The following is a 72,089-nucleotide window of genomic DNA, read 5'->3' as shown; positions in this document are numbered from 1 at the left end:
GACCATAGTATGTAAGGATCCGGTCGTTACAGGTTAGTATCAGAGCATTTGAGCCAATTAGGCTTTATTAATTATAAGAGTGGTGGTGTTTGATGGTTCGGCTTGTTAAGTGATGCCCACAGTTATGCCAAATACGCTGGTAAGTGGAATTTTCAAACAAGTAATTTAGTAAATAACTTAGTAAACATAAGGTATGAGTTAAAAAAAAATTAAAATTAGATTGCTTCCTTATTATGAAAATAAAATGTGTGTACCAGATGCCACCACAAAGGGCTCCAACACGACGAGGCAGACCTCAAAGTGAATCCACAAGGGATCAAAATCAAGGACATGGACAGACGCCTTACATGTTACTTACACCTGAAGCGTTACAAATACTAATACAAAATATGAGTAATGGAAACACAACCTCGTCCACCACACCAATAATCAATGATACAAATGATTCGAAGATCATTCGAGAATTCAGGAAGTTCAATCCTTCAACATTTGATGGATCATCTGTAGATCCAATTATAGCAGAGAATTGGATAACAGAAATAGAAACTATTTTCTGCCATATGAACATCCAAGAAGAAGAGAAAGTAAATTGTGCCACCTTCATGTTAAGAGGCGATGCAAAGTTCTGGTGGGAATCCATACAAAGAACAATCAAAGGTATAGTTTCATGGCAGCAATTCAATCAGGCTTTTTACAACAAGTATTTTCCTTTGACAGTGAGATATCAAAAGGAAGTGGAATTTCTTAATCTTCGTCAAATGAACATGTCGGTGGCAGAGTATGAATGGAAATTTGATCGCTTGTTCTATTTTGTCCCTCTTTTAGTGGACACAGAAGAGAAGAGGGTAGAAAGGTTTATTTGGGGATTAAGAGAAGGTATTCGAGGCATTGTTACTGCTTTCCGACACAAAGAGTATGCCCTTGCCCCTCGAGTCGGCCTTACTCATGGAAGTAGATCTTGCTGCCAAAACCTGAATTTCTGAACAAGGATTCATGCCAAATCAAAAAAGGAAATTCACCCAACAAGGCTTCCGACGTTCACAACGGCAAGCAAAAATTTCTCAAAACATTCAGGGCGTACAGTCACAACAGAAGAGTCAAACATTCACATATCCTAAGTGCAGAAATTGTGGAAAACACCATCAGGGGCAATGTTTTCGGAACTTAGGGGTGTGTTTCAACTGCGGCCAGATGGGTCACTATGCAAAGGCTTGCCCAAAGCTCATCAACCAAGCATTAACTGCCCAGACCACTCAGCCTACTAGTAACAAGGTTACCCAACCACAGAAAGGACGGGTATTTGCTGTTACACATCAAGAGGCAAAGGATCAAAATGCAGTTGTTACAGGTACATTACCCATCCTCGGGTATTATGCCTTCACTTTATTTGATTCGGGCTCTAGTCATTCATTCATCTATACAATATTTGCACAACATGCTCAATTAACATCAAAGCCCTTAGGCTACATTCTATCTGTAGCTACTCCTACCAGAGTATCTATGTTGGCCCACTCAGTAGTAGAAAACTGTGAATTGTCAGTATCAGGACATAAACTAGGGGTGACCCTTATCATCCTAGACATAAGTGATTTCGACATAATACTAGATATAGACTGGTTAGCAGCAAACTATGCAAGCATAGATTGCCATAATAAAGAGGTCATATTCATCTTTCCAACAGGAACCAAGTTTAAGTTTAAGAGTTCTAATACACAATCAGCCCCAAGAATAATTTCAGCCTTAAAAACTAAACATTTGCTCAACCATGGGGCTTGGGCATATTTAGTAAGTGTAGTGGATTTACGAAACCAAAAGGATGAAATTAAGGCCATTCCTGTAATAAGAGAATTTGAAGATGTATTCCCAGAAGAGCTACCAGGTTTACCACCTAGTCAAAAAATAGAATTTTGTATAGATCTAATTCCCGGAGCTGAACCAATATCTAAAGCACCATATAGAATGGCACCTGCAGAATTAAAAGAACTCGAAATACAATTACAAGAATTGTTAGATAAGGGATTTATACGCCCTAGCGTGTCTCCATGGGGAGCACCTGTCTTATTTGTTAAGAAAAAGGATGGATCAATGCGTTTATGTATAGATTATCGGGAGTTGAATAAGTTGACAATAAAGAATAAGTACCCACGCATTGATGACTTATTTGACCAATTACAAGGAGCCTCAATATTCTCCAAAATAGACTTATGATCTGGATATCATCAACTACGAATCAAGGAGTCTGATATACCCAAGACTGCTTTCCGAACAAGATATGGGCATTATGAATTCGTTGTGATGCCCTTTGGATTAACGAATGCCCCAGCAGCCTTCATGGACTTGATGAATAGAATTTTTAAGGACTATCTTGATCACTTCGTGATCGTATTTATAGATGATATTTTGGTCTATTCCAAGTCTGAGGCAGAACATAAAAAACATCTTAGGGACGTCCTTTCCATATTAAGAAATGAAAAGTTGTATACCAAATTCTCCAAGTGTGAGTTTTGGATGCGACAAGTCGCCTACCTAGGGCATATTGTAAAGCAAGAAGGAATCTCAGTGGATCCTGCTAAGATTGAAACAGTTAGCAAGTGGCCTCGCCCAACAACAGTCAGCGAAGTGCGAAACTTCCTTGGATTAGCAGGATATTATAGATGATTTGTGAAGAATTTCTCAAGTATAGCATTACCCTTAACTAACCTCACCAAGAAGAATAATCCTTTTGTCTAGAATCAATCATGTGAGCAAAGCTTCCAGGAACTAAAAGAAAGGTTGACCATAACCCCTATTCTCACTATACCTGACGGATCAGGGGGTTTAACTATGTACAGTGACGCATCGAAGAAGGGGCTTGGTTGTGTATTGATACAACACGGAAAGGTAATAGCATATGCTTTAAGACAACTAAAACCTTATGAACAAAATTATCCCGTTCATAACTTGGAGTTAGCTGTCGTAGTCTTTGCCTTAAAGATATAGAGACATTACTTATATGGGGAAAAGATCCAAATTTATACAGATCATAAAAGCCTTAAGTACTTCTTTACCTAGAAAGAGTTAAATATGAGGCAACAAGGATGGTTAGAATTAGTCAAAGACTATGGCTGTGAGATCCTCTATCATCCAGGAAAAGCTAACGTTGTTGCTGATGCTCTTAGCAGAAAGTCAGCTCATACAGCAACCCTAAGTACCATCTTCAAACCCATAATGGATGACCTTGAAAGAGCTGAGATCTCACTAATAACCGAAACCTTCACAACTCAAATAGCAAAGTTAATTGCAAGACCTGCATTAAGGAAAACTTAGCCCCCGCTTCATTGGACCCTTTGAAAATATTAGAACGTATTGGCCAAGTAGCTTATCGATTAGTATTACCACCTACCCTTTCTATAATTTCTTTCATGTATCGATGCTTCGAAAATACGTGTTTGACCCATCACATGTAGTAAATTATGAACCTCTACAAATAAGTGAAAACTTGGAATATCAAGAGACTCTAGTTTGCATCCTAGCAAGAGAGAAGAAGTCACTTCGTAATCGGGAAATAAGTTTAGTATAGGTTCTCTGGAGAAATCAGAAAGTAGAAGAAGATATATGGGAACGAGAAGAAGAGATGAAAGTCAAATACCCTTATCTGTTTAAGAACCAAGAAACTTTCGAGGACGAAAGTTCTTAAAAGGGGAAGATTGTAACAACCCAAATTTATACGCATACACTATAGAAAATTAAATGTCAAATGTTAAGCCGAACGAAATGTTATTTAAAGGGGTGGTAAATGTAATACCCTAACCCTAATTTAGAAAGCAGGAAAACAAATAAAATATATAAAAAATATATAAATTTAATAGGAAAAAGGGGTAAAATTTTAGAATTGAAAAAAAATAGGAAATTTATTAATTATCCAAAATTAATGAATAAAGGGGCAGAATCAGGGAGGATTAATTAGAAGTTGGACGCTAGCTAATTAAGGAGACAACGGGCAATAGATAACTTTTTTGTTTAGGCATTGCTCATTGGAAGAATTGGAGGTTAATTAATTGCCCATATACTCTTAAAATTTGAAAGAGTTAAAAAGAAGAAGTGGAATCCACAAGTAGTGAAGGCAACCACGCGTGAAAACTAGCGAGATTGGAGAGAAAAATGGAGAGGGCGAGAGTGGAGAGAGCGAGATTGGAGAGAAAATTGGAGAGAGCGAGATTCTCAGCGAGACAGTAGGAGAGAGCGGGAGCAAGAGGGAGAGCAGGAGCGAGGGCAGCGAGAGCGAGAGTTCACGAGAGCCAAACCAGCAAGAAAGCTGGAGAGAGCGAGATTCTGAGAACAGAAAGAGCGAGATTTGGATAGAAGCATGGATTATGCGTTGAATTTGGCCACGATCTTATAGATTATACATGGAGGACCCTAAAATTGAATACAAACAAAGGTTGAAGACGTAAAGGAAAACGTTAGCCAAAATTAGGTGTCTTATTAAGAGAAATTCTCAAACCTAAGTAATTTTAAAGAAGCCATTTGTAGGATGAGTTGTCACACTGAGAAGAGCTGAAAACCACTATAAATAGGACCCTTTGTCGGAAGATTTAACCCATTCTCAAACAAATCTCAGTAACAAAGAATCGTGTGAAAGAGTAAGTGTGAGTGAGAAAGTTCTGTGAGATTAGAAGAGATAAAGCTCAGGTGAGGTTCTGCCTAAATTTCCTTCTAGTTTAAGAGGAAAAGCTCTACTGATCAAACCATAAGGAATAATAAGGAATAACTAGGATCGCAGTCAAGATAAGTAGTTATCTCACCAGTATTTCATGGTAGTGTACCTTTAATATGTTGCATAATTATGTTATTGTTATGTTGCATTACATGTTTAAAATATGTTTATCGACAAGGGACCTCATGCATTATGTTTGTTCATAAGATTAAATTTTAATTAGATAAAGGTTATGCTTCTAGGGCTAGCAGGGCATGTATGGTTGCATCCCTCTAGACCCAATTCTATGTCAAGATTATTCTAGGGCTAGCAGGGCATGTATGGTTGCATCCGTCTAGACCCAATTCTATGTCAAGATTATTATAGGGCTAGCAGGGCATGTATGGTTACACCCCTCTAGACCCAATTCTATGTCAAGATTATGCTAGGGACTAACAGGGTATGTATGGTTGCACCCCTCTAGTCCAATCTTACCTTTATGTTAATGGTTGATGTTGGATGCGACTCTGGCCCTACTGACTGCATGACCCACTAATCATCAGATGAGTTAGTTTTCTCTTAGTTCCTCATCTTCCTATCAGGGTGGAGAAATTTACGTTAGAAGCACAACCGACCACCACATGTTATTATATGTTTTTGGTCCCAATCATATATTTTCAGAACATGTTGCATGTGATTGTGCATTTGGTCACTACCTTATGTGAGAACTACTTACTGGGTGTCTTATATACCCATCTTATTTTTACAGACTTTGTAGGTAAGGACACAGCGTAGGTGGTAGAACTGGACGTCGCTCAAATAGCCAACCATCAAACTCACTATTAAAGGCATATGCATTTTTGTATCACTACGTTAGTGTGTTTTATGGATCCTTGTGTTTTGTAAAATAAACTTTTTATATAGTTTTCTACTTAATTAATAAAATCTTAGATATGTTCTTTTGAGATTTTACCAAAACTCATCTCATGATAGAAAAGTCTAAGCATGCATGTCGTAGTGGTCAGACCATAGTATGTAAAGATCTGGTCGTTACACCTCATAACCCTTTCTATAGCATTCCATTGCTCTATACTAGGTCTGCTTGTAAACCTACAACATAAGCTATGTCTGGTCTAGTGCAGTCAGTAGTGTATCTAAGACTGTCCATAATGCTCGCATACTCAGATTGATTAACACTATAACCAGTGTTCTTCCCCATATAATTCTATAAAGAAATTCTTTTATTTAAAATGAACAACTTAACACTGGGGTCACAAGGTGTACATGCTGGTTTACATTCAAAGTAATTATATGTAAAACTCGAACCCTAATTACTTTAAGTAAGAGTAGGTAATATGATGTCTTCTAATGAGCTATGATGAAATCATGTCTTAGGAATTATGGAAGAAAGAAGGAAGTTATGATGTGGTAGGTGACCTAGGTGGCAAAGTGAATGAAGGGTGAATTGATCAACTGAATTTCACTAAATGTTGCCTAAGGATGGAGCTCACGCAAGGGGCTTTGAGAGGAAAGGTGTGGGTGGTAGCTTGCAATCAGGTAGCAAGCCAAGCATGAGTTGGCTGGCCGAATGTTGGAGGGTCATGGTTGACGTTGGAGTGCATATTGAGCATATGGATGAGGTCATGCAATTTTTTGAGGTGTAGTGCTGAATTAACACTATGGGTAGAGTTAGGAAAGGAAAATTGATTAAATTCTAACTCTTCATCACATTAGTGGGCAAGATGGCATAAGGAGTTTTCATGCAGGATTTTGGGCGGTGGTAAGCATAAAGGCCGATTTCATTTAATTTGTTTGAACGAATTACTTAGGCTATTCGTGTAATTTCAGTGGCATTCGAAAGTTCTGTGTGTCTATTTCTATGCTGTGCTGTGGGAGAGAAAAATTTTCAGAATAAGGCCGGAGGAGCAAAATAAAGACAAAGGGTTCGTTTCTCGGGTGAAACTAGGCCATCAGTGAAGAATTAAAGCTCTAGGACGAATCATGAAGATTTTTGAGCTAAAATTTGAGATAAGATTGTTAACTCAGTTATAAACAACTTTGTAGAATGAAACTTTTTAAGATGAGGCCTGGAATACGAGTTATATATTTTTGAATCTTGAACTGGAAGTTGTTGAACAAGCAGGCAGCTGCTTGAATTGGGGCCAATGATGAAGGTTTGAATCTCCAGATCAAACGATGGAGTATTTTGAGCAGAATTTTAAGGTAATGTTTCTAACTTGATTCTAAGAAAGTTTGTAGAAGGAATTTCCTTGAGATCAGTTCTAGAAATTTAGTTATGAATTGTTGGAATTGAATCTGCAGTTTGATGCTCCAAAATTTTTCTAAGTGTGGGGAGTGTGGGCGATCAAAGGGTGCATTCTTTTGACACCCAATCCCTCCAAATTGGCTAAGTGTCCGACCCTCAAAGTGAATGGTATAAGGCATAATGTGATGGTTTGGCATGTGAGCTTGATTTATTTAGTAGGCCTAAAAGGAAGGCTAATGTAAACACTAAGTAGTATGCTTATATGTGTAGGTTCAACTCCCATTAGAAAAGCCTATCAAGCCTTAAGGAAGCAAATTTGAAGGACCTATGAGTGACTATAAATGATTTGTAAATATTTTAATAATCCATGCTTTATTAATAGTTACTTTTATGTTGGTTATTTTACAAGAAGTTCCAAGCAACGCATTTCCCTAAAGTTTATAAACGCATGCTAGTTACAGAGTTTATGAAATATGCTTTGGTACAATGGTTGAACCATGGTAGTTTTCAAAAGAAGATTCTATGACATGTTTAAGTTACAAGTATTTGTATTATGTTCTAAAGCATATGCACTCTTAATGTTGTTGAGCATGCATTAGCAAATGATATTCTTATGAAAACTATGTTTTATGAGATCAAGCTTTTAGTAAGCTTGTTTTATGAAAATGTTTTCCTATCAGGTATTTTAAGCTCAATACTGAAGTACAAGGAGAAAGTATCTGAGTTGTACTACCTAGTTTCAGTTATGTTATGATTCTGATGCTAAAGTACATAAAGAAGGTATCAGAATAATTCACTCAGTTCAGTGATAAGCAATGGTACCCTGCCTCAGTTATGATCCTTGGCATTAGGATCTAGTCTGCTCTACGTGCACGTATGATAGTTAATCAATTCAGTAGGATTTAACCACGAGGGTTCTTTCCTAGCATTGGCTGAAAGGTGCTAAACAAAAGGGTTCTCACCCCAGCCCAGGCTTATGTTTGAGAGATCGAACAAAAGGGTTCTCTCTTAAACATGATACCCAACGATGAGATTGAACCACAAGGGTTCTTTTCTAGCATTGGCTAAAAGGTGTTGAACAAAAGGGTTCTCACCTTAGCCCAGGCTTATGTTTGAGAGATTGAACAAAAGGATTCTCTCTTGAACATAATATCCGACGTTGAGATTGAACAACGAAGATTCTCTCTCAACCGGGAATCAGTTTAGCTATGTTTTCAGATACAATGGTTTTAAAAGTTTTATGTACACGTTTGCCTGGCATGTTTTAGTTCCAGTATTTTGTTTTCTAGCTTTCAGTTTAAGTATGAGATTTATGTTTTTATTAAGTCACTCACTGGGTGAGTAGCTCATTCTTTCAAATGTTTTTCTTTTCCCAAGTAGTGGTCATCTCCCCAGAGGTTAGTTGTCCTGTTGCTCTGCCACTCAAGGTCTCCAATTAAAAGTCCAAAGTCTAGAGAGAAGTTTTAGGTGTTTATTCCGTAAATGTCTGTAGATATGTGTTGCTTATATTAGGGACTAATAAAGTATCTGGGACCGCTGAACTTTGTATGTGATAATATGATGTAATTATGTTGTTGTTGATCCCTGGTGTTCTGAGGTTATTTTTAAAGTTTCCTTAGTTTGGTGAATATTATATATGTATTCCAGGGATCTAAGCAGGTTAAGGATGTTAGTTAGACAGTAAGTGCCACAAAAGGGTTGGTAATTACTGTTGTCACATTCACTTCTGGATTAAGAAGGGTAATCTGGGAGGGGTGTGACATTATATTTCTTTAGAATCTTATCTACATAGTGAGATTAATTCAAAGAAATTTCCTTTTCAGACCTATTCACTTTTATGCCTAAGATTACACTTGCTTCTCTTAAGTCTTTCATGTCAAAGTTTGCACTCAATGTAGATTTCACATCATTTATGACGTACAAGTTTGACCCCAATATTAATAAATCATCTACAAACAGACACATGATAGTGCAGAGATTATTTTCAAACTTATAGTTGATGCATTTGTCACTTTCATTAACCTTGAACCCTTTAAATAGGATTAGGTTATCAAACTTTTTGTGTCATTGTTTAGAAGCTTGTTTCAAACCATATAGAAATTTATCTAGCTTACAAACCTTATTTTCTTGACCATGAACTATAAAGCCCTCAGGGGTTTCCATGTAAATCTCTTCTTCAAGTTCACCGTTTAGGAAAGCGGTCTTTACATCCATCTGATGTACTACGAGGTCATAAAGGGCAGCGAAAGAGAACAAAACACAGATTGGGTAATTCTAGTGATAGGGGAGAAGATGTCAAGTCTATGTTTTTTTTTTTTTTTTTGGTCAAAATCCCTTTGCCACTAACCTGGCTTTAAACTTGTCAACTGTTCCATTAGGTCCAAGTTTCTTCCTTAAGATCCATTTGTGCCCTATTGCCTTGCAACCTCGGGGTAGGTCTACTACGTGTCAAGTTCTATTTGACTCAAAAGAGTCCATTTCACCATTTATGACTTCCTGCCATAAGTTGACATCCACAGAGGACAGGGCAGCTTTTAGGTCTATCAGATCTTCTTTTACATTATAAGTCTGGAAGTCATTCCCAAAATCCTTAGCAGTTCTAGTTCTTTTGCTTCTTCTAGTTCTAGATTGGCTTCCTCTGTAGGGGTATAATTCCTAACTAGGGTTAGACTACTAGATCCCGAGCCCCCACTATTTCTCGATTTAAAAGGAAATCTATCCTCAAAGAAGTCGGTATCGTTAAACTCAATGAGCACTTGGTTTACTAGGTCATGGAACCTATAGGCTTTATTATTTATGGCATAACATATAAAGATACACTCATAGGCTTTACTAGCTAGCTTTCTTCTTTTAGGGTTTGGAATTCTTATAAAGGCTAGACATCCTCATGTTCTAAAGTATCATAAGTTTGTTTTCGTTCTTAAAGACTTCGTAAGGTGAAGTTTTGTTTTTAGACTTTGGTATTCTATTTAGGACATAACACATGGTAAGGATGATTTCACCCCACCAATAAGATGCGACTCCTAAACAATGTAAAATAGCAACTACTAGCTCAGCTAAAGTTTTATTTTTCCTTTCGGATTTTCCGTTCATTTTAGGAGAGTAAGGTGCAGTCTTTTCATGTATTATTCCATATGAGTCTCATTGTTTGGTAAAGATGCACATTGTTAAATGAATAAAATAAGTGTTATTTAATTCTAGCATTTACTCATATCCAATAAACAAAGCTCCTTGGTTATCTTATGTAAACTTAAACATGTATATGTGATATACAAGTGGATCATGCCTTAAGTGGTAACCTAAATCGGTCTGTAGTATAAGGATTAAGGTGGGATATTTGATCTCGGTGACATTACGGGTGCGGCTCGTTTTGTAGAGGTTTGCAAACATTGTAAACTACTACAAATGATTGATCCTGACCATTCATGTGGAGACATGGAGCGGTGGTGTCCTATACAAAGAGTTTATATAAGACTTGGACCACGAGATGACTAGACTCTGTATATAACGCTGTTGATACTAGAGACTTGAATCTCACCTAAACGACCATAGGTGACACGACCTCAATCCTTAGTGTTTTGTGAACTCCTACCTTTGAGGGTGGTTCTTTAATTAGTATGGGTGAGAGTGGCCAGATTGCCAACTCAACATGGCTACCTTTTTGGGGACTTGTCTGATCTGGGAGCTGGGAACTCAATCCACAATATGGAATTCACTCCTTTTCCAAAGCAGGGAAAAGTAGAGAGATTGCTCCCTTAAGGGCTGATTCCGGGGCTTGAACATAGTGGCCACAGCTTCTCTTTGGAAGAGAAGACTCAGTTATAGTAAGACTATGATTTATGTTCATTAGAGGGATCAATGGTACTTAAGGAGACAGATGTAACTACAGGGGCATAACGGTTACCGGCCCAGTTGTACTTATGAGCGATCTGTGAAGGGTTGTCGCACTGCTCATTGGTTAAGATGAACACATAATATATCTGTAGTGAGGAAAGTTCAGCTTTTGGTCTTTAGTGGAGTGCCTGGCAGTTAATAGATGGTGGATTCCGTGACTAAAGAGTTTAGTCAGTTATTCATGTACCGTTGGAGCTTCGGATCTATAGGTCCATAAGGTCCCCTTGGTAGCTTGAATTTATGTTGAAGGATCAATTCTTGGTGTTGATTTGAAATGTTCAAATTGACAAGAGGTATTTTAATTATATGTGATATAATCGGTATGATGTATGAGATACATCTAGTGGAGGATTGATGTAAATGAGATTTACATTAAGTACCATAGAATAGAAAAAGGACTATGGTTTATATGTTTCATGAGATGAAATATTAAAACTATGGGTTATACATATAGTATGATAAGTTGGTTATCATTTATATTTATAATAATATTGATTATTAGATAATTAATACTTTTTCTTTTAAATAACCAAATGTAGTGGATGGTTATTGATCATGGTAATCGTGAGGTTTTAAAAGGAAATCGGTTTCCTGTTTTGAAATAGGGGTTTTTGCAAAATTTGAAAAGTTTTGAGTTTTCTCTCCGGCAAAAAGAAACTCACGAAAGTCGTCAAGTAAATACAGATTTACTAAACGACAGCTGGGCTAGGTAAACGATCATGCAGGTGCTAGCTAAACGATCATATAGCTTTACTAGACAATCGCTGGCCCAAGGTAAACAATCGTGTAGAATCGACCGAGCTAAACGATAAAGCTAAAAGATCGCATAGATTTTGCTAGATGAACGCATAGCTTTATCTAAACGATTGGGCATCGACCTATACAATAGGTCTCCGACTTTTCCCACTTGCCCAGTCGTGTACACGATCTGTCTTTCCTCCGTTCATCTGCTTCACACCAAGTTCAAACAGAGCCCACCCTCTGGATTCTCATACCGAGAATACCAAAGTCGCCTTGTTGGTGGTGTCAGACTCAATTCGACACCACCAAGGTTTTTCGGAGGCCGTTCATGGTACTGTGGAGGACGTTCGCTGTTGCGAAGGAGTTCGTGACCGAGGAGTTCGTTAAGGATGAGCGCGAAAAGTTCGTGCTATGTTCGTGCGGTGTTGCGGTCGTGTAGATTGAGCGCTCGTGATTACAGTTGTTTGATTAGAGTTGTGCATCGGAGTGTGGAGACGCATCCTCTTATGTGCATTCAGTTTGCTTTCTATTCTTTATGTTGTTTCATGCTGTAATTTCTCTGTATATTTGCATAACCGCTTGTATTAAAGTCGACTGTAAATGTATTGTTGATTCATGATTATAATTTGGAATAATCTTGCTTCCGCTGCTCACGGAAATCATTGTCCCGATTTCCTTCATCAAACACATCACTTTTGTTTTTCGGCAAGTATACAAAAGTGAAATCAGAGCAATCATCAATAGAAGTAATAAAATATATTTTATTGTTCCTAGTCAAGATGTCATCAAATTCACATAAATCAGAATAAATTAAATCTAGAGGCTCAGATACCCTAAGTATAGATTTATGTAGAGTTCTAGTTAGTTTAACCTGACTACAGTACTCATATTTATCAAATCGTTCATGGATAACATAGGTATCATTTCCAACCTAATCATGTTTCTAATTAATTTCTTATTCACATGACAAAGTCTACCATGCCAAACATTCAAAGAACACAACATATACATATAAGATTTCATTTTATTACTGGCTATATTTAATCTGAACATTCCTTCAGTTGCATACCTTTTCCTTACGAATATATTATTCTTAGTAAGGGTATATCAATCTGTCCTTATGGTTTGAGTAAATCCAGCCTTATTGAGGAGATAGCCCGAGACCAAGTTCTTTCTTATCTTCGGAGTGTGCATAGCATCCTTCAATGTGAGGGTTTTCCCTGAGGTAAACTTCAGCTCCACCTCGTCAGTTTCAGCTACTTTCATTGAGTGGTGATCCCCCAATACAATATTCTTATCCTTAGTTTCAGTATAAGTTTTAAAGAGACTAAGGTCATGACAGACATGACACGTAGCGCCAGTGTCTATCCACCACCCCTTATAACCACCGATCACATTTACTTCTATGATCATGGAAACTAACGGTTCTTCTGTCAGATTCGCCTGACCAGCAGGAAAACGCCTGTTCCTACAGTTCCTAGCCATGTGTCTAGGTTTGTTATAGTTAAAGTAAAGGAATTGTACCGTTTCTCTCGAGGAGGGTTTCTGCTTCTTTTGTTGGTTTTGTGACTTTTCCTCTTTGCCCCCTTGAACATCTGGTCAAGCTTTATCATGATAGAGGCAGACCTCCCAGGTACAATGTTCACCTCCTCCCTCTGGTCCTGCTTTCGGGCTTCTTCCTCATTCCTTAATTGGGTGATAAGACTCTCTAAGGCAAATTCCTTGGTCTTATGCCTCAAGGTGTTCTTAAAATCCTTCCACAAGGGAGACAGTTTTTCAATAATAACAACAACTTGGAATTGTTTGTCTAGGGGCATACCTTCAGTTATTATTTCATGGGTTATCTTCTACAGTTCATGGGATTGGGCCTCCACAAATTTGTCATCCATCATCTGAAACTTGAGGTAACGGTTGACAACATATTGTTTTGACCCGACCTCCTTGGTATCGTACTTCTTTTGTAGGGCATCCCAAAATTTCTTTATCGTCTCCATAATGTTGTAGTAATCATACAGATCATCAATCAAGCCATTTAAAATAAAATTTTTACATAAAAAGTCTTTTTCTTCCCAATCAGCAGCTGTTTTTATTTGTTGTTCAGTCAGATCTTCGTTCGAAACGATTGGCTTATCTGTGGTACAAGCGTCGACAACTTTCTTACATAGTAAGGAAAAACAACATCTTCTGCTTTCACCGTTTGAAGTTCGTTCATTCGAATAGGAATGAACGGTTAAGGTCGAAAAACAACATCTTCTGCTTCCATCGTTTGAAGTTCGCTCATTCGAACCGGAATGAACGGTTGAGGTTGAATGTCATGATGTCGTTATTACTTATGAAGGCCATTGCAGTAGCAGCAAATGGAAACGTGTTAAAATTGTTTGAACCAGCTACCCTTTGACCGTGAAACTTGACAGTAGCGAACAGTCACGAACGACAGTTGTCAGAAATATGAAACCTGCAAAACAGAAAGTCGTTATAAGCTGAGTCACGTATCTCTTTAAGACGCGCGACTATGCCCAAGTATGCAAGCAGTTTAACAGTATTGCCACGTTGTCCTTGGAATAAAACAACCAAAAAGTGTCTTAATCGAAAATGTACCATATTCGACCGAAAAATTCACATTGTTCAGATTGATTTGCTCAGAAAACCAAAACGTAAAAAGAAAGGGGTCTAAGAGAGAATTCTGTGAAGTTTTGGAAACAAAGAAATAGAAACTGAGATGATAAAGAAGGCCTACGCCTTTTTATAAGCACGAGGATCAACAGACTGCTGATGCAGAGAACGGCCAGTCGCTGATCGTATAGCTGCGCAACTTCCACGGAGCTATAAAACGTACAGGCGCGCGCATAAAGCGTGTGGACAACTTGGACCAGCTTGCGAGCGACACGTGTTGGTTTGGTTTCATTGAAAGATTAAAAAGAAAAAAAATAATTATAAAAGTAAAATAAAATTAAAAAAATAAATTTTTTATTAAAATATCACACACACACCTGACTGCACGATGCGGGATATCCACTGTACCCACAATATCAAAGCCAAAGTCCAAGATGGGAGTATCAGAAGGAGACTCCTCTCTAAAAACTAATCAATGTGGGGTTCTCAATCAAAAGTTTTTTTGCTTTTCTTCTAAAGTTTGAATTTTCACCTGATACCAACAAACCAATATCATAAATCTCAAGATTTCTTCAGTTCCATTCTTTGAACTTTAATTTTTAATCCCATGGAATTGTGTACCAAGGTTCTCGTGTTGACAAATCTCAACAAAATAGTGTGGTTGAAGGCAAAAATTACCATCCTCTTGAAGTAGCATGTTTGCTATGCTTCAAATCACACGTTTCAGTAACTTTTTTTGAGATGAAGTTATTCTAACAGTTATACAAGTCAGAATAAAGTCAAGATCGAAATCAAAATCTTGAAGTCCTTAAAATGATCAAAGAGATGACAAAAGTGGTGTATGACAAATTAAAGATAACAAATATATTGTTGTAAAGAAAGGTTTTTGCTCATCTACCCAACATCCTATTCAACACATCACTTATATTACACTAATTTATCACCACTATTTAAAGCTTTTTGGGCGCTCTTTAGGCTGCATGTAAACTTCCAACATAGTTCAAGAAGCTTTATAAAGAGTTGAATGCTAGAGGAGTCACGCATTCTTGAAAAGATGTGTATGATAAAAATAAATGGTTTTAACTATTTCAAAATGATTATCAAATACATCTTTAGATGTCGTATGAATACTAACAATTTGTATAAATACGAATTTAGTATTTGTTGAGTGAGTTTCATGTTCTAGGACTATGATTTGATAATTTAAGAATAAATTCTAGGGATTAAAGATTAAGTGGAATATATTCATGTTCTAAAGTTGTATGAAAATTTTACAGGGAATATACTATTAGGGAAAGTGTTCAAACATTTTCATATTTCTATATACTACACTTTTTTTTTTTTTTTGGAACTATAGCTTCAATCGTGGCTAATAATAAAATTCTTTCTAGAGATTGTAGGTTTGGAATTTGAATCCCCGTAGTCTATCCTATTATAAATATATTTTTTAATTTAATAAAAAAACTTTTTCAAAAAAGAAATTGATTCAACAAAAAGTTGTGGATTTTTGTTTTGCTTTTATTTTTCTTTTAAAATATCTATGGATTATTGTATGATGAGGTGTAAGTTCAGAATTTTAAAATTTTATAACGGGGTCAATTACGGATTTCTTAAGAAATTAGTTTAAATTAATCTCATAAGTTGCTGGAATAGCTCAGTTGGTTAGAGCGTGTGGCTGTTAACCACAAGGTCGGAGGTTCAAGCCCTCCTTCTAGCGATTTTTTTTTCCCATCTTTTGTCTGCCTAAATCAACCAAAAAATAAATCCAACTGACAAAATAAACCAAATTTGAATAAAGTTTACAACAATTTGAGGATACTAAGGATTTTAAAACATAATTGAAACTGAAAAAAACAATTTAAAACCAGAATTGTATAAGATGTTCTCAAAATCAAGTTTTTTTTTCCCCCCTTTTCTTTAATATGTTTTCGAATTAAGTTTGATAACATATTATTGTGGAAAGATCTATTAAATTTAGTATACAAATTTCTGAGGTAATCTGTTTCTGGAAGTAGATAGAAATTCTATCGTAGGAGTTATGAGGAGAAAAAGGTTGGTTCCTTTTCTTAAACAAAGAAAAAAAAATCAAAAAGAAAAAAAACGGTTTCCTTTTTGTTAAATTTTTAGGTATAAATCGAGAGATTTGAAGTACAAATATTTTAGTCCTCAAAACAATACCAATTGAGCCAAGTTCTTGTTGGGGTGGTTTCTTTTTTATTAATAGTTTTGCTTTTCATTTAGTATAATATAATATGACATGTTTATATAATATTGGTAGTGATTCATGTAAAAAAACAACGTAGTTTAGCAGATATCAAATTGTATCGTGTCGACTTCGAATTAGAAGTTTGATTCCTAACCCTGCATGTTGTTGAAATAAATAGTAATTCATTTTTCTCAAAAGAAAAAGAAAGAAAAATAGTGATTCATTAAAACTAGTACCATCAACCTCTTAAATATGTCACATAGTTATTGACCATCGATCAATTGTCACATGTACGAAGACTAAGAACTACGCGGTTCAAATTCCTCTACTTTTTTATAGAAAAAAAACTAAATATGTAGTTCAATGGTTAATTATTATTAATTAATTTACAAGTATGTTTAGAATAAAAAGAAGTTACAAATATTTATGTATAATTATTAAATAATTAATCGTACAATATATAATACATTATTTTGAATACACTAAAATTATAAGAAAACGAAAAAATAAAGAAAAAGAAAAAGAAACACAATTCATTCATTGTTTCAAAATATTAGGATTTTATTTCAATTTTGAGTTTTATTTCAGTTTGGTCTTTCAAAATTTATATTTTTTATCTCAATTTTTCATTAAATACTCACATCAGTCATTATTGTTAATATCTATTAATTAATTTAAAGAAATCATGAAAGAAATTTTAGAAGTAATGAAAAATAGTGAAGTTTAATTAATTAATTCTTTTAAATTTTTAAAATAAGTAATATACTTGAATTAATTCTTTTTAAGTTTCATCTTTCACAACTAGTACGTTTTTTGAAAATTCGTTAAAATAATTTTTCTCTATGCTTCTCGGCTGAGGTCAACCGCCAAGGTTTGTGTAAAAAGTCATTTTTTTTTCAATTTATATTCAAACTATCAGCTCTTTTAAACTCTCTCGATAGAATCTCGACTAGGATGAAGAACGAGATTCATATAATTTTCCCAAATCTTAATCTTTCTGATTTTCACAAAATTTGAAAGTCACAATGTCAAATATTATAGAATTTAGAGGAATTCGAAAAGATAATTGATAAATCAAATTGAAAGTTCGTGCAAACATAAATTGGGTATAAGATTTGCAAAATCATGCAATATTTTGTATAATATTTGGGATAAATTACGTGAGAAATTTTGAAAATAGGTAAGATTTTATATAAGATTTGGAAAGATTGCATAATATTTGAAAAAAATTATGTGGATCTCGGTGTTCATTCCAGGCAAAATTGTTCTGAGAAAGTCCAAAAGAATTAATAGTTGAATATAAGATAAAAGTGTTATTATTTTATTCAAATTCGTGTTGATCTCAGTCGAAAAGGATCGAGAAAAACTATGTTAATGAGTTTTAAACGAGAGTGGTAGTTGTGAAAAGTGAAACTTGAAGAGAGTTATTTCTGACAATTTCCGTCTAAATTTCTTGTTTTATTATCTACTTTCTACCAATTTTCTAAAAAACCAAACTAAGTTTTAACAACTAAACAAAGTACCTCTTGCAAAATCAACATATAAAGAATTAGAAAACGTAAAACAACAAAGAATCGACAAATTTACGTGATTTGTGTTAGCTATGTCCACGTGGCAAAGAGAACAATTTTATTAGAAAATGTTACAAAATACGGAATGAATGACACTTTTAGGATTAAACAGTTTATATAATATATTTCTCTAAACTCTAGAGTCATAATTGTAAATAAACCATAAATAATCTAATATGCTAAATACAAATTCAACTTGAGTTTCAGGGTCGTCTCAAACGTCAGACAATAAATTCAAAGCATTTTAACCATAGTTTCTAGTTTTAGAATTTGTTTGAGAATTCAATTTTTTTTTTTTTATTTATGAAATATGACCATCATCGTAAGAAGAGAAATTCTATTTAATTTTAGAAACCTAAATGATTGCTGAGAATGTTAAAGTTTAACGATGTAGATCTGTAAATTGCCTTGGGATGAATCAGAGTTAAGATTAATAATAAAAGTCCTACAAAAAATGAACTAAAGTTATGATGACTGTATTCTTATAATTTAATATTCTACTCAGTTTTATGAACAACTAAATATAGAAATATGCAGCTTCTTTTAGATTGGATGTAAATTTCCAACACAATTTAAGAAACTTTAGGAAGACTTGACTGCTACTAGAATTATAGGCGAGTTAATCGGAGAAATATCGTCATTTTTTTTAAAAAGTTAATTAGGTAAAAATGATTGATTTCAAAACTATTTAGAAAAAATGGGTGAAATTTTCATCCTTATTAGAATGTATCTTCGGGAGACGCATTTTACCATTTTTTTTACTATCGAGACTGAATATGTCTTCTAAAGAGATTGCATTCAATTTATAAAATAAAGAAAAAAAAATAAACGAATGGTCAAATTGTGCATGTCTGAATACATCTGTTGAGCAGGCGCATTCAGATAACTCTTTCTGAGGTTTGTGGGCGCAGCTGACCTCGTTGACTCTGGTGGTTTTTCCACCATTTTTGCCTTCATCTTCTTCACATTTTCTCTCCAACATCCAACAACCATCTTTTCTTTTACCATCTCCCTCATATTTTCTCCCTCAAACAACCATCTTTTTATCATCTTTTTCATATTCCTCCCCAAATCTGACAACAATCTCAATTTTTACCATCTTCCTCATCTTATTCATATTACTATTTTATCCTAGTTACTAAACAATTTCGGTGCAACAATTTTCTTTTGCTAAGTTAATATATTTTGTTATTTAATGAAAAGTTAAGTTCTCCATGATTTTGTGGGTTTTTTTATTATTATTTTATTTAGGTGGATATTGTTTACGAGAAAAATTCTACAAAAGATCATTCAAAAGTTATACATTTAGTTATTTACTTTTATTTGAAATTATGTATATTATTTTTTACATTGGTCTAATATTGGATGTTTTCTTTTTAAGAAATAATTACAAGCTTGGTTGTGAAAAATTTTGGGGATTTGTGTTAAAAAAACAAGAATATAAATAAAATTAATAGTGATGTTGATGTACGGTAATGTGACATAATTCAAACCATCTTTATCATTGATTTTTTTTAGAAATATCGAATGTTTAAATATCAAATTTATTTTGGATTTTTTTAGACTTACTTTGTGTTATATACACTCTTATGTTAAAATAAGTTGTAAATCTAATAAAAATTTAACTAAAAAATTATATTATTCATCATAATATTTAAAATTTTATGATGATTAAAAAACGAAGTTGCATGTCTATATAAGAGAATTTTTATCATTATTTTTTAGAAATATTGAATGTTTGAATATCAAATTTATTTGCAATTTTTACTTTGTGTTATATGCACTCTTATTTTAGAATAAGTTGTAGATATATTCAAAACTTTAATAAAAGACTAAGTTATTTTTTTGTAAGTATAGAGTCAAAATGAAATAAGATTCTTTTTCATTTGGACATAAAATCAATATATATGAAATAATAAAGGAGAAACGTATGAAGTATAACATTCTTTTTTATTCAATTATCTTTTATTAATTTATATTCTTTTAAATTAAACATGAATATATGTTTCGTAAGATGGATATTACTTTAATTTTTTTTTACAAAAAAGGTTATTAGCAAACTCTAACATTTAAGAATGATCAATTCATTCAAATTATAATACTATTGTGTCATGAAAATTGAAAATTTGTTTGATATTAATTTCTTGGGAAATAATGTTCAATTCGTTCAATTTAAGATACTATTGTAGTCCTGGAACTTTATTAGTCACCATTCTATAAAGATTATATATCTATTAAAGATCTACTAAGAATTGAGATATTAAATTTAGACATTCTAATATAGATGGAATTAATTGTAAAAGGTCCATATAAAAAACAAAAAATAATATCCTAACTAAGATTTGACAAATTGATATTGCAAATGGTAATTACTTGATAGCACCGAAAATGTGCTTTCTCTCTCTCCTTAATTTGGGATCGTTTGGCTATTTAATGTGTTGAATTGATGTTTTTATAGGTCTCAAGTGTACAAGAGGTTGAATGAAGCATTTGGAGCAAAAAGACGATAAAATGACCAAGTTGGGAGCTAAATCACACAAAAAAGGAAAGAAGGCCGAAGAATTACAATTCTGCCCTCAGTTGGAACGTTGCAACACTCAAAAGAAGCGTCGTGCAACGCTCTAAAACAGAAGCGATATATTTTTGCGTAGAACAAGGTAGCGTTGCAATACTACGAATGTCAGACAGAGGCGTGTGCACTGGCTTGCACAGCGTTGCTACACCCTTGCACAACGTTGCAACACTGTAACGCTTGCTATATATCACATTTTCTGTCTAAAACGTAGGTTATCACGCCGTTTTACCATTTTTGGGCTCTTTTTTTTTCTCCCCTCAATCAAGTACTGTAATTTTTTTACCATTTTTAGCATCATAAAGCTTGATTATTGGTTTTAGAGCATGATTTGTGGCCAAGAGATAAGTACCTAGCTTGGGTTTTGTAGTTTATCTGCATTCCTTCTTTATTCTTGAGAACTGGGTTGTAATATTGCTGAGATTGTTATAAATTTTATGAGATTTCATCTCGAATTGTTCTTCAATCTATCTTGCATGGAATAATCTGACAAATTAGCTATGTTAGTATAATTGATTGCTTTGATTAGTCCTAATTTGTGATCGTTAGGTAGTTAATCACCTAGAAACAAGAGTTAAGTAAGTTTGTGAAGTCAAATTGGGATTCTATTGGATAAGTATTACTTTCTAATCTAGATAAATCTCTCTAAAATAGTTGGTTAGACAATGGAAATCAACTATTCAGCTTGGCGTCGCCCTTAATGTTAATGCTTGTTGTTTCATTGATTAGTGGAGGTTTCTCGCTATTTCTTTAAATTAACTCGATCTTAAGGACTATCGGTTAGTATCTAAGCGAGTAGGCTAGCTTTAATTCGAAAATATCACATTAATCTTATGATTAAATCCATGATAGAATTAAAAGGGAATGGAATAAACTAGGCTGACCCAAGCTAGGTGTTTTTATTCGATTGATAACTTTCACACAAAAATTCACTCAATTCACTTCGTGCATTTAATTTACACCGCACTATTTTAATTTTCGCATAATTTATGTTAATCATTTTTACAAACCTTAATTTTTAACATTAAATTTACATTGATAGTCGTATTCTAAACGATCCGTATTCGTAGTGTCACCAAGATAAGGTATTTAGCCTTATCCATTGATAGCTGTATTCTAAATTAAGCTAAGAATAATAGCTCTTTTTAGGTTCATTAATGGATTTTATGTGTTTATTGTCTTATTTTGTATGTATAATGCACTGAAGAGGTAGAACCAAGAAATCGGAGTCAAACGGGACTAATTTAAAGCAATTTAGAGGTGATTTGAGCAGTTAGGCTTCAAAAGAGCGAAAATTACGAAATTGCCACTATTATAGGGTTGCAATGCTAGCCTGATGCTCTACGAAAAAATGTGCAACGTTGGAATGCTATTTGCAGCGTTGCAATGCTCCGAAGTTGCACAACGCCAGCATTGCGACACTACGATTTTTTCTATAAATACTCCCCGTCGGCCCTAGGTCAAAACATGCCAAATTTAGGAGGCCAAATTAATGGTCGCCGAAGTAAAACTTTATCCTTCTTCTTTTTCCTTCAATTTTCAGTATCTTTAGGTTATTTTTATTTTGTTTTTGGACTATGGACGTGTTTTGGATTGTATCCCATCGGTTTGTCTATGAATCGATGAGGTAATCTTTCATTTAGTTCTTAGATCGAGTGTTCTTATATTTTGATGAATTTTCTGTTCAATTTTGTGCTTTAATTCAGAATTATGTTTTTCTTGAATCTCGTTTAAATTAAACTTGCTTTATGTGTTGGATTGACACCCCTATCATGATCGCATGTCTTCGCTAGTTAATTTCAAGCTTGCACGCATCCTTGTAATCATCCATGCTTTGAATTTACCCTTGTAGCACATATTAGAGAGCATGCTTAGATTTATAGGGTGGTCTTGAATCTTTGCATCGCACGTTTAATCCAGATTCAAAGAATAGATTGGCACGTTTAATCCAGATTCAAAGAATAGATTGATTATTTGAACATGACTGTCCTGATACTTAATCAACATAGTTAAATCCTGAATCTTAATGCATGTGTTTCTAGTCTTTATGGCCGCTGGGGACCCAATGGCATCTAGGAACATATAGGTTAGTTGAGGCATGGTCTTTCCAACCTTAATTACGAATTGGGACGCTCGATTGGTTCAGATTAATTGATTTCGGGCTTTTAGAGATTAGTTAATTCGCATCGATTGGGTAGCTATGCATGCACAATTCGAATATATGATATGTTGGCTTAAAACAACGATTTAAATTACATTAAATGGCTACTTGATCCGAGAACTACATGAATCCATTACCATTTCATATATCCATTGAACTTTACTTTTACTTGCATGTTTTCGATTTCAAAACCAAAAACCAAAACTCAATTTTTATTGTTTTTCCACGGTCAAATCTAACCCAAAAAAAAATTAATTCTTCGTTTCTTTATTGTTCGACCTCGTACTTACTACTGTTGCTATGTTTTAGTAGTGATAGAAATAGTTCGGTGATTTTGTAATTTTTTTTTACCAGACTTGAAGCTTATTAACGACGTAAGTTTTGAGCCTATCATCCATCTACTTCAGACCATTTAGGTTATCACTTAAATATGATCCACCTATATATCTCTACCTACATGTTTAAGCTTAGATGATAACCTTGGATATTAGTTTATTGGTTTGTGGGTTTAATACTACTAAATGTCAAATAAAACATCTCGTATTTTATTAAATAAATAAAATTTTTGTACAATACTACGAGATTTAGGGCATCAACCCCAATAATTTCTAAGCTCCCTTACCCCACAAACGTGAGGGACGTTTGATCTTTTCTTGAGCATGCAGGTTTCTACCACAGGTTTATCAAGGATTTCAGTAAAATTGCTCAGTCAGTGACCTCTCTTCTTCAAAAGGGCGTGGCTTTTGAATTTAGTGATGAATGCAAGGTAAGCTTTGACGTGCTAAAGCTTGCCATGTCACGTGCTTGAGTTATTCAGGCTTCTTGTTGAGATTTTCCCTTTGAGATCATGTGCAACATGAGCAACCGTGCTATTGCAGTGGTTTTGGGCCAAAAGGGGGATAAGAAACATCATGTGATCTACTACGCTTCAAAGACCTTGAACCTGGCCCAATGCAGCTACACACGATGGAAAAGGAATTTTTAGTTGTTGTCTTTGCTCTTGAAAAATTTTGTTCTTACATTATTGGATTTGAAGTAATTGTTTTTTATGATCATGCAGCTTTGCGGTATCTTATGTAAAAAAAGGAGTCCAAGCCCAGATTGTTGAGGTTCTTCTCCTCTAGGAGTTTAACTTAAAGCTTCAAGAAAAAAAGGGATGTGAAAATGTTATCGTCGATCACTTGAGCAGACTTGTAGCAGAATGTGGTTGTCTCAGTTCTGATGGAGACTTCCCTAACCATACACTAATGCAGGTAGATGGCATTTCCATGACTCCCTAGTATGCTGACCTCGTTAACTATTTGACCACATGTGAGTTTCCTTATGGAATGAATAAACATAAATGTGATAAAATCAAAAGTTGGTCAAAATATTATGTCTAGGAAGAGCCTTTTTCGTGGAAATTCTATTCCAATTAGGTTGTTAGGAGGTGTGACCCTAATGATGAATTCTTTTCTGTTTTAGCGTTCTATCACGAGCATGCATGGACACTTTAGTCCCAAACGAACTGCTAAAAAAGTCTTAGGTTCTGGTATGTATTGGGATACTTTGTTCAAGGATGCATATTTCCTCTATAAGACAGGAGGTCTGTCCCGTAGGAATGAAATGCCCCAAGTCCCCATTCTTTTCTATGAAGTATTTGATGTGTGGGAGATAGATTTTATGGAACATTTCCTTTTCTCTTGTGGGTTTAGGTATATTTTATTGGCAATGGACTATATTTCCAAATGGGTGGAAGCAAAGGCCACTATTACTGATGATGCTAAGGTTGTTGCAGGGTTTTTGAAGGCTAACATCTTATGCAGATATGGCTTCCCCAAGGCAATCATCAGCGATCAAGAATCACATTTTTATAATCAATTCATCGCTTCCTTACTGAAAATGTATGGTGTACAACATCGTATTGCCACCCTGTACCACCTTCAGACGAATGGGCAGGCAGAGGTGTCAAACAGAGAGTGAAGATCATTTTGGAGAAAGTGGTCAACCTAGGAAGGAAAGATTGGAGCCTTCATCTTGATGATGCTTTGTGGGCTTATAGAACAACCTTCAAAACCCCTATTGTGATGTCTCCCTATAGAATGTTCTACGGAAAAGCTTACGACCTTCATGTTGAGATTCAACATAAGGCATATTGGGTAGTAAAGCAGTGTAACTGGAACAATGAGGTACCTGGTGAGGCCAGAATTTTGCAGCTCCAAGAATTGGAAGAGCTCAAGTTGGAATCACTTGACAACTCTCTGATTTACAAAGAAAGGATGAAAAAATTTCATGACCACATGATCGCACCCAAGGAGTTCCAGGTAGGACAAAAGGTTCTTTTATACAATTCTCATTTAAAATTTAGGTCTGGAAAACTTCGATTTAAGTGACTTGGGCCATTTGGCATTTCTCATGTTTACCCTTATAGTGTAATAGACATTATAAATCTTGAGATAGAGAAAATTTTAAAAGTGAATAGGCATCGGTTGAAAGTCTTTTATGATGGGGAGTATTTAGACTGCTTTGACATTGCCTACTGGTTGAACTCATCGGTTTAAATCTGATAATGAGCCACCACAGTTGAGCAACCAACCCTAAAAATTTGCACCTTTTGGAGGTAGCCAAACTTTAAATTTACTTTCTTGCCTATATTAGATTTCATTTCCGTAATTTTTCTTTTATCATTGAGCCTAATATTTTCTATCATTCTTGAATTGTTAGGATTATTGGTGGAGAAGAGCTTATTCGAGTGTCTCAGATCCTTCCTTCACTCTGTTATTCAGGGAAGTTTTTTGATCCGTCGTGCTTTATTTTCAATTACATTGAGGACAATGCGAGCTTTATAAGTTGAGGGTGAGGTGTTTTGATTTTGGAGCTGATTTTTTTCTTTTTTGTGATAATACTATTTGGTGTCCTTGAGTGCTATGCTCAGACTATGTTTGATGATGACGCTTGCTTGCTTGTTGTTTGCCTTGCTATTTTGTTCCTTGCTATGACCAGCTTATGACGCACTTGTATGAATTTGTGTCTACATGAGAATAGGTCGAAAGAAAAGATTCATGATTTTCTAGGCACTTTTGAAAATTTTGCTTGATTTTTTTTTCATGCATCTTCAAGCCCTTTGCATATCTATCTTAACTCTCGCTTTCTTAGAATTGAATTATGAGGCCATAGGTTTGAAGGAAATCACAATAAAGATCTCCATGACCAGCGGAAGTAGATCGTTCCAATTTCCATTTAGAATGAACATAATCAATCACAGTCTTAAAACAGAAACTAACAAGTTATGCATAATCAGAAATTACAGCATGCTTTAAGAGATTTAAGGGACAGAGTATGCGTACCTTTGAAGAACCATTCTTCAAGTATCCCTCGATCAGTCTCCAATGCGTCCACAGCAACACTCGAATGCAACATGGACAACACGAACGTCGAATGCTCCTCGAATCCAATCAAGTCCAACTTGATCCACGAACTGAGTAAGACACCACCATAAGTGCTACCTTGGTATTCTTAGTGTGAGAATCCAGGAGTTGTGGGCTTTGTATGATCTTGGATTGAGGAAGAAAGGAGGTATTTGATCGAGTAGACGATTGAGTAAGTAGGAGATAAGAACACTGTCTATCGCATAGGTGATGTACTCGATCGTTTAATAAATGAAGCCTATCGCATAAACTTTGCTACTTGATCGTGTAGCAACGATCAACTGAGTAACTATCGTATAATCAAATTTAGGTGATCGTGTAGACTCTCAACAGCTATCGCTTAGTAAAAACAATTTTGACTTGATAGCTTTTTTCCATGAGAATTATTCGAATGGATCAACTCCTTAATTTTGGAAAACAGTTTTCCTTTTAGCTCAAGGTTACCATAAAACTTCCAATAACCTCCCATTCAATATGTTATTAGAAAAAAAAAAGAAATTAATTATCATATAATTAATATATTATAAATAAATATGATAACCAACTTATCATATTATATTTATAATCTATAGTTTTAATATTTCATCATATAAACTATAGTTCTTTTTCTATTTTATGATACTTAATATAAATCATATTTATATTAATTTCTCTAATTAATGTATCTAATGAAGGAAATCAGACATGGGGATTTCCATGAGTAGCGGAAGGATCGTTCCAAATTTCAATCGTATATGAACATACACAATTACAGTCACAAACGGAAACAACAGGCTATGTGCAAAATAGAATGTACAACATGCTTTGCTACACGATCAAGGGAAGAATTCACATACATTTAAAGACTCATCTTCAAGATCCCTCGATCATGAATGCTCAATCACAGCATGGACTCTACACTGCACGATCACAGCGAACTCGAACAAAGTGATCACCAAGGTCACAAACACTCTGAACACCTCGAACAACCTCCATAGAACCTCGACTGTGTCGAGTTGAGTATGACACCACCAAAAAGGTTACCTTGGTATTCTCGTTGTGAGAATCTAGAGTGTGGGATCTGTGTGGACTTGGTTAGAGGTAGGGACTGGAGGAAGAGCAATTGTGTAAACGATTGAACAAGTGGGAGATATCAAAGCCTATCGTATAGGACAATGCCCAATTGTTTAACAAAAGCTATGCGATCGTCTAGCTAAAGCTATGCGATCGTTTAGCTCATCGGTCAGCTGAGAGTCATGATCATATAGTCTCTCTTATCTGTCGTTTAGTAAATCTGATTTACTTGACAACCTATCCATAAGAACTTTCCGAGATTGGAAATCTCAAATTAACCTTACTAAAATCAGGAAAACATTTTTCCATTTATCTCACGGTTACCATGAAACTACCAATAACCTCCACTCAACTGGTTATTAGAGAAAAACAGATAATTATCCAATAATTAATATTATTATAAATATAAATGATAACCAATTTATCATACTATTTATTAGCTACAGTTTCAATATTTCATCTCATGAAACATATAAACCATAGCTCTTTTTCTATTCCATGGTCCTTAATATAAATCTCATTTACATTAACCCTCAACTTGATGTATCTCATACACCACGTCGATCATATCATATATAATCGAAATACCTCTTGTCAGTTTGAACATTTCTAATCAACACCAAGAACTGATTCTCAACTTGAATCCATTGAGCTACCAAGGGGACCTTATGAACCTGTAGCTCGAAGCTCCAACGGTACGTGAATAACTGACTAAACTCTTTAGTCACGGGATCCACCATCCATTAACTGTCAGGCACTTCACTAAAGACCGACAGCTGAACTCTCCTTACTACAGATATATTATGTGTCCATCTTAACTAATCAACAGTGCGATAACCCTTCACAGATCGCTCGTAAGTACAGCTCGGCCAATAACCATTATGCCCCTATAGTTACATCTAACTTCTTAAGTACCAACGATCCCTTTAATGAACATAAGTCATAGTCCTACTATGACTGAGTCCTCTCTTCTAAAAAGAAGTTGTGGCCACTATGTTCAAGCCCGAGAATCAGCCCTTAAGGGAGTAATCTATCTACTTACCCTTGCTTTGGGGAAGGAGTGAATTCCATCTTGTGTAACTGAGTTCCTAGCTCCTAAATCAGACAAGTCCCCATATATGTAGACATGTTGAGTTGGTAATCTGGCCACTCTCACCCAAACTAATCAAAGGACCACCCTCAAATGCAAGACTTCCCAAAACACTCAGGATTAAGGTCATGTCACCTATGGTCGTTTAGGTGAGATGTAAGTCTCTAGTATCAACAACGTTATATACAGAGACGAATCATCTCATGGTCTGGTCTTATACAAACTCTTTGTATAGGACACCTCCACTCGTATGTCTCCACGTGAATGGTCAGGATCTACCATTTGTAGTAGTTTACAACACTTGCAAACCTCTACAAAGTAGGCTGTATCCCTAGTGTCACTAGGATCAGGTATCCCACCTTAATCCTTATACTACAGACCTATTTAGTTTATCACTTAAGGCATGATTCACTTGTATATCTCATATACATGCTTAAGTTTACATATAATAACCATGGAGCTTTGTTTATTGGATATGAGTAAATGCAAGAATGAAATAACACTTATTTTATTCATAAACACTGTGTATAATTACAAAAATGAGACTCCAGGAGAATTAGGACACCAATCCCAACAATCTCCAACTTGTCCTAATGCCTCGGGTGACTAATGTACAATACAAGAAAAAATACATGTACAATATACAATAAACTAAGGCATACCCCAGTATCATCTCCCATTTTCCCTAGACAAGATGTCGCATGTCCCGCAGACCCAAACTCTCCAGGTGACCCTCGAACACTTTAACCGTGAGAGCCTTTGTAAGGGGATCAGCAACTTTGTGCTCCGATACAATCTTCATGACTATCACATCACCGCAATGCACAATCTCCCTGATCAAGTGGTATTTCTGCTATATATGTTTGCCCCAACGATAACTTCGAGGCTCCTTCGAATTTGGCACAGCCCCGCTGTTATCACAATAGAGAGTGATAGGCAAATTCATATTTGCAACAACTTCCAAATCTGAAAGGAATTTCCTCAGCCAAACAGCCTCCTTAGCTACTCACAAGCTGCTACGTATTTGGCTTCCAGAGTGGAGTCCGCGATGCATCCTTGCTTGATGCTTCGCCACACTATAGCCCCTCCATTTAGAGTGAACACTAACCCCGATGTCGATTTATGAGAATCTCTATTAGTCTGAAAGTCAGAGTCTGTGTATCCTATAAGGATCAGATCCTTTTCTCTATATACGAGCATGTAGTCCCTCGTTCTTCAAAGATACTTGAGGATCATCTTGACCGCCGTCCAGTGATCAAATCCTAGATTCGATTGATACCGACTGACAATCCCTACTGTATAGAAAATGTCAGGTTTGGTACACAACATTACATACATTAAGCTTCCAATAGTTGAAGCATAGGGAATCTGTCTCATCTCCTCAACCTCTTGAGGTGTCTTAGGACATTGATCCTTAGACAAAACAATTTCATGCCTGAAGGGTAACAAACCCCTTTTGGAATCTTGCATCCTATACCTGATCAAAATTTGATCGATGTACGATGCCTGAGACAAGGCTAACCTCTTGTTCTTATGATCCTGAATGATCTGGATCCCTAAAATGTACTGTGCCTCACCTAAATATTTCATTTGGAACTGAGCAGCTAGCCATTTCTTAATGTCAGTTAGATACCCTACATCATTCCCAATAAGGAGGATATCATCCACATACAATACCAAAAAAGCTACTGAATTGTTTATGATCTTCTTATAGACACAAGGCTTATCAACATTCTGATCAAAACCAAACGACTTCACCGCAATGTCAAATCTAATGTTCCAAGATCTAGATGCTTGTTTCAGCCCATAAATAGACCTATTAAGCTTGCAAACTCTTTGCTCTTGATCTGGAACTACGAACCCCTCTGGTTGAGTCATATAGATGGTCTCCTCAAGATTACCATTAAGAAAGGTAGTCTTGATGTCCATTTTTCATATCTCATAATCATAAAATGTGGCTATGGACAAGAGTATCCTGATAGACTTAAGCATGACAACAGGTGAGAAAGTTTCCTCATAGTCAACTCCCTCAACCTGGATATAACCCTTTGCCATGAGTCTAGTCTTAAATGTTTGCACCTTTCCATCTACACCTCTCTTTCGCTTATAAATCCACTTACACCCAATAAGTCTTACCCTATTAGGCGGTTCAACAAGCTCACAGACGTTATTGAAGTACATAGACTCCATTTCCTAGTTCATGGCTTTAATCCATTCATCCTTGTTAACATCCTCCATTGCTTTCTTAAAAGACAATGGATCATCGACCTCATCATTAGAAATGACGTTCTGGGCTTTAGTCAAACCCATGTAGTGGTCCGCTGGGTTCATAACCTTCCCATTACTCGAGGCAGTCTCAACTCTTAAGCTGGTTGACTAGATGTATCGACTTCAACAACTCTTATTGATCTGTCAGTCTGTTCAACAACTCTTGTTGAACCTCAGTAGTCTCAGTCTCACTAGAAATCTCACACAAAACAAGCTGACTTCGTGGCTTATGATCCCTCATGTGGTCTTCCTTCAAGAAGATAGCTTTTGTAGAAACAAACACTTTGTTCTCACTCAGATCATAGCAGTATCCACCTTTCTTTCCTTACGGTAGCCTACAAAGAGGAAAACTTTCGAATGCGGTTCCAACTTCTTCAGGTTAGTCACAAGCACATGTGTCGGACACCCCTTAATCCTGAAGTGACATAAACTGCCTTTACGACCTCTCCACAACTCAAAAGATGTTTCAAAAACACTTTTCGAGGGAACGTTGTTTAGGATGTAGCATGCAATCTCCACTGCAAAACCCCAAAACGAGTCTGGAAGATGAGTATAACTTATCATAGACCGAACCATGATTAACAAGGTTCTGTTTCTTCTTTCTGATACACCATTCGTCTGAGGTGTACCTGGGGCCGAGAGTTGGGACGCAATCCTATGTTCTATCATATAGTTCTAGAATTGGAGTTCCATATACTCTCCACCACTATCAAATCGTAGTGTTTTTATCTTCTTACCTAACAAGTTTTTAACTTCAGCCTTATACTCCTTGAACTTGTCAAGGGCTTCAGACTTACGTTGCATTAGGTAGAGATACCCATACCTTGAATAATCATCTATGAAAGAGATGAAATATTCATACCCACCTTGATTCCTAACATTCATTGGACCACAGAGGTCTGAATGTACAAGCTTCAAAGTTTCCTTAGCTCTGTAGCCTTTTCCAGTAAAAGGTCGTTTGGTCATCTTGCCTTTGAGGCATGATTCACACACCGACAAGGAGTTTTCTTCTAAACTCTTTAAAAGTCCACTTTTCACTAACTGCTCAATCCTATTGAAGTTGATGTGACCTAACCTTAGATGCCAAAGATGGGAATTTTCCTTAGGAGAAACCTTTGGTCTTTTAGCTATTGTTGCCGTACTGAACATTTCAGTGTTATATAAGGCTTTTATGACTAAATATATTAGTACATATAAGTTACTTTCTATTGAACCAAAACCAATCTCCATTCCATTCTTGAAAATAAACACTTTAGTCTCAGAAAAGGAGACGATATACCCTTGTTCAATGAGACAAGAAACCGAGATTAAGTTCATCTTGATATGAGGAACTACGAAAACATTATCCAGTAACAGATAATGTTTCTTATCAAAAAATAACTTCAGCCTGCCTACAGCAACAGCTGAAATAATCTCACCAGTACCGATTCGAAGAATCATCTCTCCCTGTGGCAACGTTTGCTAGGAACTAAATCCTTGATAAGAAGAACTGACATGGTTGGTAGCAACCGAATCTAGGATCAGGAAGAATCATCATTCTCTACCAAACATGTCTCCAAGACCAATAAATCACATTTACTGTCTTTCCTCCTCTTGTGGAGAGTAGTGGGATCTGTATCAGAACCTAAATAAGCTCCAAATTGCATTTCAGAGAACACTTCTCGTCCATGAACCTCAACAGAGTCAACATCAATTGCTTCCTCTTCCTGGAGTTTAACTTTGGAACTGACACTACTAGTTTTTTCATCTATCCTTTTGTGCTTGAAAAGTAAGAACTGGTGTTCAAACAATCTTGCAACAAGTCCATGATCTCGCATGAAATGATCATGTTCTCAACCTTTTTGGTCAAAACATCAGGTATGCTAGCCAAAATGTGAAGTCTGGTCAATGAATTAGCCTTCATCCACACCTTATATGCATTACAAACACTTCGCAGTGCATCAAGGGTCGGGACTTGAGGACATTCCTTAACCATGACAAATTTGAGGTTGTTTGCCACAAAATCCGTTTTACACGACTCTTTCCACTGTATATAATCGGTCATATTAAAGGCCCTAAATGAAAATACTAACGAGTTGCTGAAAACAAAAACACATTGACCTACATTAGGTTTTAAGTAAATACCCGTTGAAAAACACACAACATCCAATAAAGTTTAGCAAAACTAACATAAACCCCATGTGACATCTAGTTTCACAATGACGCTTCAAAGGTTTAGAACAAAAGTCACCTAAGGGAGGTCAATTATCCCTCCTCTGAATTGAGAAGTTCTCAACCAGTCATTAATACCAGAACAACTCTAGCTCCTATAACGACTAGCCATCATTGATTTGGTCAAGAGATCATTAACTTACTTAACAATCTCCCGTAAGTGTCATCCGCCGTTTTAAGCCCTAGAGATCCGCCCCAAGCAGCCAATTCGAAAGGAAAAAAATCCAATTGGGGCAAAATCTAAAGCGACCCTATCCATTTCTGGAATTCACCTTGATCTTGACCAATTGCACAAAATCTATCCGAAGGGGGACGCTCCCAGGGTGCCACTAGGGAGTACAGAATGATCTCACGGTGTGAACCAATAACAGAGACCGTAGGACGTGTTGACACACACCCTTCACCCACTTACTATAAACATTCTCTCCATCAACCTTGATATTGACTCATTCAAAACCATCCGAAGGGGGATGCTCCTAGAGTACCACGAGACCAAGCATGAATCTCACAGTGTGAACATTCAAGGAGAAACGTGAGTGGAATCATGGACATATCTGATACATCTCTTCCACCCATTGAGTATTTTATAACCTAGGGATTAGTTTACTTAGAAAAAACACGGCTAAGGATTTTAACTAAGTGACTTTTAGGTTTGCCCAAGAGTAAAGTTTACCTGGGATAGTTGAAACAACTTTTGGTCATCATCCATTAAACTCTTTAACAGAGTCTTTGATCAATCGTCGCATGCTTGCAGAAAATCTATCTAATTAACCTTTCCAGGTAGATTCCCAAGTAGAGGTGTTCCATTTTCGTCAACTTAAGAACCCCAGTCTAGACAGAACCCGCCTTAGACAAAAGGTCCCTTATAGATAGATTTAAAAAAAAATTAATCTTTTATGCCAATCAATTTAATCCTATTAAACCGATTTAAAAGATTAATCTAGGTTACTAATCTCAATAGAACCATTGAACTTAGGTTTATCTCAATCCAATTTTAAAACCCTTTTAAAACAATGAGTTCACCCTAAGTCCGCATGCAACTCTTATCGATTTTAGTTCTAATTTCCTTTATAACGCTTATAAACGGAAACAACCAAAACCACAATGCAAAGTAGACACATGAAAGGCATTCATAACATTTACAAACAGCCTAAGTGTCATGCTCAATGCATTGTTCATTCATTGCTACCTTTTTATATAACACTTATATAGACAAGCAACGAATCAAGCACAATATGCTTCCATTCACCCTTATACTATAACACTTACAATAAAAGGATGATGCATGAATATGCTCACTTCATGCAAAATATAACTCTTATATTTCATGATGCATGTGCATGTTTTCATGTAATTTCTTCATGCACGATTATAACACTTATAATACATGATGCATGGATAATTACACAACCTAAGGTGGGTTTTAATCTATATGTCAAACACTTTGCCATATAAACACGATACATCACATGTATAATAAACAAATGTTGATGAACGGGGAAAAATTGCCTCAAATCCTCAAAACTACAAGCTAACTATTACAAAACAAGGAGTCTCCGGTTCAAATAGGTGAATTGGGTCTTGAACCGTCCGGGCGAAGTAACGCATCTCCAACTGATCGTGTACCAAACACCCTGCGATCTTCTATAAGAAAGAACAAACACTTTGCTCAATCGTTTACCAATGCTCCCAGAGCTAAACGATCGTTTAGCCACGATTGTGTACCTTTTACTATGCGATGAAGCATGAGGTATGCGATCGTTTAGCGCGCTCTGCACAATGCAAGCCTTATACGATCGTCTAAATGACTACGATGCGATGAAGCACGATCGTCTACACGATCGTTGAGCAAGTGCCTTTGTATCATATACCGCGTGATCGTGTAGGTAGTAACTATGCAATGAGCATGCTAACTACATGATCGTTTAGAGCGCGCCTTCTTCTAAACGATGAACATCATATGCTCCCACTACTATCATCTACCTCCAGCGTCTCCACGATCAGGAAACCAATGCTACGCGATAGAGCAAATCCTCATTGTTTAGCATTAGCTAAACGATCGTTTAATTAAATCCCAACGTTCGTTTACCTGAGGCTTCACGACACGACCAACTCTTGGTCTTCTTCTTCGCTGAGAACCGCATCTCCATACTTCAAAACTTCATCACGAACGACTCGACTAACTCAAATTCTTTGAATTACAGACTCGATAGCATTTTAATTACGCCCCAAAACACAGGGGCCCTTACAAATTAACACTTTGTAATTTAAAGAAAGCTTTAACAGAGGCAATTAAATCCGTAAACATCCATCAACGCCATCCACACAAGCATTTCACAATTAAACACAAATGCAGAAAACCCACCACGACTGTAAAAGAAGTTCAAAACAGAAGTGAAATTTGGAATATCAGAACAACCTGGCTCTGATACCAATTGAAAGAAATCGAACATAAGGATTTCCATGAGCAGCGGAAGGATCGTTCCAAATTTCAATCGTATATGAACATACACAATTACAGTCACAAATGAAAACAATAGACTATGTGCAAAACAGAAATTATAGCATGTTTTACTACATGATCATGGGAAGAATTCACATACCTTTAAAGACTCATCTTCAAAATCTCTCGATTACGAACGCTCGATCACAACACGAACTTTACACTGTACGATCACTGCAAACTCGAACAAAGCGATCATCAAGGTCACAAACACTCCAAACACCACGAACAACCTCCATAGAACCTCGATTGTGTCGAGTTGAGTATGACACCACCAAAAAGGTTACCTTGATATTCTCGGTGTGAGAATTCAGAGTGTGGGCCATGTGTGGACTCGGTTAGAGGCAGAGACTGAAGGAAGAGCAATTGTGTTAATGATGGAGTAAGTGGGAGATGTCAAAACCTATCGTACAGGACGATGCCCAATCGTTTAACAAAAATTATGCGATCATCTAGCTAAAGCTACGCGATCATTTAGCTCATCGGTCAGCCGAGAGTCTATCATATAGAAACTCTTCATGATTGTCTACTCTAGCTGTCGTTTAGTAAATCTGATTTACTTGACAACCTATCTGTGAGAACTTTCCGAGATTGGAAATCTCAAATTAACCTTACTAAAATCAGGAAAACATTTTTCCATTTATCTCACGGTTACCATAAAGCTACCAATAACCTCGCACTTAATTGGTTATTAGAGAAAAAGAGATAATTATCCAATAATTAATATTATTATAAATAAATGATAACCAACTTATCATACTATATTTATAACCAATAATTTTAATATTTCATTTCATGAAACATATAAACTATAGCTCTTTTTCTATTTTATGATGTAAATCTCATTTACATTAACCTTCAATTTGATGTATCTCATACACCACATCGATCATATCATATATAATCGAAATACCTCATGTCAGTTTGAACATTTCAAATCAACACCAATAACTGATTCTCAACTTGAATCCATCAAACTACCAAGGGGACCTTAAGGACCTGATCAAGCTCCAATGGTAGGTGACTAACTGACTAAACTCTTTAGTCATGGGATCCACCATCCGTTAACTACTAGGCACTCCACTAAAGACCGACAACTGAACTCTTCTTACTATAGATATATTATCTGTCCATCTTAACCAATTAATAGTGCGATAACCTTTCACAGATCGCTCGTAAGTACAACTCGACCAATAATCGTTGTGCCCCTGTAGTTACATCTAGCTCCTTAAATACCATTGATCTCTCTAATGAACATAAGTCATAGGCCTAATATGATTGAGTCCTCTCTTCCAAAGAGAAGTTGTGGCCACTATGTTAAAGCCCGGGAATTAGCCCTTAAGGGAGCAATCTATCTACTTACCCATGCTTCGGGGAAGGAGTGAATTTCATCTTGTGTAACTGAGTTCCCAGCTCCTAAATCAGACAAGTCCCCAAAAATGTAGGCATGTTGAGTTGGCAATCTGGCCACTCCTATCCATACTAATCAAAGAATCGCCCTCAAAGGCTGAAGTTCCCAAAACATTCAGGATTAAGGTCATGTCACCTTTGGTCGTTTAAGTGAGATGTAAGTCTCCAGTATCAACGACGTTATAAATAGAGACGAATCATCTCGTGGTTCGGTCTTATACAAACTCTTTGTATAGGATATCCCCACTCGCATGTTTCCACATGAATGGTCAGGATCTATCATCTGTAGTAGTTTACAACACTTGCAAACCTCTACAAAGTAGGCTGTATCCCTAGTGTCACTAGGATCAAGTATCCCACCTTAATCCTTATACTACAGACCTATTTAGTTTATCACTTATGGCATGATTCACTTGTATATCTCATATACATGCTTAAGTTTACATATAATAACCATGGAGCTTTGTTTATTGGATATGAGTAAATGCAAGAATGAAATAACACTTATTTTATTCATAAACACTGTGTATAATTACAAAAATGAGACTCTAGAAGAATTAGGACACCAATCCCAACATTTAATATATCACCACAATTATGTTATATATAATCGAATTTCCTCTTGTTAATTTGAAACTTCAAACTAACCCAAAATCTAATTCTCATCTTGAATCCATTGAACTACTAAAGAGACCTCATGAACCTGTAGTTTGAAGCTCCAATGGTACGTGAATAGCTAACTAAACTATTTAGTCACGAGATCCACCATCCGTTAATTGTCGGGCACTCTACTAAAGACCGACAACTGCACTCTTCACACTACAAATATATTTCTATGTCCATATAACCAATCAACAGTACAATAACCCTTCATAAATCGCTCGTAAGTACAATTGGGCCAATTAACCGTTTTGCCTCTATAGTTACATCTAACTCCTTAAGCACCACTGATTCCTCCAATGAATAATAAGTCATAGTGCTACTATGACTGAGTCCTCTCTTCTAAAGAGAGAGTGTGGCCACTATGTTCAAGACTCAGAATCAGCCCTTAAGGGAGCAATTTATCTACTTACCTATGCTTTAGGGAAGGAGTGAATTCCGTCTTGTGTAACTGAGTTACCAGCTCCCCAATCAAACGAATCCTCAAAATGGTAGGCTTGTTGAGTTAGCAATCTAGCCACTATTACCCATACTAATCAAAGGTCCACCCTTATAGGCAGGAGTTCCCAAAACACTCAGGATTTAGGTCATGTCACCTATGGTTGTTTTAGTGAAATGTAAGTCTTAATTATCAACGACGTTATATAAAGAGACAAATCATCTCGTGGTCCGTTCTTATACAAACTCTTTGTATAAAACACCCCCGCTCGCATGTCTCCACGTGAATGTCAGGATCAAACCATTTGTAGCACTTTACAACACTTATAAATATCTACAAAGCAAGCAGTATCCGTAGTGTCACCAGGATAAGGTATCCCTCCTTTATCCTTATACTACAAACCATTTAGGTTATTACTTAAGGCATGATTCACTTATATGTCTCACATACATGCTTAAGTTTACATAAAATAACCACGGATCTTAGTTTATTGGTTATGAGTAAAAGCAAATAAAATAACATTTTTTTTATTAATAACAATGTGTACAAACTGTTTACAAATTACAAGACTCCAGGAGAATTAGGACACCAATCCTAACAAGGTACGTTGTCACTTTGAAAGGCCTCAGTGAAAGATATTAGTTTTTTCAAGGTTTAATCTAGTAATGCATGTTTTGAGATGTAGTCAATTGATATCACCATTCTTCAAAAAAAATAAAAAAAGAAATAAATAAAAGAAATGAAAGAAGTAGGAATAAGGAGAGGTTTACTACTCTTCCTCAAAGATATGATTAACTTGGGGCGACTATGATACCCGTAGTTTCCCTTTGAGCTAAAGTGCCCTAGAGGAATAAGTAAGCTTAGGCTCTTTTGAAGGGAAGTTGACCCATAGTTGGATGTGCTTCACGTAACTCGTGTGGGCAAGCCAAAATAAAAGACGCTTTCCTTGATAAAGTTTCCCCTCCATTCGAAAAGAAAAAAAAGAGAGGAAGAGAAAAGAAAATATATAATAAGAGTTATTAATAGATCAATTTTGACTACTCCCATGTAATGACATTACCACTTTGAGATTAGGAAACTTAATTTTGGATCTTTCAAGCCAGGTTAGTGGGAAAACAAACTGAGGGTTCATAAGCTCGAGAATGATCAAGAGCTAAGTTGGGGGCATTTGATAGCGTCGAAAATGTGTTATCTCCCTCTCTTTAATTCGGGATTTTTAGGCTACTTAATGTGTTTAATTGATATTTTTATAGGTCTCAAGTGTACAAGAGGTTGAATGAAGCGTTTGGGACAAAAAGACGATAAAACAGCCAAGTTGGGAGCTAAATCGCACAAACAATGAAAGAAGGCTGAAAAATTACATTTCTACCCTCAGTCGGAGCATTGCAACATTCCAAAGGAGCATCGTGCAATGCTTAAAGATAGAAGCATTATATTTTTTCATAGAACAGGGCAGAGTTGCAATGCTACATGTTGCAATCAAATCCTATGACTAGAGACTTTCGTCATTACTAAAAGCGTTCTATTCAGTCTCAATCTCTCTGACTTTAGGGAGCAAGGAATCGCCTTATCTAGACCGAAAACACAACAAACAATGGCAACTTGAATGGAACTATAAGAATAAGGGTAAGATGCTAGACGGAGGCATACGTGCTGGCTTGCGTAGCATTGGACGCCCTTACGGAGCGTTGCAACACCGCGAATGTAGGTTATCATGCCATTTTTTCATTTTTAGGATCGTTTTCCTTCTCCCCTCAACCAAATACTGTAATTTCTTGCCATTTTTAGCATCATAAAGCTTGATTATTGGTTTTAGAGCATGATTTGTGGCTAAGAGGTAAGTACTTAACTTGGGTTTTGTAGTTTATCTCAATTCCTTCTTCATTCTTGAGACTTGGGCTATAATATTGCTGAGATTTTTAAGAATTTTATGAGATTTCATCTCAAATCGTTTTTCAATCTATCTTGCATGGGATAATCTGGCAAATTAGCTATGTTAGTGTGATTGATTGCTTTTATTAGCCCTAGTTTGTGATCGTTAGGTAGTTAATCATCTAGAAGCAAGGGTTAAGTAAGTTTGTGAAGTCAAATTGGAATTCCATTTGATAAGCATTACTTTCTAATCTAGATAAATCTCTCTAGAATGGTTGGTTAGACGATAGAAATTAATTATTCGGCTTGGTGTCACGCTTAATTTTAATGCTTGTTGTTTTATTGATTAGTAGAGGATTCTCGCTATTTTTTTAAATTAACTCCATCTTAAGGACTATTGGTTAATATCCTAAGCGAGTAGGCTAAGCTTTAATTTGAAAATCTTACATTAATCTTATGATTAAGTTGATGATAGAATCGAAAGGGAATGAAATAAACTAGGTTGACCCAAGCTAGGTGTTTTGTTCAATTGATAATTTTTACAAAAAAAAATTCACTCAATTCACTCCATGCATTTAATTTACTTCGCACCATTTTAATTTTCGTGCAATTTACGTTAATCATTTTCACAAACCCCCTCCCCTTCCGGTTACATTCTATAAGTTTCAAAGTTAAGAAATCTAAATCGACTTTCTGTGGATTGACTCCGTACTTCCCTTTCTATATTTAGTAAAGTAAGGCACGAAAATTAATTTAGGGTGCGATACAGTAGTGCAAACCATTACCCCAAAATAAGTGAAGTTTAATTTTCTTCTTAATAAATACTTACAGTCTTTGGTAAATATCAGATTGAATTGATCAAACTACAATGGACCTTGTGGGGTTTCTATGTTACATGCATGGAAACATTATGAATGAGGCAAATGATATACAATATGATAGGCAACCATCTCTTCATACAAACATGCATCGTCAAGTTGACTTCAACATAATGATCGATGGATTATGTAATAGCTACCTCAGTCGATGCAAATGGACACGTTTATCCAGTTGCATACACTATTGTACCAGAGGAAAACGCTGATTCATGGGGCTGGTTTTTGAAAATTCTATGGGATCATGTGGCGTATGGAAGGGAGGGAATATGTCTAATTTCAGATAAATACAAGAGCATTTATTTGCCATGCAAAACATAACAACGGCTGGCTAGAGATACATCACAAATTCTACTTGCGACATGTAGCAAGTAATTTTAGCGACAAGTATAGAAATAGTATGTTAAAAAGCTTGGTGTAAGATCAAAATTTCAAGTTCGAAAGTTGAATGACTGTACAGCCGAACTTCAAACAGCAAACCCTAATTGCTTACAATTTTTTGCTTCCATAGATCTTAAACAGTGGACCCAGTCATATGATGGTGGTCATCATCATGGATAGCTAACCACGAAATGTGGTCAAAATTTCGAATTCTATTCTGAAAGGAGCCAGGAAGCTACCCATTAATGCACTAGCCCAAGCAACATTCTATCGAACTATCGGCTATTTCACTGCTCGTTATGTAGAGATAGAGACTGCTCTTGAATCTGGAAAGTGTTTCACAAGGTAAATTATTCCATGTTAGTTATCCCTCATGTTCTTACTAACTATGAAATATTCTAAGTAATTGCCGTATATGTCATAAGTATGCAGTTAAGAAATTAGCACATTGGGAAAGATGTGTAACTAAACATAGCGTTAACATATTTGACCAAAGGACAAGGTTTTGTGACACCATCACTTCAATAAACCTAATAACACTGAAGGGAGGAACCACACACCGAATAAAGTTAAGTGAAAGAACATGCACATGCAATAAGTGTCAGAGTTATGGAATCCCATGTTCTCAAGTCATGGTTGCGTGTAAGACCATTAGGTTAGACTACTTGTACTACATTGAAGATTATTACAAAATTTCCACTTATCCCATGTTCGAGCTCATCCTAGATAAAAAAGGTTGGCCTTATCCTAACCCCACTATTTATCCGGACGAATCCCGAGTTAGAAACATTGGCAGATTGTGTACTACTTGCAGAACGAGATGGATTGGAGGGAATGTTACAATATACGTTACACAATTTGCAGACAATAAGGGCATAATAAATGAAAATGTCCCAACCGAGCTCGCGATGTGACTTAATCATTGGATTTCGTTATTATTTCTTGTAAATTTTCTTAACTATTCACAACGAAGAGTGTATTTATCATTAATTGTTCACAACAAATGATGTATTCCTCAACTAATTGTAATTTTAGATATTAATCGTCTTTATTGATTGTAATCGCATACAGTAAATATTTAAGTTAAATTCAATCTTGTTTTTATGGGGTCAGATGGATAACGATGTTAGCACAGGGCTATACGACAACTTAGTTTTGTACTTATAGCACAACCATTGATCCGAGGTTGTTTGGGAAGACGAACATATTAATTCTATGTATTTTCGATGCTGAGGGGCTGATATTCGAAGGTAGGAAGACCTAAACTCTTGTATCTTGAATTATCTACGAGTCGTAGGATTCTATGAATCTTATATATGCAATTTATACAATTAGACTTGAATCTTATAAGAGCATAATGGATGTATGCTTTGTTAGTTTGCAATGTGGATGTTTCGAATTTGGCATCGTAGACTATTTACTACTTTCAATTGTAAGAGCCTCTTGTATTTTTTGGGCATATCATATTGCAATCGAGTCTGTATTTATGTCTATGTTCAATCGAGTCGTGGTTTCAGCTTCAAATTGGAGTTGATTGGAGTAATTCGAATGAATTCGAAAGGGGGCAGTAGCCCCGAGCGTAGCTGCACCCTTGCGAAGTGCCATGGAATTCGGGGAAAAACATGTAGAGCGTAGCAGCGTTGCACGTCTTTTCGTCGAGCTCCTCTGCGCTCTCCCTAAATGTCACTACGTTCTAAAACGTGCGTGCGCAAGAAGGTAGTTTGAGCGATGTGCGTTCGAGACACTTGGATGTGTTATTTATTTATTTTTCATTACTATAGTATATAATTGTTATGTATGGAATGTAATGAACAATGAAATTGCATGATGCATGACACCACTTTAGTAAATTATAGTTGTTATAATTTTTCAAAGTATGTCATTAGATGCAATTTTAGGTTTTAATTATTTCATTTATAATTTATAATAGTTATAAGTTAAATGAAATTAGAATTAAAATCTATAATAACGAGTTGCATGCTAACATAGGTTAAAATCATTTTTTAAATAGTTTAAAATTTGATTCATATTAGACCTATGATCAAATATTTTTAATAAGATTATAAATAGGTTTAATCTTTTAATCAATTTAATAGGATTAAATTGGTTTGATATAAAAGATTATATTTGTAATTGTTGTGATTGATGTCCTAAATCTAGTATATCTCATGGTTTGTAGTTTTGTTAAAACAAATTATTTATTTAATAAAATCAGAGGTATTTTATTTGAAATTTAGACAGCATCAATTCAATCTAATAAACTAAGATCCAAGGTTATAAGATGTCACTTGAACAGTATGTGGTTGACATACAGGTGGTTCATGTTCAAGTAATAACCTAAAAAGTCAGTAACAAATGGATGAAGGTTGGGTGCCTTATCCTAGTAACACTGCGGATATTGTCCACTTTGTAATTGTTACATGAACATGAACAACAATTATTAAAAATTAAATTGTCACATATAAGTGTTACAAACAATATGAACCATATTTGTTCATGTAAAGACATGTGTGTGGGGTATCATGTATAAAGGAGTTCACATATAGATCAGACCACGAAATAATTAGTTTCTCTTTATAACACCGTTATTTGAAGAAACTAATATTTCACTAGCATGACCATAGGAAACTTGACCTTAGTCTTGAGTGAGTTGTGAACTCCTATTTATGACGACAGTTCTTTGATCTGTATGGGTGAGAGTGACCATGATAGCCAACTCAATAAGCCTACCATTTTGGGGATTTGTCTTATTAGGGAGCTAAGAACATAGCTACACAAGATGGAATTCACTCATTCCCATTCCTAGGGAAAGTAGATAAATTACTCCCTTAATAGTTGGTTCCGGGTCTTAATCAATGGGGCCCTAACCTCTCACTAGTCCGAGAGGTATTAGTTTATAGTTGGACTATAAACTGTTTGCTCGTTAGAGGAACCAGTGGTACTTAAGGAGTTAGATGTAACTGCAGGAGTAAAACAATATTTTGACCTAGCTGTAGTTGTGAGCATTTATGAAAGGTCATCGCTCTATTGATTGGTTATATCCATGGACACAAAAATATATCTACAGTGCGAAGAGTATAACTATCGGTCTTGAATGCAGTGATCGGTAGTTAATAAATATTGATTAATTGGATTAAAAGAGTTTAATCAATTAATCTCATATCATTAGAATTCTAATATGTAGATCCATAGGCCCTCTTGTTAGCTCACTAAAGGATAATAGTGAGGAATGATTTAAATTGTTCCAATCAAATGAGAAAATTTTATATTAATTAGATTAATATATAATGGTTAATTATAGATATGATCTATAATCCAAATTATATAAGAGAGAGATATTTGAGTAAGATTCAAATATTAGATTCATGTGAATTGGATTCATAAAGAGATGTACACATATAAATATGTGATATTTATATGTTCATTAACTCCATATTAAATATGATAGTTATTTAATTGATTGATTAATGATTAATTAATTGATTAAAAAATAATGGAGATTGGAGGTTTGTATAAATATATGGTATTTATGATACTTAAATAAATGTATATTAAATAGGATTTAATATATGGTTATTTAATTAATGTGTCAATTAATCAAATAAGGATTATTTAATTAATTAGCACTAAGGATATAAAGAAAAATTCTTGAAGAAGGGGCTAATCATTCTCCATATAAATATATCCTGATGTCCCATTTAGGGTAAGGATTTTTTTTTTTTTTTTTTTTACACAAGTCTCTACCTTCTCTCTAACTTCTCTCTAAAAATTCTCTACTCTTCTCCTCCTCGAAAGTTCTTGGAGACCACTATTCCAAGTTCTTTGGAATCCTAGAGAATAGCAAGGTAACTTTGTTGGTGGTGTCCTTCTTAGAGAAGTTCGAGATCGTTGATGACGGTAGAAGTGGAAAGCTAGAGGAATCAACAAAGGTGAGTTTTGATTTCCTTTTCTTTCTCTTTTCTAGCATGCTTATGTTTTTGTTTGAATGTTTATCCTACAAATGTATGTTTTATTTTACTGTTTATGTTTTCATAAGAAATTAATGTCTAAATGCAAGGTGTTCACATGCTTCTACGGGAATTCGATTCCTTCAATTGGTATCAGAGCCAATATTTTTTTGTATTTTGATTTTTTGATTTTGGAACAAAAATCAGTTCAAAAGGTGGGTTGTTTTTCTGCATTTTGCTTGAAAATATATAAGGTTTTCTTGATAGATAATTTCATTTACTGGCACCATAGATTGTAAAATTTTATGTTGATTTGATCAATGTAAGAGCCTATTCTTTAGGCATTTTATTTTTGCAATCGAGTTTGTATTTTTTAGGTTGTTTAGGGTCAAATTTGAAGTTGTCTGGAGCTCAGATTTTCAAAGAAAAACAGAGGATTTACTTCTATCTTGCGATGCCTGATATCATGGCATACGGTGATGCCTTGCGACGGGATGGCATGCGATGATGGCTTACAATGGGACGCACTCCATGCGATGGGGTGATGGCCTTGCAAAGTAGTGGAGCTTGAAGATAAGCATGTCAACATATACCATACGTCGACATTTACAAATTTGAACGTAAACCCATGCGATAAGTAGCATACCCATGCAGCAAGTCGATGCCCATGCGGTGAAGGGACTTACTCGTGGTGGATGCAATGCTCACAGTCACAAGAGGAGGGATGATGCCCATGCGATGAACTTCATTGTCCAACACATGCAGTACTCGAAACCAATGCGTAATATGAAAAATACAGAAAACTATGCATTTAAGATGAAAAATACAGCATGCTCTTAAAAATAAAAGAGAATAGAGAGAAAAGAGAAATAGGAACTCACCTTTGAAGAACGATTTCTTCACGCTTCCTCTTCTCCAAAAGTCCTCGAATAGTAAACGCTAATTTTCTTAAATCGCCACTACCAAAATGGTTTCCTCTGTATTCTCTACGATGAGAATCCAAGAGTGTGTGGGCTCTGGCTTTTTGGAGAGGGAAAGAATTAATTGAGAGAGGAAGATAGTTGAGTGATTGAAAGAGCTTGAATTTTTTTCCAAAAATTAAAATTATTAAATCAAATTAATTTTAATAAAAACTTTAATATATATTTATATGATAACCACTTTATCATATAATATATATTAAACTATATGTTATATCAAATATAACATATAACCTATAGTTTACTATTCTATACAATACAATATTACCTATAGTCTAATTCTCTCAACAACGATATTTAATATAAATCTCATTTATATTAAATTTAATTATATGAATCCAATTCACATAATTAATATTTATATCATATTCAAATATTTATTTCCTCTCAAATAAACTTTATATTATAATATATCAAATACATTAAAGTTATTATATCATATATAGTTCAATTAAAATAATTATATCACATATAATTAATTTGAATAATTCAAATTAATCTAAAATTGATTCTCATCAATACCCCTTGAGCTACAGAGGGGACCTTATGGACATGTAGCTTGGACAATGATACTTGAATATTTAATTAAACTTTTTAATTAATTTACTCAACATCCATTAACTATCGGGCACTCCATTAAAGAACGATAGTTACACTCGCACTATATATATATATATATATATATTTCTGTGTCCATTAGATATAACCAATCAACAGTGTGATGACCCTTCACAAATTACGCAAGTATAGCTAGGTCAAAATTGTCGTTTTGCCCCTATAGTTACATCTAACTCCTTAAGTACCACTGATCCCTCTAATGAACAATAAATCATAGTCCAATTATGACTAGACTCTTCTTGGGTCAATAGAGGGTATGACGCCACATTGTTCAAGCCCTGGAATCAGCCCTTAAGGGAGCAATTTATCTACTTTCCCCTGCCTCAGGGAAGAAGTGAATTCCGTCTTATGTAACTGTGTTCTCAGCTCCCCAATCAGATGAATCCCCAAAATGGTAGGCTTGTTGAGTCGGCGATCTAGTCACTCTCACCTATACAAATCAAAGAACCGCCTTCATAGGCAGGACTTCACAACTCACTCAAGATTTAGGTCATGTCACCATGGTCATCCTGGTGAAATGTAAGTCTATATTATGAATGACATTATATAATGAAACTAGTCATTTCGTGGTCCAATCTCATACAAACTCCTTTGTATAGAATATCCCCGTTCACATGTCTTCATATGAATGATTAGGATCATATCATTTGTAGTACTTTACAACAATTATAACATCTACAAAGTGAGTCATACTCGTAGTATCACCATGATAAGGTAGCCAGCCTTGTCTATCTATTACACACCATTTTGGTTATCACTTAAACATGATCCACCTGTATGTCTCTACATACATGTTTAAGCTACAGAAGATAACCTTGTATGTTAGTTTATTGGTATGTGGGTTTAATGCTACCAAATGTCAAATAAAATATCTCATATTTTATTAAATAAATAAAATGTTTGTACAATATAATTACAAACTACAGGACCCTACGAGATTTAGGACACCAACCCCAACAATCTCCCACTTGTCCTAGTGACACTATGAATAAGTGATAACCTAAACAGTCTATAGTAGATGGATAAGATTGGGTACCTTATCTTGGTGACACTACAAATACGACCGGTTTTGTAGTTGTTACAATTCTTGTAAAGTGCTACAAATGATTTGATCTTGATCATTCATGTAAAGACATGTGAGCAAGGGTGTTCTATACAAAGAGCTTGTATAAGATTGGACCAAAAAATGAATAATCTCTCTACATAACACCATTGATAGAAGAGACTTACATTTCACCAAGATGATCATAGTGTAGGGATCGAATTTCGAGCAGAAGCGTAAGATCGCCTTGCATTCAATTTTTCAATTTTAAAGAAACAAAACCAACAAACTAAAACATAATGGAATAGGATAAACATTATACTTACTGGCTTGAATCCCAAGCGAAATGGAAATAAATCCAAACCATTTTCAGATTTTAATAACAAATTAATAGAGGAAATAAAACTTAGAATCCCTTACTTTCGTTGACAACTCTAGAGCGCTTCACCAACTTTTGGGATTTACGATCTTGATTTCTCTGCTGCAAATCAAGTAAACACCACCAAAATAGTTTTGTCAGTATTCTTATCTGGCTAGTGAGGTAAAAGAAGGGGGGATCTTTGAAGAAAATTTTTTATCAAGAAAAATTCTCGAAAGCCAGAGGCCAAGAGAGAATATTTTTCTTCTGTGATGCAGAGAGAACTGATTAGAGATGGAGGAGGAAGTAGGGAGAATATCTCTCTCCCACTCCCATATAACTCTCCATGTTGGGAGTTTGTTATAACAAATTTATTTAAATTTTATTTAACCAATAAATTAAATCAAATTTAATTTATTAAAATAAATCAAATAATTATTAATTAATCAAATTAATCAATAATAATTAAATATCTTATATTTAATTAAATGTGTATTAGATTCATATTCTAATACATCCCTCACTCATAACATATAGTTTTAATTCAATTAATTTAATTAAATTAAATTAAATTAGATAATCAATTAATTCTTCAATTAATTAATCATTAAATTAAATATAACATGTTTAATTTAACCTTATAATTGAATCATATTCGATTGTGTTTTCTCTCATGTTCCTATAGTTTAATGTGCATCTAATGCACATTAATTTTAACCTATAGTTTTAATATGAACTCTACTCATATTAAATTTAATATTTGAACTCCTATGACCTGCATGGGTGAGAGTGGCCAGATTGTCAACTTAATATGCCTACCATTTTGGGGATTCATCTGATTGGGGAGTTGGGAAGACAACTACATTCACTCCTTCCCCGTTGTTGGGATAAGTAGATAAATTGCTCTCTCAAGGGCTGATTCCGGGCCTTGAACAATGTGGCCACACCCTCTCTTGGTTTGAGAGAGACTTGATCATAGTTGGACTATGACTTATTGTTCATTAAAGGGATCAGTGGTACTTAAGGAGTTAGATGTAACTATAGGGGCAAAACGGTATTATGGTCCAGCTTTACTTACGAGCAATGTGAAGGGTTATTGCACTGGTTTAATTGGTTATATCCAATGGACATAGAAATATATCTGTAGTGCGAAGAGTACAGCTGTCGGTCTTTAGTGGAATGACCGGCAGTTAATGGATATTGGGTAATTTAATTAAAGAGTTCAATTAATTATCCAAGTACCATTGAAGCTTCAATCTACAAGTTTATAAGGTCCCCTCTGTAGGTCAACAGGTTTTAATTGAGAATTAATTTGAATTATTCAAATTAATTATATGTGATATAATTAATATAATATATTTGATACATTATAATATAAAGTATTTTAAGAGAAATTTGAATATAATTCAAATATTAAATGAATCAAATTTATATAATTAAATTTAATATAAATATGATTTATATTAAATACCATAAATAGTTGAGAGGAATTAAATAGTTGAATATGATTCAAATTTTAATTGTATGGATGAGATTTATATAATTGAATTTAATATAAATATGATTTATATTAAACGTCATACATTGTTGAGAGACAATAAAACTATAAGTTATGTTGTATTTGATACAATATAAAACTATAGGTTATATGTTATATTTGATATAATATATAGTATATATGTATATGATAAGGTAGTTATTATACATATAAATTCTTATTTAAATTAAATTAAATTAAATTAAATTTTATTTTAATTTAATCAAATGGAGGTAGTTACAACTTTATTCCCCCTGATTTTCTCTAAACATTAGTGCAGTAGGAGTTTTCTTTTTCTTTTTCTTTTTCTTTTTGTGTACTCTCCATCTTCTTCCTGGGAATAACATAGAAAAGTTATTTGGGAAAATCCTTCTCCTTCTTCTTTTCCCTCTTCTAGGAATTCAATCAAAGCCTACAACTCTTGCTTGAATTCTTAATCCTTAAAGAGAATACTAGAGGGTTCTCAAGTGGTGGTGCCCAATTGGAAAATTTGAATTGAAAACTAAAGAGATCGTGATCAAGAGGGAATACGTGAAGAAAATTGGGTTTAATGGGTATGTCGTTTTCTTCCCTAGTTTATTCCCAAAAGTCATGTTGTAATTTATATTTGATAATGCATAACTGTTAAAATCATCCGATCGCGGTAGAAGAGACTCATCCAAATAATGATCCAACTCTGATTTGACATTATCAACATCATTTTCAACATTATTAACAAACTCTTCAAACTTGAGATATCGATCTTTCCTATTAACAAGAGCAGTTGAACTACTACTTCCATCTCGCCTTGAAGTCGAAGAAGTACTAATTGTAGATGTAGAACGCTAAGGTTCTTCTATTGTTCTTGAATTTGAACTATAAAACTTCATCAAATCACAACACAAGTCTCTAACACGTTTAATTTCAACAGTATGATGAAATCCATAGATTTGAGGAAAATAAAATTGGATCAATCTCATCTTAAATCTAGGATCTAATACTGTAGCTATTGCCAATACACCGTGAATCACACTCCAATATTTTTCAAACTTAGCAATCATTCTTGATGCCATTACTTGTACCTCCTCAACATCAGAGTTAAGCCACTTAGAAAGTTCCAACCTAATTTCACAAACTTCTTCAAAAAAGACATTGGAGGTTGGATAACTTGACCCAGAAAATAACTTAGTCATCAAGTAAAGTGGTTCTAATCTATCACACATTTCTTTTACAAAATTCCAATCAGTATCTGAAGGAAGATAAGTGTATAGTTGTTCATGTTGTTTTAGACGAGGAAAAACATCCTTGTATTCCAAAGCAGTTTTGAGCATCACAAAGGTTGAATTCCATCTTGTAACACAATCAAGACTGAGTTTTTTATTGCATGGAATTTGTATTTGACAAACTCCTTCAAATTTTTCCTTCCTTTTTAGAGAAAGAGTCCAGAAATGAACAGTACCTCTAATCTTCTCTATAGCATCCGAAATTACAGCCAAACCATCTTTCACTATCAAATTCAAAATACGTGCACAACAACAAATGTGGAACAAACTTCCATACAACCACAGTGTCCTTAAATTTAAATTTCTTAATAAAATGTCAACCATCGCATCATTTATTGAACAATTATATACTGTTAAAGTGGACAATTTACGATCTATGTTCCAATAAAAAAATACACTCCATTAATGCTTCAGAAAGTAATTGTCCAATATGTGGATGTGGCACGTGTACAAACCTAGTATAGTAGTATTACGTAATAATATGTTAAAATGAAAACCAAATAAACAAAAAATACATAACAATATAAAAGATTTAAATTACCTTAAAAGTCTGCTTTGCAGGACCCAAGAATCATCACTAAAATGTGCAGTGATTGCCATGTATCCCTTCTTCTGACTAGACGCAGTCCACATGCCCGTAGTAAGAGCAACTCTACTTCTATTGTTTTCCAAAAATTTCATTGTTTTAATTCTCTCTTCTTCATAAATTTTTATTATATCTCTCCTCATCGTGGTTCTTGAAATCATCTTAAACAACGGTTGAGCACCACTAAAAAACTTTCTAAATCCTTTATGTTCAACCATGTTTATTGGATATTCATGTAAGATTATAGCACAAGCAAGATCTCTTCTAAAAGCTTCATAATCAAAGAGGGTCGGATTTAGGACTACTTTTCCTTCATTGGTTTTAGTGGGTCTCAAACATGATTGCCTAATGTCTCTTTGTCTCCGTAAAGGACAAATTTTGAAATGGTCATGTAAATGCTTTGTCCCATTTTTAGATTTCCCTCCTAACTTTTTTCCACAATAATTACATATTGTTTTCATAAGTCATTTATTTTTTGTCTTTTATAATGATTCCATACTACTGACGTCAACTTATTACTTTTTAGCACATCCTCATTATCATCGGTATCTAATGTAATGCGTAGATTGATCATTACCACTAGAAACACTGTTTATTGGGGATGATTCGCTCATGTTCATGGATGTTGGAGTTGAATCACCTTGTTCTAACTCATTATTATTCGATAGAGTCATTTTCAAATTTCACCTACAAATAGTCAAATAGTAACGAAACAATCACAAAATCGAACAACTAGTCAATTTCAGACATACAAAAAAATAGCAAATCACAGTCCACAGATTCACAATCACAAATCGCATATTCACAAATCAGACCATAAATCACAGATCAGATTCACAAATCGAACAATTAGTTTTATCTTCAGATTCACAAATCAGATCAGAAAGTGGATATTTATTCGGATATACCTTAAAACAATTTGATGAAGGCCGCTGACCGGAGTCACTATTGAGAAGTCGTCGCTGATGATGAGGATGAGCGAGAAGAAGAATGACGGTGAGAAGTCACTGCTGAGAAGTCGTCGCTGACTGAAGTTGAGGTCGTGACCGCTGACCAGAAGTTGTGTCGCTTCTGAGAAGTCGCCGACGAGGGGGAGCTGACTGGTCTGAGGAGTTGCCAACGAGGGGGAGTTGACTGGTTGTGAGGGTCTACCGCATGAGGGTGAGGGTGAGCTTGAGTGAGGAATGAGGACGAGGACTGGACGAGTGGAGAACCGAAGGTCTTGAGGGTGAGGTGAGGGTAAGGTCGTGTGTCGTGTGCCACTGACTGAACTGGAGAAGGAATGAGAAATAAAAGTGGCTAGTTGCTCAGCTTAGGGTTTTATAATATATATAATATAATATAATATAATATAATTTAATTTAATTTAATATAATAATTTATGTATATATTTATAATATTATATATATATATATATATATACGTGGCGGGGCCGGCCCCGGCCCCGGCCCCGAAATGGAATGGGAAAAAAATTCCCCACTCCTTCCCCCATTCCTCGTGTGTTTGGGGATTCCCCGCCCCGTTCGAGGCGGGTCCCCACGGGGCCCCGGCCCTGCAGATTAAATGGACATCTCTAGGATGAACCCTTGTGAAACTTCTTGGAATGGGTAACATTTTCCTCTCCTTCTATTGTTCCCTTACACTTCATAAGAGACTAATAAGTATGTAACTCATTTTAGAGTGGTAGTCATGGTGTACTCTATTTTATTCATAACCATATTGTTGCGGAATTGGAGGAAACTCTTCAAAAGAGATTCTAGAATAAAAGATACCCATGTTACACAAATGATATTTGTATGCACCGAAAAAACTACTTATACTAACTAGTAGTACAAGTGGCAAGTCCAGGGTCGAACCACAGAGAGTTGAGTTGGATTCCTCAAAAATTGAAACTAGTAGGAGGTAACCATGGGGGGTTTTGTGAAATCCAATTCGGCTCTCTGTGGTTCGACCCCGAACTTGCCGCTTGTACTAATATTAGTATAAGTAGTTTTTTCGGTGCACAAAAATATCATTTATTTAGCATGGGCTCACGGGCGATGGTGAATCTGACAGACTACCAAATTGGCGCCATTGCAAGGAGCCAATGGATTTCTTGATTTTTAGGCTTGTAGTGCTTTCCTTCTAATCGATTGTCTCTTTTGGTGCATGACTCACACTTCCAAAGGTTCTAGACAGTTGTATTTTGCAGAAATTTCCAAGGAGGAGCGGAGAATCATGAGAGAGAGGAGACAACAAGCTGCACTTGATAAAGATATTTGTGTTGAAGACACATCCAAAGAAGAAAGCATTCCTAAAAATTTACCAATAATGGTTGAACGTGAAAAGATTCTTAGGGAATTGCAACACCAGACTTCACTCAGCAACCCCTATGCATTGCCTATCCTAAAACGATAAGTAACTTCGAGCTTAAATCTCAGTTAATTCACTTACTTCCTGCATTTTCTAGTTTACAGGGTGAAGACCCATACAAGCACTTGAAGGAATTCTATGTGGTGTGCGATGGAATGAGACCGAATGGAGTGATTCAAGAACAAATCAATATGAGGGCATTCCCTTTTCGTTGAAGGGAGATGCAAAAGAGTGGCTCTACTTCCTTCCACCTGAAAGCATCACATCTTGGGAAGAGTTGCAGAGGAAGTTCTTGGAAAAGTTCTTCCTAGCATCCCGAGCTGACAACATCAGAAAAGAGATCTACAGTATTATGCAATTCGATGGGGATACCATTCATGAGCATTGGGAACGATTCAAAAAGACCTGTGTGAAGTTTCTCGACCATCAGATCTCAGACCAACTGTTGATCCAGTATTTTTCATGAGGGACTGATGTAGAATGATAAAAGTAGCATAGATACAGCTGAGCCTTAGTTAATAAAACTCCAACTGAGGCAATGAAACTGTTAGCTACTATGGAAGAAAATTCTCAACAATTTGGTACTAGAGCTGCAGTCAGTGTAAAGTCAGCCAACGATGTTAGTGAACTTAGAAAGGAAAAATCTGACATGGTTTCTATTTTTAAACAAATGGTGAAGACAGAGAATGGACAGCCTGCTATTATTAGTGAGCCAAAGTAGCATAGATACAACTGACATTTTCCCTAATGCTCTACAAGGAGCAATACCTAAGGTAAATGTTGTTGGAGGCTACAATTTCAATGGGCAAAACAGACAGTAGGACCCATTCAGTCCAACATACAATCCTGGGTGGAGGGATCATCCAAACTTCAAATGGGGTGGACAAAATGAGCAAACTTAGCCTAAACTCATCCAAACTTCAAATGTCCTTGGAGGATATTGTCAAAATTCTTACTAACCACTCTTTTTAATTTCAGCAGGATACAAAGAATGTCATTGATGCTTTGAGGACCCAAGTCTCTTAACTAGCCACTTCGATGAGTAAATTGGAGAGACAGTCTGGAAAAATCTCATCTCAGGGAAAATGTAAGTGCAATAACGCTAAGGAGTGGCAAGGAGTTGGAGCCACCTGCTGAGTCAACAAAAGAGCCAGAGTTGGAAGAACCAGGAACCACTTCTTCAAATTCTATAGTCACACCACCAGAAAATCAAAAGGGAGTATCCTCTCACCTTTTTCCTTCTTTAGATGCTTATGTGCCTAAAACACCTTTTCCTTCCAGTCTTGCAAGGCCAAAAGAGCCTATGGTAGCCAATGATAAGGAGCTTCTAAAGATGTTCAGAAGGGTGGATATCAATATTCCTCTTCTTTATGTTGTTAAGAAAATCCCAAAATACGCCAAGTTCCTTAAGGAGCTTTGCATGAGGAAAAGGCAAGCAAAAGAAAGGGAGAAAATGGTGGTAAGTCAGTCTGTGTCTGCGATCCTTCATAAAAATTTGCCTGAAAACAAAAGGATCCAGGTATGTTTTCTCTCCTTTGTGTTATTGGCAAAAACAAAATTGATAGAGATATTCTAGATCTTGGTGCATCCATAAATGTTATGCCATATTCAATTTACAAAGAATTGAAATTAAAAGACCTGAATGAAACTGGAGTTGTGATTCAATTAGCTGATAGGTCTTTTATTCACTCTTTAGGAGTCATAGAAGATGTCCCAGTTCAGGTTAATCATTTGTTTTTCCTTGCTGATTTTTATATTCTTAAGATGGAAGAGCCCACTTCTATTTCATCTACATCAATCTTACTTGGTCGGCCTTTCATGAAGACTGCCAAGTCTAAGATTGATGTGGATGAGGGTATTTTGTCTGTTGAGTTCGATGGTGAGATAGTTAAGTTTAATATTTTTTATGCTATGCGATCTTCCACCGTTGGGCATGTACAATCTTTGTGCCAGATTGATGTGTTTTGTCTTGAGCAGGAGGTAGAATGGGACGTCCATGAGGACGATGAGGATGATTCAGGAGATTTGATTTCACTTGGAGAGCTTTCTACTTTGTTCATGACAGAACCGGTAAGTATGCCTTCTGATTTTGATAGTGAGTCTTCTGACAAGGTGCTTCCTTTTGTTTTGTAGACACCTGAAATGGAGCTTCCAGACCATTTGAAGTACACCTATTCAGGAGAAGCTGAGACTTTGCATATAATCATTTCAAAGAATCTAACAGATGGGCAAGAAAAACAGTTGGAAGAAGTCTTGCAGAAATACAAGTTGGCCATATGATGTAGGTTGGCTGACATAAAAGGTATTAGCCTTGCTATGTGCATGCATAGAATTTCTCTGAAAGATAGAGCTAAGCCTTGTCAACAACCTAGCGACATTTGAATCCTGTCTTGAAAGAAGTAGTGATGAAAGAGGTCTTCAAACTCGTAGATACAGGTATTATTTACCCTATTGTTAGTAGTGAATGTGTTAGTCCCATACATGTAGTGCCTAAGAAAACAGGTGTTACTGTGGTAAAAAATGATGAGGGTAGTTTAATTCCTATTATAGTTCAGAATTAGTGGAGGATGTGTATTGATTTTAGGAGATTAAATGCTATTACTAGGAAATACCACTTCCACATTCCCTTTATTAATCAGATACTAGAAAGGTTAGCTAGAAAGCCTTTCTTCTGCTTTCTTGATGGTTTTTCGAATTTCTATCAGATCCCGATTAACTAGGAAGACCAATAGAAGACGACCTTTACATGTCCCTATGGCACCTTTTCTTTTAGAAGAATACCATTTGGACTATGTAATGCTCCTGGCACCTTCCAATGTTTCATGATGAGCATGTTTGTTGAGTATATTGAGAATTGCATGGAGGTATTTATGGATGACTTTACTGTATATGGAGACTCATTGGATGATTACTTGTCTAATTTATCTAAGGTGCTAGAGAGATGTATTGAGTCTCATACCTTGTGCTTAATTTCAAAAAGTGTCATTTCATGGCTTCACATGACATTGTATTAGGACATATTGTTTATGAGCATGGCATAGAGGTAGATCCTACTAAAATTGATATTATTGCTAAGCTCCCTTATCCCACAAATGTGAGGGAGGTTTATCAGAGATTTTAGCAAGATTTCTCAGCCTATGACCTCTCTTCTTTACAAGGATAGGGCATTTGATTTTAATGATGAATGCAGGAAAAGCTTTAATGTGTTGAAAAACGCCTTGTCGTGTACTCTCGTTATTCAGGCTCCTCTTTGGGATCTTCTTTTCAAGATCATGGTCGACGTGAGTGACCATGCTGTAGGAGTGGTTTTGGGACAGAAGGTTGATAAGATACATCACATGATCTACTACGCTTTGAAGACCTTCAACCCAGCTCAGTGCAACTACACCATGACAAAAAATGAGTTTTTAGGTATTATTTTTGTGCTATCTGATTGCTAAGGTGGGTTATTCTCCTCCAACAGTTTAACCCAAGACTTCAAGACAGGAAAAGATGTGAGAATGTTGTCACTGATCACCTAAGCGGGATCATAGCTGATGGAGGTTGTCTCAGTTCTAATGGAGACTTCCCTGACCACGGACTGATGCAGGCAGGCGATATTTCTATGACTCCCTGGTATGCTGACATCATGAATTACTTGACCACTAGTGAGTTCCCTTATGGAATGAACAAGCATAGACAAGAGAAAATAAAAAGTGAGTCAAAGTATTATGTCAAGGACGAGCCTATTCTTTGGAAATTTTGTGTTGATCAGGTAGTTAGAAGGTGTGTCCTTAATGACGAGTTCTTTTCTGTTTTAGAATTTTGTCATAAGCATGCATGTGGTGGACACTTCAATCCCAAGAGAACTGCTAAAAAAGTTTTAGATTCAGGTTTATATTGGGACACTTTATTTAGGGATGCATACTTTGTTTGTAAGACTTGTGAACGTTATCAAAATTCAGGAGGTTTGTCCCGTAGGAACGAAATGCCACAAGTCCCTATTCTTTTCTGTGAGATATTTGATGTATGTGGGTTAACTTTATGGGACCTTTTCCTTTATCTTATGGGTTTAAATACATTTTATTGGTAGTGGACTATGTTTCCAAATGGGTGGAAGCAAAGGCCACTATTACTGATGATGCTAAAGTGGTTGCAGGTTTCTCGAAGACTAACATTCTGTGTACGTTTGTCTTCTCTAAGGCAATCATCAGTGACCAAGAATCACACTTTTGCAATCAAGTCATTGCTTCCATGTTGAAGAAGTACAGTGTACACATCTTATTGCCACCCCATACCACCCTCAGACTAATGGGTAGACAGAGATGTCCGACTGGGAAGTGAAGACTATTTTGGAAAAGATGGTCAACCCAGGAAGGAAGGATTAGAGCCTTCTACTTGATGACCTTCAAGACTCTTATCGGGATGTCTCCTTACAGGTTGGTCTATGGAAAAGCTTTTCATCTTCTAGTTGAGATCCAACATAAGGCATATTGGGCAGTCAAGAAGTGCAACTGGGATTTAGAGGCAGTTGGGGAGGCCTGACTTTTACAGCTTCAGGAGTTGGAAGAGCTCAGGTTAGAATCTTTTGACAATTCTTTGATCTACAAGCAAAGAGCGAAAGATTTTCTTGACAAGATGATTGGATCTTTATGACAGGATGATTGCACCCAAAGAGTTTCAAGTAGGGCAAAAGGTACTTCTATACAACTCTCGGTTGAAGTTTATACCTGGAAAACTCCGATCCAAGTGGCTTGGTCCATTTGGCATTTCTCACGTTTATCTTTATGGTGCAGTAGATATCATTAATCTTGAGATAGGAAAAGTTTTAAAATTAAATGGGCATAGGTTGAAGGTCTTCCATGATGGCGAGTCTTTGGATTGGTTTGGTATCGCCTACCGGTTAGACTCACCGGTTTACATCTGATAATGAGTTTCCACGGTCGAGCAACCGACCATAATGGGCCGCCACGGTTGGACTCACCAGTTTACATCTGTTTACTTAATCCGTTGTCTTACAAGAAGGCAATGGAGGATGTTAATAGAGATGAATGGGTCAAATCCATTAATCTCGAGATGGAGTCAATGTACTTCAACTCAGTTTGGGATCTTGTAGCTCAATCTAATAGGGTTAAACCTATAGGTTGTAAATGGATCTACAAGAGAAAACGGGATGCCGATGGAAAGGTGCAAACATTTAAGGCTAGACTTGTGGCAAAAGGTTATACCTAGGTAGAAGGAGTTGACTATGAGAAGACTTTCTCGCCTGTTGCCATGCTGAAGTCTATTTGCATTCTCCTATCCATTGCCTTATATTATGACTATGAGATATGGCAAATGGATTTCAAGACTACTTTTTGTGAATGACAATCTTGAAGAGACTATTTATATGGTGCAATCTGAGGGATTCATAGCCCAAGGTCAAGAGCAAAAGATTTGCAAGCTGAATTGGTCCATTTATGGACTGAAATAGGCATCTCGATCTTGGAACATAAGGTTTGATACTGTGATCAAATCTTATGGCTTTGACCAAAACGTTAATAAGTCTTGTGTCTACAAGAAGATCATCAACAGTTTAGTAGTTTTTCTAGTGTTGTATGTAGACGATATCCTACTCATTGGGAATAACGTAGGTTTACTGACTTCAGTTAAGAACTGGCTAGCGACCCAATTCCAAATGAAAGACTTAGGAGAGGCTCAGTTTGTTCTTGGGATTCAGATCTTTCGAGATTGAAAGAACAAAGTGTTAACAATATATATGGCATCATACATTGACAAGATGTTGATCAAGTACTCGATGTAGAACTCCAAAAGGGGCCTTTTGCCTTTTCGGCATGAAGTTACATTGTCTAAGGAATAGTGTCCTAAGACATCTCAAGAGGTTGAGGAAATGAAACGGGTCCTCTATGCATCTACTGTAGGCAGTTTGATGTACACGATGTTATGTACTAGACCTGACATCTGCTACGTTGTGGGGATAGTCAATAGGTATCGGTCTAATCCAAGACAGGGTCACTATACAACCGTCAAGAACATCCTCAAGTATCTTCGGAGAATGAGGAACTACATGCTTGTGTATGGTTTTAAGGATTTGATCCTGATAGGATACACAGACTTAGATTTTCAGATTGATAAGGATTCTCAAAAATCCACTTCAGGATCAGTGTTCACTCTTAACGGAGGGGCTGTAGTATGACGAAGCACCAAGCATGAGTGCATTGCTGACTCCACCATGGAGGTCGCGTATGTAGTGACTTGTGAAGTTGGTAAAGAGGTTGTTTGGCTCAGGAAGTTCCTAACTGATCTGGAAGTAGTTCCAGACATGTCTAGGCTGATCACCCTTTATTGTGATAATAGTGGTGTTGTGGCGAATTCCAGAAAGCCTCAGAGTCATAAGTGCGGCAAGCATATAGAGTGGAAATACCGTCTCATTCGAGAGATTGTGCATAAAGGGGATGTGATTTTCACGAAGATCGCTTCAGAGCACAACGTTGCTTATCCATTTACAAAGGCTCTCACGGCTACAGTGTTTGAGGGTCACTTGCAGAGTATGGGTCTACGGGACTGACTGCGGCTGGACTAAGGTAAGTGAGAGATATTGTATTGGGCCTTTGTGCCCTAGTTTATTGTTTTATGTACTTGTAATATGGTTATCTTGTACACCCAACTAGATTTAGGATGGGTGGGAGATTGTTGGGGATGATACCCTAAATCTCGTAGGGTCCGGTAGTTTGTAAACACATGTATGAACAAACAATTTTGTGATATATAATATGAGATATTTTATTCACTTCAGTCTATGAAATATGAGATATTTTAGTTGCATTAACCAAAAACTAATAAAGTAAGATCCCTGGTTATCATTGTAACTTAAGCATGTATGTGAAGACATACAAGTGGATCGTGCTTTAAGTGATAACCTAAATGGTCTGTAGTATATGGATAAAAGAAGGAAACCTTATCCTAGTGACACTATGAGTGTGGCATGTTTTGTGGGTGTTACAAATATTGTAAAGTGCTACAAATGGTCTGATCTTGATCATTTGTGTATTATACATGCGAGCGGGGATGCTTTATACAAAGGAGTTTATATAAGACCAGACCACGAAATGTTTAGTCACGTTATATAACGCCATTCATGACAGAGGCTTTCACTTTACTAGAATGACTTTAGGTGATATGACCTTAATCCTGAGTGAGTTGTGAACTCTTGCCTATGAGGGCAGTCCTTTGATTTGTATGGGTGCGAGTGGCCAGATTGCCGACTCAAACCTACCACTTTGGGGATTCATCTGATTGGGGACCTGGGAATTCAACCACACAAGACGAAATTCACTCCTTCCCCGAAGTAGGGTTAAGTAGATAAATTGCTCCCTTAAGGGCTAATTTTGGGGCTTGAACAATGTGGTGCCACTGCTTCTCTTGGCTCAAGAAGAGTTTAGTCATAGTGGAACTATGATATTGATCATTAGAGGAATCAGTGGTACTTAAAGAGTTAGATGTAACTAGAGGGGAAAACGGTAAATTGGCCTAGCTGAACTTATGAGCATTTTATGAAGGGTCATCGTGCTATTGATTGGTTATATTCGATGGACACAGAAATCTATGTGTAGTGCGAAGAATGCAGTTGTCAATCTTTAGTGGAGTGCTCGACAGTTAACGTATGGTGGATATTGTGATTAAAGAGTTTAGTCAGTTATTCACATACTGTTGGAGCTTCAAGCAGGTCCATAAGATTCCCTTGGTAGCTGAATGGATTCATGTTGAGAATCAGTTTTTGGGTTAGTTTGAAGTATTCAAATTAACAAGGGGAAATTTGATTATAAATGAAATAATTAAATTAGTTCAATTATATGTGATATAATTGATTTTATGTATTTGATACATTATTTTATTGGAAGAATTAATATAAATATGATTTGTATTAAATGCCATAAAGGAGAAAAAGAACTATGGTTTATATATTGCATATGATGTGATATTAAAACTATAGGTTATAAATATAATATGATAAATAAGTTATTATATTTATTTATAATTAAGATAAATTATTTCAGTTTTCTCGAAATAACCACCTTAGTGGGAGGTTTAATTAGTTTATGGTTAACTGATGGATAAAATGAAAATCGTTTTCATTTTTCAAAAAATGTTCAAAAAGCATCAAGTTATACAATATCTTGTTGAGAGAGTAAATGATCAATCGAGTTTTTCTATACGATAGTTACTCGCTACTAAACGATCGAGTACTCAAGTCTATACGATAGACTTCTTCCTTCTCCCACTTACTTGGTTGTTTACTCAATCATCTAGTTCCTCCATACCTCTACCCAGATCCATATAGAGCCCACATCTCCTAGATTCTCACATAGAGAATACCAAGGTAATCGAGTTGTGGTGTCGAGTTTCCGTTCGAGGGTCGAGGATCGAGTTTTACTCGATTGTGATCGAGGCTTTTCCAGAGGCTCACTACGTTCATGTTGTTGGACGTTTTGCTAATTGATCAAGGGATACGCAAATAAAAGGGTTCTTCAAAGGTCTCACTTACTCTATCCTTTTTGTATTTAACCTTGAAGCGTGTTGTAATTTTATCTTTGATGCATAACTATTCTGTTTGATTGTTAATGTTCTTGTTCTTTCATAATGGGATTTGGAACAATCTGCTTCCGCTCACTGGTTCTCTAGATTTAGAATTCCTTCAAGCCAGACTTAATTTACTTGCTTTCTTAGATTAGATTTCAATTCAGTAATTTTTCATTTATTGTTGAGCCTAATTCTTTCTATCATTCTTGTGTTACTAGGATTTTTTGTGGAAAAGAGTTGATCCGAGTCTCCTATATCCTTCTTCCACTCCATTGTTCAGGGAAGTATTCTGATCCCTCGTGCTTTATTTTAATCACATTGGGGACAATATGCGTTTTAAAAGTTTGGGGTGGGGTGTCTGGATTTTTAGGCAATTTTTAAGCTGATTTTTTTTCATATATGTTTGCTTGATTGTGGTTTGTCTTGCTGTTTTGTTCCTTGTGATGACTACTCTATGACGCACTCGTATGAACCATTTTTGTATAAGAATAGGTCGGATGAAAGGATTCATAATTTTTATGATGTTTTTGAAAATTCTTCTTAATTTTTTTTATTACATCACTAAGCCCTTTGCATATCTATCTTAACCTTGTTTGCTTGCTTAGAATTTATGAGACCACTGTCGCATACTTTGAGATGTAGTCAATTAATATCACTGTTGCCTAATATATATATATATATAAAAAAAATAATTTTCATATGTGCATGAATAGGGGTCTACTCCTCTTAGTCTAGGGTGTGATTAACCTGGGGCGGCCATGACACCCGTGGTTTCCCTCTAAGCTAAATTATCCCAGAGGAATAAGTAAGCTTAGGCACTTTTGAAGGGAAATTGGCCCGTAGTTGGATGACTCGCATGACATTCGTGTGGGCAAGTCAAAACAAAAGTCAGATTCCTAGATTAAGTTTCCCATTCGGTTGAATTTAGAAAAAAAAAATGTAGTAAGGGCGATTGATGAATAGATTTTGACCGATCCAATTTGATGTCATCACCACTTTGAATTTAGGATAACTAATTCTGGATCCTTCGAGCCAGTTAGGGGGAAAGTAAATGGAAGGTTTATAAGGCCATTCCAGGCTCGCTCTTGTTTAAAATAAATAACTTTGTACATGAACATGCATAACAAATCTTAAAACGAATTTTCAAATCGTTCTTGAAATAATGGAATACTTTTTTATTACCTAATCGATTGTGAATTTGATTCTAGTTGACTGTTGAGGCTTGAGTAACGAATTTGAGACTATGTTGTAATTCTGTAAGACTTTTTTGAATTTTATGAGAATTTATCTTGAGTTTATTATTCAATTATCTTGTATGGGATAATCTGACAAATTAGCTATACATCTATAATTGATTGCTTTGATTAGCCCTAATTTGTAATCATTAGGTAGTCGTCACCTAGAAGCAAGAGTTAAGTAAGTTTGTGACGTTAAATTGGGATTCCATTTAATAAGCATTACTTTCTAACTTAGGTAATTCTCGCTCAAATAATTGGTTAGACGATGGAAATCAATTGTTTGGCTTAGCTTTGTCTTAGATCTTAATGCCTATTGATTGATTGATTAGTTAAGGATTCTCACTTTTCCTTTAATTAACTTGATTTTGTGGACTACCGGTTAGGATTCTAAACGAGTAGGCTAAGTTGTAATTTGAATTTCTCATATATCTTTTGGATAGTCTATGATAGAATTGAAAATGAATGAAATAAACTAGAACTACCCAAGCTAAGTATTTTGTTCCATTAATATTTTTACACATTCTTTCACATTGTGCAATTTTATTTTCATGTAATTTTAATTCATAATTTTCACAAAACCCCCTAGTTACTTCCTACCAGTTTAATTATTGAGGAATCCAATTTGGCTCTCTGTGGTTTGACCTCGGACTTTCCGCTTGTACTACTAGTTAGTATAAGTAGTTTGTTCGGTGCATACAAATATCATTTGTGTAGCATGGGTTCATGGCCGATGGTGAATCCGACGGCCTACCAAATTGGCATCGGATTTCATGCTCAGCCTCGAGGCACCTTTGCTTGTGTCCCCCTACATATGGCATTTGCATGATTCTTTACTTCAAACTCCATAAATGTATATGGTTGCTTTAGTTTTTGTCCCAACCGATTTTCTTCTTACGGTTGGCTCATTACACCGGAACTCTAGAATCTAAAATGAGGGGTTACAGTTACAAGAAAATGTTAAGTGAGTTTAATAATTTTTGGACCGAACAATGGTGATTGATAGTTAAAGTAACAAGGAGTTGGTATGTCAATTGGTTGAGATAGTCTCGTTTCATTGAAGTGGCACATGATCATCCTACGGTGGCTTTTGTCCTATCTCACTGAAATATCATTGCAAAATACATGTCACTTAGGGTGTACTAGATTATTTTGCTAAGTTTGATTGGTTTTTGCAAATGGGTTAATTCATAGAGTACTAATATAAATAAATTGTATGGTTTCAACAAATTACATTATGACTTTCGCGACTTTGAATTTACTTGCTGTCGACAAACTTACTGGTAAAAACTATACAACATGGAAAAACGCAATCAACACAATACTAATCATCGAAGATCTTCATTTTGTCCTTATGGAGGATTGTCCTTCTATTCTTGTTCAAAATGCCACTCGAAATGTTCGAAAGGCATACAAGTGCTAGATAAGGGCAAATGAAAAGGCCCGAGCGTATATCTTGTGCTGAAGTCTTGGCCAAGAAGCATGAGCCCATGCTCACTACCCGTGAGATCATAAAGTTCCTGTAGGGGATGTTCGGACAACCGTCCGCATAACTCAGGCATAACGCTCTAAAACATATCTTCAATGCCCATATGTAAGAGAGGCATCTGTTAGAGAACTTGTTCTCAACATGATGGTCCACTTTAATGTGGCAAAGATGAATGAGTCTGTCATCGATGAGGCCAATCAGGTTAGCTTCATCTTGGAATCTTTGCCTAAAAGTTTTCTGCAATTCCATAGAAATGTTGTTATGAACATGATTGACTACAACATGACCATTTTGCTCAATGAGCTTCGGACATTTCAATCCTTGATCTAAAGCAAGGAACAAAAGGGAGAGGAAAATAGTGCCTCGTCCTCTGGAACTAAGTCTGTGACTTATTCTTCCGGCACCAAAAAGTAGAAGAAGAAGAAAGGTGGAAAGGGGAAAGCTAACCTACCAGCTACTGCCTAGAAGGGCAAGAAAGTCAAGGTTGCAAAAGAAATCTGTTTCTATTGCAACCACAAGGGACACTGGAAAAGGAATTATCCCAAATACTTGGTAGAAAAGAAGAAGGCCAAGTAAGGTAAATATGATTTACTTTTTTTTTATTCTTGTTTAGTGGAGAATGATGATTTAGCCTAGATAATAGATTCAGGCGCCACTAACCATGTTTGTTCTTTATTTCTGGGAATTAGTTCCTTGCGGCAACTAGAGGTTGGGGAGATGGCGATGCGTGTTGGAACTGGCCACATCATCTCAACTATGGTAGTGGGAGGACTTCGACTCTACTTACAGAAATCTTATACTTTATTAGATAATGTATATGTGGTTCCAGGCTTGAAAAGAACCTGATTTTTGTAAAATGTCTTCTTGAATAACATTACTCTCTAAATTTTCAAGTAAATAAAGTGTTTGTTTACAAGAATGGAGTACATACTTTTTGTGCTAATCTTGAAGATAATTTATATGTGCTAAAATCGTTAGCAACTAATGACCTCCTAAATACTGAATTGTTTAAAACTATAGTAACTTAGAATAAAAGACTTAAAATTTCTCCTAAAGAAAATACCAATCTTTGGCACCTAAAGTTAGGACACATCAATCTCAATAGGATTGAGAGATTGGTTAAGAATGGATTTCTAAGCGAGTAAGAAGAAAATTCTTTACCTGTGTGTGAGTCATGCCTTGAAGGTAAAATGACTAAAAAATCTTTTACAGGAAAAGGTCATAGGGTAACACTTGGAACTTGTACATTTAGACTTTTTTGGTCCAATGAATGTTAAAGAAAGAGGAGGGTTATAATATTTTATCACTTTTACTGATGATTATTCAAAATATAGGCATGTTTATTTAATGCAATAGAAGTCTGAAGCTTTTAAAAAGTGAATATAAGGCTGAAGTTGAAAATACATTAAATAAAACAACTAAGACATTTTGATTTGATTGAGGTGGAGAGTTTTTGGATCTTACATTCCAGAACTATTTGATAGAACATGGAATAGTATTCTAACTCTCAACGTCTGGTACAACTCAACAGAATGGTGTATCAGAAAGGAGAAGTCGAACTTTGTTGGATATGGTTCGGTCTATGATGAGTTATGCTTCCTTAACTGACTCGTTTTGGGGTTATGCAATACAAATTGCAACTTATATTTTGAACTGTGTTCCATCCAAGAGTGTTACGAGGACACCTTTGGAATTATGGAATGGTCGTAAAGCTAGTTTTATGCCACTTCAAGATCTCGGGTTACTGGAAAATCTTAAGCAATTGCAACCTCGTTAAAAAAATGTGCCTATTTGTAGACTATCCTAAAGGAACGAGAGGTGATTACTTCTATGACTCAAAAGAAAATAAAGTGTTTGTGTCAACAAATGCTACATTTTTAGAAGAGGACCACATAAGGGAGCATAAGTCCCGCAGTAAGATTGTGTTGAATGAACTTTCCAGGGAAACTACTGAACCTTCAATAAGAGTCGTTGAAGAACCCAACACCTCAACAAGGGTTGTTGAATTTGGTTCATCTAGTAAGTCAAATCCACCTCAAAAGTTAAAGGAACCTTGACTGTAGGAATGTATCAGCAACAACGGAAGCAACAAGGATCATTAAGCACTCTAATTCATTAATTTTGGAAGAATATAAAACATGCTCTTGTAGAAACAAGTGGATTTCAAGACATACCTTTGTAGAACTTCTTCAAAGCTCGATCTCCAGCTGCAAACTTCTCCAAATCTTGTTGTAGACCATCTCAAGATCTTTCCCACTATTCTGTTGGTGCTCTAGATTGAGTTGTGGGACTCAAAACAAGCTTGAATCAAGGGAATTTTTAGAAGAGCTCATAGTAGTAATCCAGTTGAAGAACACCTTCTTTACCACGAATTTTCAACAAAAATTCTATTGATTGCATGCCTCAAATTTACTCCAATCTCTTTAATATATTGCACATCATCATACAAGGAAGATGGTTGCATGAGATGCAGCTCATTCTTGGAGTAATTGAAGACAAAAGAATGGGTTTTGTGTGAGCAATTATGAAGGTGTAATGGAAAAATCCAGCTTTCCATTTTTGTGTATTTTTCAACTTATCCAAATTCCAAATTTGATTTTAGAAAATACAATTTGATTTCCTAAATAAAAAATTATTAATTTTCCAAATTAATAAATAATTATTTAAATAATTTAAATAATTCTAATTAATTTAATATCAAATATAAAATTAATTTATTAATTTTACAAATTAAATTTTCCAAATTAATAAATAATTATTTATACAATTTAAATAATTCTAATTAATTTAATATCAAATATTAAATTAATTTTACACAAATCCACTTTCATATATTTAAATCATATTTAAATATTAATTCTTCAGTTCCGTTTAATTCTTATAATTAAACATGTAATTATATTTCATATAATTACTAATTTCTTTAATTCTAATTTGAACGTTTCAAGTTAACTTATCACACTACTCTAAAGCTAATCCATTTACAAGCTAGTAGGGGGACCTCGCGGACCTACAGATCATGGGCTCCAACGATTCGAGATTAACTGGCTAAACTCATTAGACCAAATGAACCCCCATTCATTAACTAATGGGTCACTCCATTAAAGTCCATAGTTGAACTCCCCTCACTGTAGATATATTATGTCCACATGATTTAACCATAATTAGTAAGTCGACCTTTCACAGGTTGTTCGTAATAACGGTTGGGTCAAATATTTGTTTTGTCCCCCAGATTACGCCTTGTTTCTCAAGTTTCTACTGATTCTCTAATGAACAACTAGTTTGTGATCAAGTCACTAAACCAAAACTCACTCAGCCGAGTGAGAGGGTTGAGCCCTTTGTTCAAGACCTGGATTCAGTACTTGAGAGAACAACCTTTCTCCTATCCCTAAATCAGGTAGGTGTGAACTCCATCTTGCATCCTATGTCCCAAGCTGTCTATTAGGTCTTACCCCCAAAATGGGAGGCTTATTGAGCCGGCTCTGTTGAGCCAACTCTCATCTATGAAAATCTAAGGATAATTCTGAATAAATAAAAGTTCATAGTTAGCTCAGGATTAGATCGAGTTACCTAGGCCATCTAAGTGAAATAGTTAGTCTTATACAGTAAACAACGTTATAAAGTAAGAGTGACTTATTTCTTGATCCGATCTTATGCAAACTCATTGCATAGGATGCCCTCACTCCTCATGTCATAACATGTACGAATTAGGATCACTTTGTATGTAGCACTTTACAACTCTTTGTAACAACTACAGAGTAGGCCGCATCCAATAGTGTTATCAGAATAAGGCATCTAACCTTATTCATATAATTTAGATCATTTTGACTATTTACTCAAACCTGATCCACTTTTATGTCTCCACATAAAATTTAAGTACTCATGTAATAGTCATGGGTCTTAGTTTATTAGATTTAGACTTTCATGTATACAATTTATAAAATCAATAATAAGTTTTATTGGCTATAGAAAATGTTTATCATTTTACAAACTGCGAGTTTTAGGACATAAACCCTAATAATACTCTCACTTGGACTAAAACTTCAATGGATCAATATATACAAATATATACAATATTGAGTTTACACGGAGAGAACAAAACATATAAATACAATAAACTAGGCATTTTAATACCCATAAATTCTCTACTTGACCTAGTGATGAAAAACTCGTAGACCTAGTTCTACTAGTGTTGGATCGATATGGCAACCCTAGAAGGGGGTGAATAGGGTTTAATTAAACTTTTTTTTCTAAATTAACCCAATTAAACTAATTAATACACTTTTTATAAATAATAAGAAAAATTCAATTTATGCAACAAATAAAATGACAAAAATGTGATAATTTAATTCTATCAAATTTTAGCAAATAAATAAAAACAAACTAAAACATACAATAAATTGCTTAAATTAATTGCAAAAATAAAAAGGAAAGAGTTAGAGAAGAAGACACCGTAATTTTTATAGTGGTTCGGTCAAACTCGACCTACTCCACTCCCCAAGGGCCTATTGGGAATTTGAATAAAATATTTTCGACTCTTTCCACAGATTAGAGCCCAACCGTTACACCACCGCTCCTTTTACAGGTTCAAGAGCAAACCCGATCATTTCCACGGTTTAGAATCAAACCGTTACAAATGTTAGAATTTTTTAAGAACACAATACAACTCTCACTAGAGTGGATTTACAAGTTTAAGCACTCAACAAATTTATCCTCACAATACAAGAACACTCTCTCAAGAATAAGATGAAAAGAAAAAAAAATGGGAACTTAGAGCAACAATGGAACTTTTGAGTTTTGGAGGATTATGAAATGTAAAATTTGTTGGTTTAAAATTTGGAGAGGAAAATGGTTTATATAGAGATAGAAAAATTTTTAGAAACCACAATTAATTTGGACCAATGGATTTTGGAAAAGAAAAATCAATGGTGGAGATTTTAAACTAAACTAGTCGTTAGATACAAACAAAATATAATATTAAATTCATTTTCTTTTGAAATTCATTTTTTTAAAAATTAATCCAAAAAATAAAAAAAAACATACCATGTGTCAAAAACTAGCCGTTAGACACAAACATAAACTAATATTAAATTCATTTTCTTTTTAAATTCATTCTTTTTAAAGTCAATTCAAAAATAAAAAACATACCATGTGTAAAAAACTAGCCGTCAGACACAAACATAAAATAATATTAAATTTATTTTTCTTTTAAATTTCTTTTAAATTTCAATTTTTTTTCATTTTAAATCAATCGAAAAATAAAAAATCCATCATATGTTAATCTTTTAATGATCCACCATTCAACCAATATGTTGCCACATGTCTACATGCAAATGGTCTGGTTATGCCACGTCATCCACCACGATATTTTCTCTATAGACTTGTTTCGGTCATATCGTCTTCGTTTTAGCTCCGATTTGAGTGATTCAAGAGGTGTTGGAATTGTTGTTCCGAGCTCTACGTTATGGATATATTAAAACACTAAGATTTTCAGCAATTAAAAATTGAGTTTGTTATCATCAAAACATTGATAAATTAATTAATTAAAATTAATTAATTTGAGATTATGGGCCAAAAAGCCAATAATCTCCCCTTTTTTGAGATAACAAACCATTCAAGAAAAATAGCTTGAAATACATGTAAACCATATGTAGCACATAATAAAATTCAACATATCATCATAAAGATCATTCTTGAAATTCATTCAAAAAAAATAAATTCCCCCCTAATTAATAAAATCAAAATCATAACAAATTTATAGCATATTTTTCTTAAACTTCTCTCCCTTTGGAATCATCAAAAAGAATAATTAAGAAAAATTTAGAACTACATAAATGTTTCCCTTAAAAATATGAACATAAATTTAGCACAACTCCCCCTAAGAATATTAACACATGCTTTCCATATCTCCCCCTATCGAAATGTCTTCTAAAAGATTTAACAAGTAAAATTATAAAATCAAGAGGCATCACAATGAATAATACCGAGCTCAAGCCTATTTTTGCAAAAGTTTTCTTCATTCAAAGGCTTGGTAAAAAATATCAGCTAATTGATTATAAGAGCCTACAAATTCAAGAGTAATATTATCATTTTGCACATGCTCTCTAATAAAGTGATGCCTAATATCAATATGCTTAGTCCTAGAACGATGTATATGATTTTTAGTCAAATTAATAACACTAGTATTATCACAAAATATAGGCACATTATCAAACTTTAATCCAAAATCACAAAGAGTTTGTTTCATCAAAAGAATTTGAGAACAACAACTAGTAATTGCAATATATTTCGCTTTGGTAGTGGATAAGGTAACCAAATTTTGCTTTTTACTAAACCAAGAAATTAAGGAACTACCAATAAATTGACAAGTCTCACTAGTACTCTTACGGTCAAGTAAACTACTCGCAAAATCCGCATCGAAATATCCTACCAAATTAAATTCAACATTTCTAAGATACCATAAGCCTAAATCAATAGTACCAAGCAAATATTTAAAAATTATTTTAAGGGCATGTAAATGTAATTCCTTAGGACAAGATTGAAATCTAGCACAAAGAAATACACTAAACATAATATCGAGTCTACTAGCGGTTAAATAAAGTAAAGATCCAATCATACCTCTATAAGTTTTTATATCCACACACTTACCTTTTTCATCCTTGTCAAGCTTCGTGGATGTGCTCATAGGAGTTTTTGCAATTTTACCTTCATTGAATTTGAATCTTTTGAGCAAATCCCTTGTGTATTTTTCTTGACTTAAGAAAATACCATCCTTGAGTTGTTTGATTTGGAGTCCAAGGAAGAAGCTAAGTTCTCCCATCATACTCATCTCAAATTCACTATACATACACTTAGAAAATTCTTCACACAAAGATGGATTAGTAGAACCAAAAATAATATCATCCACATATATTTGTACTAAAAGCATATCATTTTCTTAGTCTTAATAAAAAGAGTAGTATCAATTTTACCCATTTTAAATCCATTCTCAAGTAAGAAATTACTAAGTCTATCATACCAAGCTCTTGGAGCTTGTTTTAAGCCATAAAGAGCCTTTTTCAACTTATAGACATGATTAGGAAAATCAAAACTTTCAAACCCTGGAGGTTGTTTTACATAAACTTCCTCCATGATATAACCATTTAAAAATGCACTTTTCACATCCATTTGATACAAAATGAAATTCTTATAAGAAGCAAAAACAAGCAACATTCTAATAGCTTCTAATCTAGCAACGGGTGCAAAAGTTTCTTCAT

General features: G+C 35.3%; 2 protein-coding genes and 1 non-coding gene across 3 annotated transcripts; 2 read left to right on the top strand and 1 right to left on the bottom strand.

The window, feature by feature from the left end:
- The first annotated feature begins 15,832 nt into the window (after positions 1–15,832).
- TRNAN-GUU (transfer RNA asparagine (anticodon GUU)) lies at positions 15,833–15,906 on the top strand. Its single transcript has one exon. It is a non-coding gene; the product is annotated as a tRNA-Asn (tRNA).
- An 8,503-nt stretch (positions 15,907–24,409) lies between these two features.
- Positions 24,410–25,532, top strand: LOC120075502 (uncharacterized). Its single transcript, XM_039028952.2, has 3 exons — positions 24,410–24,657; positions 24,741–24,917; positions 25,403–25,532. Exons 1-3 carry the CDS (start codon positions 24,410–24,412, stop codon positions 25,530–25,532), a joined length of 555 nt encoding a protein of 184 aa, XP_038884880.2.
- A 24,642-nt stretch (positions 25,533–50,174) lies between these two features.
- LOC120075503 (zinc finger BED domain-containing protein RICESLEEPER 2-like) lies at positions 50,175–51,245 on the bottom strand. Its single transcript, XM_039028953.1, has 3 exons — positions 51,154–51,245; positions 51,009–51,067; positions 50,175–50,836 (listed from the first exon to the last, which is right to left on the bottom strand). The coding sequence occupies exons 1-3, from the start codon at positions 51,243–51,245 to the stop codon at positions 50,175–50,177; spliced, it is 813 nt and encodes a 270-aa protein (XP_038884881.1).
- Positions 51,246–72,089: the final 20,844 nt, after the last annotated feature.

The sequence above is a fragment of the Benincasa hispida genome, chromosome 4 (genome assembly GCF_027475165.1).
Source record: "Benincasa hispida cultivar pf3 chromosome 4, pf3_genome.v1.1, whole genome shotgun sequence".
NCBI lineage: Eukaryota > Viridiplantae > Streptophyta > Magnoliopsida > Cucurbitales > Cucurbitaceae > Benincasa > Benincasa hispida.
This window is presented reverse-complemented; position numbering and strand designations above follow the sequence as displayed.

Coding starts and splice junctions, on each gene's coding strand:
- LOC120075502 (XM_039028952.2), top strand. CDS start 24,410: ATGGACTATATTTCCAAATGGGTGGAAGCAAAGGCCACTATTACTGAT. Junction 24,658..24,740: donor GCAGAGGTGTCAAACAGAGA/GTGAAGATCATT, acceptor GTGGGCTTATAG/AACAACCTTCAAAACCCCTA. Junction 24,918..25,402: donor CAAGAATTGGAAGAGCTCAA/GTTGGAATCACT, acceptor TTGAATTGTTAG/GATTATTGGTGGAGAAGAGC.
- LOC120075503 (XM_039028953.1), bottom strand. CDS start 51,245: ATGTGGACTGCGTCTAGTCAGAAGAAGGGATACATGGCAATCACTGCA. Junction 51,068..51,153: donor CTGCAAAGCAGACTTTTAAG/GTAATTTAAATC, acceptor CTACTATACTAG/GTTTGTACACGTGCCACATC. Junction 50,837..51,008: donor TTCTGAAGCATTAATGGAGT/GTATTTTTTTAT, acceptor TGAATTTGATAG/TGAAAGATGGTTTGGCTGTA.